The sequence below is a fragment of the Haemaphysalis longicornis genome, unplaced genomic scaffold, assembly GCF_048455015.1.
Source record: "Haemaphysalis longicornis isolate Haplotype H1 unplaced genomic scaffold, Haemaphysalis longicornis Haplotype H1 scaffold_6, whole genome shotgun sequence".
Lineage (NCBI taxonomy): Eukaryota > Metazoa > Arthropoda > Arachnida > Ixodida > Ixodidae > Haemaphysalis > Haemaphysalis longicornis.
Genome location: NW_027526407.1, coordinates 191,333,738 through 191,405,826, shown reverse-complemented (window position 1 = coordinate 191,405,826; position 72,089 = coordinate 191,333,738).

The following is a 72,089-nucleotide window of genomic DNA, read 5'->3' as shown; positions in this document are numbered from 1 at the left end:
CCGCGTGAAATTTACGAAGTGTCCCCACAATCAGCATTTCCTCAAATGGTCATGAAACAATTGTACTCGTGCTTTTTTGGTTTTGTGGAAATCTATATTCTAGTGCAGCACCTAAGCCCGACAGTAGGCCAGTGCGCTTTCCAATATCATACTTGAGATATAAATTACTTCTTCAGACAATCCAATGAGTAACACATTTCCCAGATACTTACACAAAGAATTTGGATGATAACGAAAAATTGTAATAACGAATCAGACCCCGACCATCAAATGTGCCGTGATCCCGACCTGCGAAAGTGGATGTCCTCCGAAGCTCTTCTTAACCACTACATAGGGTCATGAAGAGTGCAGTATGAAACGTCTTTTGCCATCTCTGCGGGCTGGTCGGTTGCGTTTGGCTAGTATTACTTGAAAAAGGTAGAGAATATTGACACTATTTTGTGCCATTGTTTTATGCCTCCGCCACAATAATTTTTATTCACCTTACGTGACTTGTTTATAGCGCGATGGGTCATAGGCACAACAATGTTGCTGTTCATAAGTTTTGGTTGGTAAACTCTGGAATGCTTTGCTTCTTGTTTCTCCTCTCCGGCTGAGCACGAGTGACATCGTTTTAATAGGGAATCAAAGATAACGCGCGGATCAACTCCCGAAGATGCCGTTTATCTGCATTTTCTGTAGTATTGTTAACAAACAACCTGCCCGAAAAAATTGGCGACGCCCAAGATACGGCAGCCTCGCATCACTCTTAAATGGCAGAATTGCTGCCCTTGCTGACTTGCTTGCCTCATTGGTGATACTTTAAGATCTTATCTACTTACAGTATGCTCGGTTTCTCTGGAGTCTGGAGTCTTGAAAAAATGGCTCTTTTTAGTGGCACTAGACACGCGTAGCCTCCAAAAATATCATGCATTCATAATCGTTACAACAAACACATCGGGGGGGGGGTAGTCTCATTATTCACAGGCACATTATACTCCAGAATTCATTTTCAAAGATAGTTTTGAGGTTTCCTTAACAGAATTCTGAAGTTTATGCTGTATGCCTGATCAGCCTGACGGGTGCACTTAGCGTCGAAGGCCTTGGTGCTTTGACGTTTTCTTAAATGTAAAGGAAACCATTGGGGCATAGAGGTATACAGCTCATCTGAAGTACATTTCTGGGGCGTCGAAACAAACTGCTCCTCCTTCTTCCTGCGAACCTTGCTGTCCTCAGAACAAACAAAATACGCAAAATGTCCGTAGCACGACCACCATATAGAAACCTGCAATACCCGTGCCATCCATTCCCCACACTGCAGAGGCTTTTATTCAGCCTGCGCAAAGAGTGAAAAAATAAAACTTTAAAGAAAATCTTCAGTTTTACATTTATTGAAAGCGCCTATACAGGCATGAGAATGATGCTGAGCGCCTCTGGTTGTACAAAGTATATGGGCGCAGCTTTCTGGAGCGCGGCAGCTAAGTAACCCCTCGAACATAAGACAACAGAAAGAAGATTACCCCTACCAAAATGCGCAGCAGCGTAGGCAATGGAGTACTTGAAATTACACATATAATAACTTTACCATCCCTTTCAGAAGATAGTTGAGAGAAGTGGGAAAGCTTTCTCACATCACATCTGCTTAAAAGCACGGTCAAAACGTCTGTTAAAATTATGTCAAAACTCCACCATGATTGCGTCCGATGGGTTCTCAAACCTTCAGAACCAAAATCTCAAATGGAAGACGAACCCATGTGGCGGCTTATGCCGCTATAGGTAAACTTTTCTACGAACAATTGAAATGTATACCAATGCGTCGTTTATTATATAAAGGACAACTATTGTACTCAATCTTTATGATCAATCTATGCAGTGTCTTACTTAGAAACGTTCTTTTTTCGCTGATTTCCAGAACCCATCTCGACACAGTAGAGGTCGCTTAACCCACAAACCGTGTATCCACACTGTATCCAATAAAATGTATTAGATTTTTGGCATGACGCGATTGCTCCCAATAAAAAACGTTTCGCCCTAAGCCAAGAAAACCTAACACGAAATTCATGTTAGAAAGAACGCGCATAAAGCCACATTTTACGACGTTTTGGCTCGAAATAATAGGAAGACAAATGCAGCTCGTTCATGCAACTGTAGTGGTCTGCTTGAATATCTCGACGGCATATACAGCAAACTACATCCCCAACTGCCAAGAGTCGTGTAATATTAGGAAACACATTAAAAACCGGGCACAGAAATTTCTTGGTCAGATAGTTCATAAATTAAAAAAAAACAGCTATGGGCACATTGTCTTTTGGTGGTGTGAATATCGTTTGTCAAATTTCGCCATGTCATAATACCAATCTAAACACTAATTAGACTGTCGCAATTACAACCATGTAATGCCGTATTACCAGTATGTTTTTTCTACATTATTTAGGAATATGTTATTTGAATTACTTTGAGCATTTTATAGATCTGTTTCATGAACCATACTATACAGTAGGGGATCTCAGTGGTGATAATCCGCTCTGGGATTCTTCCCAAACGAATACAAAATGTCAACCTGTTGAAACTTTATTAACATTTTCAGGATCGTGCCTTTTAAACAAGAAACAGCCTACATATCCTTTTTTGCAAACACCACTTATCCGTCAATTTAACAATTGGATCTCCAGTTTTCTTTCTCTGTTTCGAATGGGAGGTGGGGGTATAGCGTTAGTATAACGACCACTTCCCAATCATGCTAACGGACCAGTAAAAAAAAGCTTCACCTTCCAACAAGAAGTTCAAAAACCCCAGCGCGAACTGTAATATGGTCACAGAGATCTCTTAAGTAGATTATACATCCATAATGCTCGTGTAGCAGGAGGCCCTGCTACACCGTGGACGGTAAATTGAAGGAGGACTCCCATAATAAGGCGTGGGTCACTGTTCGCCGGTTACGTGCACCAGATACATCACCTAGTTGTAACGTACATACGCTTTTTGGAAGAAAGTGTGTCGACAGGCAAAACTTAGAAGTTGCCACGGCTTCCCCACATTCATAAACTATTACACAAACAAAAATGAAGTTTGGACATGAATCCTTAAACTTCAAGGCCAACATAAACGTACCCTGCTCCTGGTGATAACAACTAGAGATAGAGCTGAAGACCGAGCTAATGCACTAAATACACTGTGAACCTGCGTCTAGGTGTTCACACTACACGTGCACGTTGCATAAAACATAAAACATCCCATCCAAACGTGTTTTCATTTAATAAAAGTAACTCGACAATTTATAAGCATTTCCCGCTGGCATTTCATGATTTCAGCGCAGCTGTAACATTTGTAACGCTATTCACACTCATACGTAACAGACAAGCCAGCACTGCCAAAAGTTCACAATCTAGAAAATAGCGTACCTCAAGGAATACTATAGATCTACGAGTTGGGTCTACTGAAAATGAATTAACCTAGGAAAGCATTGCCCTCATAAATCTCCAAATGATTTACTGACGTGAAAATATTGCTTATATCTCCTTAACGAGTCTAGCTTGGTATCAACCAGCTTGTTCACTGAGCTATGAAAAATGGTTTTGAAGCTGGTCCTTTAAACAGGACTGGGCTATAGGATTCAAGACGCGCGGTATATTGCAAGGCGACGGAGACTCCGTGAAGACAAGATTTTTTGGAGACAGAGAAATCAGTTTTCAGTTCTCATGTTTAATGAAAACGTTATATTTATTCAATAAAATGTGCTGTTGGGCTAGATGGTGCATTGTGCCTTACGAGAATTGCGCTAACTGGACGTTCAGAGGAAGGAAGACGAACAATGTGCAACAGACAAATATATAATTGAAGGAAATGAGGTTGCCTTAAATATGCTTGTACCATCATCATCATCATCACCAGCCTATCTACGCCCGCTGCAGGGCAAAGGCCTCTCCCATTATTCTCCAATTGCCTCGGTCCTGTGCCAACTGTGACCAATTTATCCCCGCAAACTTCTTCATCTCATCTGCCCATCTAACTTTCTGCCGCCCCCTGCAACGCTTGCCTTCTCTAGGAATCCACTCTGTTACCCTTAATGACCAGCGGTTATCTTGCCTTCGCATTACATGACCTGGCCACGTCCATTTCTTCTTCTTAATTTCTACTAATATGTCTTTACACCAGTCTGCTCCCTGACACACTCCGCTCTCTTCTTGTCCCTTAATGTTACACCTATCATTTTCCGCTCCATTGCCCGCTGAGTCGTTCTCAATTTAAGTTGAACCCTCTTAGTGAGCCTCCAAGTCTCTGCCCCGTAGGTGAGTACCGGTAAGATGCAGCTGTCATACACTTTCTTCTTCAGCGACAATGGTATGCTGCTATTCATTATCTGAGAATGTCTGCCATATGCACCCCACCCCATTCTGATCCTTCTAATTATCTCTGCCTCATGGTTGGGATCTGGGGTCACAACTTGGCCTAAATATATATATTCGCTTACCACTTCCACTGCCTCGCCATCTATCTCAAACTGCTGTGCTGTCCCGAGGTTATTGATCCTTACTTTACTTTTCTGCATATTAATTTTCAGACCCACGATTCTACTCTTTTCGCCCATAGCGGAAAGCATGCTTTGCAATTCGCACCCCGAGTTACTTAGCAAGGCAACGTCATCAGCAAATCTGAGGTTACTGAGATATTCTCCATAGCCCTTACTCCCACCTGTTCCCAATCCAACGTTCTGAATACTTCTTGTAAGCATGCTGTGAATAACATTGGTGAGATTGTGTCTCCTTGTCTGACACCCTTCCTTATAGGTATTTTACTGCTCTCTCTATGGAGGATGATGGTAGCTGTAGACCCATTATCGATATCCTCTAGTATTCTTACATAATGCTCATCTACCCCCTGGTTCCGTAATGCCTGAATGACTGATAGGTTTCGACCGAGTCAAACGCTTTCTCATATTCTATGAGGGCTATATATAGGGGTTCAGTACACTCAGCGCATTTCTCTATCACCTGATTGATCGTGTGAATATGGTCCATTGTTGAAGAACCTTTACGGAAGCCTGGTTGTTCTTTAGGTTGACTGAAATCTAAGGTTGCAGAGATTTGGTTTGCGATTACCTTGGTAAATGTCTTGTTGACGACTGACAGTAAGCTGATCAGCCTGTAATTTTTCAAGTCCTTCATGTCGCCTTTCTTATGGATTAGGATGATGTTCGCGTTCTTCCAAGATTCCGGTACCATTGCGGTCATTAGGCATTGCGTATACAGGTTTGCCAGTTTTTCAGGTACAATTTCTCCGCAATCCTTTAGGAGGCCTGCTGTTATCTGATCCTCACCAGGTGGTTTGCCCCCTTTCATTTCTTTCAAAGCTTTCCTTACTTCTTCGGTCGTTACTGGTAGGATGTCTATCTCCTCTGAACTACTGTCTCGTTCGGCATTATCCTGTATGTCCCTGCTAATGTACAGATCTCTATAGAGCTCCTCGGCCACTGTGAATATTTTAACCCTTTTTGTGATGTCATTGCCTTGCTTATCCTTAAGTGCATACATCTGATTTTTCCCCAGGCCAAGACGTCTCTTCACAGCTTTCAGGCTACCTCCGTTCTTTACAGCGTATTTGATCCTCTCCATATTATACTTCCGTATGTCAGCTGTCTTGCGCTTATTGATTAACTTCTAGAGCTCAGCTAGGTCTATTCTGTCAGCTGCGGTGGAGATTCTCATGGTTTGCCGTTTCCTGATTAGATCTTTCGTCTCCTGTGAAGGTTTGCCCGTATCCTGCCTGGCCATAGTGCCCCGACTTCTACTGCACACTCCGTGAGAATGCGTGTAAGGTTGTCACTGGCTTCCTGTGTCGTAGGCTCGGCGTCCTCGTTAGGGGCGGAATATCGGTTCTGCAGCGCGATTCTGAATTCTTCTACTTTACCTCTTACTGCTACCTCATTTATCGGCTTCTTTCGTACTGGCTTGTTGCGGTCGCTCCTCAAATCTAGCCTAATTCGAGATCTTGCCTTACAGTGGTCAATACGCCTTATCCGTCCGCGCACTTCACATCCTGCACGACGCCAGGGTTATCGCATTATATGAGATCTATTTCATTTTTGTGCTCCCAATTCGGGCTCCTCCAGGTCCACTTCCGACTCTACCGTTTACAGAAGAAGGTATGCGTAGGTTATTCCGTTCTGCAAGCTCAACTAGTAGGTTCCCCCTGCTATTTCTACAGCCCAGACCATAGTTTCCAACTGCCTCGTCTCCAGCCTGATTCTTGCCAACTTTAGCATTGACGTCTATCATAACCACAGTATACTGTTTTTTTGCTGTAGTGATCCACCTCAACATCTTCATAGCAGCATTCTACTACCTGTTCGTCGTGGCTGGATGTGGGTGCGTAGCCATGTACCACCTTGAGCATGTACCTCTTATTGAGCCTACTCACACGACCTTCTACCCTTTCATTAATGCTATAGTGTTCTTCTATGTGGCCAGCTATGCTTTCATTGACTAGAAATCCCACTCCCAGTTCTCTTCTGTCCTCTAGACCATGGTAACATAGGACGTGTCCATTTTTCAGCACCGTAAGGTCTTTGCCTGCCCTCCTAACCTCGCTAAGCCCTATTACATCCCATTTAATGCCATCTAATTCCTCGAACAACACCTCGAGACTTGCTTCGCTAGATAAGGTTCGCACATTAAGTGTTGCCAGGTTCAGATTCCATTGGGGTCCTGTCCGTATCCAGGGATTCTTAGCACCTTCTGCTGGGTCACAGGTCTGACTGCCGGCGTGGTCAGTTGCTTCGCAGCCGCTGGGTACTGAGGGCCGAGGGTTAGTTGGCGTATTCATGGGAGGTTGTGGCCGTTACTACACCACGGTGGCCAATCCTTGAAAAATATCTTGCAATAATTATTCTGCGCGTTTTGCGCTCACCCAAAGCTCGGACGGTCGTGTTCATCGTCTGGGCTAGATGATGTTGATGGCGCTTGGTCCCGGTTTCGTCCAGGAGGTGCCGGAGGTGCCGGGGTGCCGAGGGTTAATTGGCGTATTCATGGGAGGTTGTGGCCGTTACTACACCAGGGTGGCCAATCCTGCTCTTGTGAGGGAGTGCATTGCCGGCAATGGTCACCGGGGTCAGGCCGCACCCCAAGCCCCTTTTTGCAATTCCATTAATACGCGGATTTTTTTTAATCTGGTGGGAATTGTTCGGCACCGGGATTCGAACTAAGGTCCTTCAGCACGCGAGGTGGGTGTTCTACCTCTACGCCATCGCTGCATCGCTAAAATGCTTGTACATAGACGCATAAAACCATAAAGCCGATAGGAAAAGCGACTTATAGCCCGCCTTCCGGATGCTGTTTAAAATGCACATTTCACTCTTAAAAGTTATAATAACTCATGCCTTTCTTGCAATTTTGTTGAATTCAAGGACTCTTCTTAAACACCCCGTGCCACAGTGCCATGGTTTGTGTCAAGGATAATTTTTTTAGCCGCGGCGTACAACCGCACTCAGGGCAATGAATGAGCAAGCGTGATCCAGTACGTTCTTGGGTGTAATTTTGGTTCATTCTGGCGAACAATATTATAACGTCCACATTGCCTAATTTATGCATTGCCGCATGTGACCGCAATCAGGGAAAAATACCCCTTTTTGATCCCCCGTAATTCTTGCCGTGTTTCTTTCCGCTTGGGCTTGGCTTCTTTTTTCGGCTGATACCGCTGCAGCAAACGCTTAGCCTGCCTGGTGAGGAAAACGCCATGGGCACCTGATATTTCACAGCAACAGGATTAAGGCTGTGAACTGGTTGGTTGCTTGGTTGGTTTTTTGGCTGGTTGGTTGGCTGGTTTACTAAAAGCATTGCCCTTTCGTGTGCATGGGTGTGGCCAAGAAGGTTTGTTCTAAATCAGGAGGCGAAATAAATTATTGTAAATCTTGCAATATAGGAAATAAAATAGGAAACACTGTATATTTTTATATACAGATACAATATACCAACAAAGAAAGGATAATATTTAAAAAAAATTGTTAACGGGTAACTTGCTAACAGGAAAACCGTCTGTGGCTGCAACGTAAGAGTGAAAGGTGGCCACAATATCCCAGTCGCAAACTCTTAGGGCGGAAGAGCCTAGTGGCAGAACCTCGGAAGTAGATAGCGGAAGGTTGCGTCGCCTGTGGGGTGGCTGCAGATGCGGGCGTCGCATTGGGGAGAAGCTGCTGCAATGAAATTGAAAATGTTTAATATTTTTCAGTTTTTGGCAGAAAAGACATCGCGAAAATATTCCCAAACAAAATTTACAAAGATAAAAATTATTGGGGGATTTTCGCATCGGAGTTTAGTGATTGCTACTCCGCTAGTCTAAATTCACAATACATCGGCTTCTCATGCATGACGAAGTTGTCTATAATCTCTATAATAAAGAATGGCGTTTTGCCGATAAGCCTGGATACAGCTGAAAACTTTTAAATTTTGGCTGCAATAGATGCTATCATTTGGAGATAGCACTACCGCAGGGCTAGGAAGACACCTACTGGTTAATTGATCAGCGAATTCATTGTAAGGTGGTGGTGGTGGCCCGAAAAATGGCGCATACCCACTTAGAGGGATTGGCCAAGAAGAGTTATGTTTTCATTAGAATAAATAAAGCGAGGCAAACTAATGGAACAGAAGAAAGAATTTGGTCTAGGTTAATGAGAGAGAGAGAGAGCGTCTAAAAAAAACACAGAGAGAAGAATAGGAAAACTATAGTAAAAATCAGCCTAATCGGAATATTTTTAACACTGCAGACGAGCTGTCTCCGAAATGAAGGAGTGGATGGCGTTGCACACGACCCTATGGCATCGACCCAGCCTAGTCCCCCCAAACGACAAAAGCACAGGTACAGTTAAAGGCAGTCCAAGACGTAGCAGGGGAATCTCCAGCAGCCTTCTCCGATGGTTGGAAAATCGGCGGCAAAAAAGAAAGAAATGCTCTTCGGATTCAATTTCTTGGCAAAAGTGGCACAAAGGGGTGGTTATCAGATTTGCCCTGAATAAATACCGATTAAGTGGTGGCACACCACAGCGAAAAGAAGTTATCAATACTTCGCACAAGCGAGTTTGGCATAAAGTTCTCTCCCAGCGGTACCTGAGGTGTTGAAGTTCAGGAGAAGTGTTCAGACCATGGTCGGAGGCATCTTGATTGAACAGGTATTGGCGATAGCGTGCCAACAACACGCAAGAAAATGGGGGAAGAACCTCGACGATCGGCAAAGCCAGAGCTGTTTTGGCTGATATGTCAGCGGTTTCATTAAGGGTTAACCCACAGTGGCCGGGCAGCCAAACGAGCCGAATCTCCCGCACATGAGTGGGGACGCAGGAATAAAAAGTTTTGGCAATAGGATGTAAAGTTTCTGAGGAGAGAGCCATGCACACGGACAAGGAGTCGGTGAGTAGCATCACGGAAGAATTCGCCGGATCAAGTTTCAGGATTGCAAGGAGTAGAGCAAGAAATTCTGCATGAAAAATGGGGATAAAATCTGGTAATCGCAATGAAAAAGACCAGTTCAACGTCGGAGAGAAAATGCCCACCCCAACCTTTTCGTCTTTTTTCGAAGCGTCAGTTGCAATGACCACGTGGGATGGGTATTCGGACTGGTGAGCCAGGAGAATGTTATTTAGTATGTTAGGCGGGAGAAGCTTAGCGTTTTTAGGGAAAATATTATCAAACGAAATCCTTACTACTGTGGATGGTATCTGCAAGGCGGGAACTGACAGGAGGGTGGTGTTTAATCGAGTAAGCAACGAATTGGCAAAAATGACCTGTGGGCGCCGGAGACGAGACCAATATATACCAAAAAAGGACCTTGCATGCTGGTGGAAAACAGCCTGTGGTCTGGCCAGCGGGGACTCAAAGAACTTTGCGAATGCATTAACGGTTAGATATTTGAACCTGGAGTTCAGCGTTAGGACTCCGGTTTCTAAGTACAACACTCTAATCGGGACGTAAGCGGGCAGGCCTAAGCAGCAGCGCAATGCTTGACGTTCAAGCTTCACCAAAGGCAAGAGCTTATATTCGTGCACGTGCTGGAACCCACGCTACCCTAACCTCACAAACATGAAGAGTAACATATTGTCACGGGACACCAAGGTGGCCAATGCCCTATACTGTCATCGCTCATCACCGAAGACGACGAGGACGACGAAGAAGTGGCTGGGCCCCAACGCGCACGGTTATGGCCGCATTGTAAATTCTGTAAATAGATTATTCCTCATCCTTCAACCATCGTTCGAGTCATTGACTCTGCCGCCACGTTACATTTGGTGGAGAGTGCGGGTAGTCATCCCCATCCTGGCCCCAGCTTCGCGCCTCATCGGCATTGGTGAAATCCTCGAGGGTGCGTGAACCGCGTCGGGCAGCCCCAGCCGCGCCGCTACAAGAACTCGACGACGTCCCCCCCGCCCCGTGTCCCCAGCCCGTGACGAGCCGATCCGACGACGACGCTTGACCAGACGACGACGACAACGTGTCCCCAGCCCTGTGGTACGACGTGGTAGCAAGCTCTCACCGGTTCATCATTCCTTTGTGGACGTCGCTGCTGCAGGCCGGAGCTCACCAAACCCATCCCTTACATCCGTGGTAGCAAGAGCTTCACTGTATATTCACATCACATCGTTCACCTTCACCGAGCTCATTATGCTACTGCGGCCTCGACCGGGACGGTCGCCTTCGAGGAAAGAGGTATGTTACGCCATTCAAGTCGATGACGACAGCAGCCGCATGTAGCGTCACCAACAAGCATCTGCGACGACGACGAATCTGGGTGGGGCACGCTGCCTGGCTTGCATTTTGCGCATTGCTCACCATCCTCACCGCGCTGCAGCTTCGACTAGGACGGTCGCCCTCGACCGGGGGGTTATGTCACGGGACACCAAGGTGGCCAATGCCCTATACTGCCATCGCTCATCACCGAAGACGACGAGGACGACGAAGAAGTGGCTGGGCCCCAACGCGCGCTGTCATGGCCGCATTGTAAATTCTATAAATAGATTATTCCTCATCCTTCAACCATCGTTCGAGTCATTGGCTCTGCCGCCACGTTACAATATGACAGGAATTTCAGATAACTGACGAATATTCTTCGTATGTTATTGCGCAACACACACACAGAGAATCACAACGAATTACAACAGGCTAATACTATTGCCAGAAATAGCACCCTAAAATCGGAGTATAATCAGGTAACCTAATTGAAGAGGACCAATCGAAGACTGAGAGAATATTCCGACTCCAGGCTTCCCATTACATTCTGAGGCATTCATAGCAATAGCGATATGGGAGTGAAGGGTTGACAAATGATCATCCAGAAGGTCATTGACAATTTGAGCAGGCATTATCTTTGCGTTCGGGGAAAGATATTTTCCAAATTTATTTCTATAGATGACACCTAAATACCAAAACACGGAGCAGAAAAAGACGACGTGAAGTGGCTGAAGCCTTTATTGTACTACATTCATCTGGGGCTCTGCAACCGCGGCTACTGAATGCCTTGACAGAGGTAATATCTCAGACGTAAAATGAACGATAAGTCGCGTAGGCGTGAAAACAAACAATTTCATAAAGGTTAGTGCTATAAATTATTCAAACTACACTTCCGTGGAGGAGATTGTACCTCAAGATGAAACATACGGCTACAAAAATATTTTGGTAATCCCAAGCATATTCTCAAAGCCATTCGTTAAACGAGAAATATGAGATGTAATTTATACGACACATAACCCAAAAATTGGGTGTATCAAAGTGTAAACCGTGGGAACATAGCCCCGTTACAAAATAACCAGTGTCTCTGCGGAATCGGAATTTGTGGTTATATAGAGTGCAGAGCACGCCTGCAGCTGTTTTTTTTCACTTTAAATGATTTATACCAGTATGCTATGTAAGCTTGTCATTATAGATTGCACCGAGATATTTAAATTCTCCAAATTGAGGGATAGATTGCTGTTGCTACATTAGGCATAATATAATGGGGATGGTACCCGGAAATAATCACCTCAGCTAAAACATTAGAAGGCAAATCTAGCCTGCTAAGCCAATTATCTTGGGCGACCAGGTAACCAGTTAACACAAGTCATGAATGTCTCTTTCCGATGAGCAGAAAGCAACATCATAGAACAAACGAAAGTCCATATACCATCATTAACAGAATTGATCTTAGAACTTTAAAAACAATAGGAGAAAGTACTCCCTCCTGAGGAACCCCACAAAATTGCTGATATTGCGAAGAACATACCCCATCATGAAAAGAAAGGAATGTCCTTCCAGATAAAAACGAACAAATGCCCGACTGAATGTATACTTGAATTTCATTACTCTCTAGATGTGACATTACGGCAGTATACTCTATGATCTTGTATGACTTTGTTATATGCAGATTAACAAATGCGCCTGCGTTTTTAGGCTATGGGGTAGTTCAACGCTGCACCTAATGTCAACTTGAGGGTTCTAAATAAAATTCCCAGTTCTGAAGCCAGTGTGGGGGAGCGGGGGGTTAACGTACTATTGCTTTCGAGAAACCCCATAAGGCGACCATGTAGTATGCCCTCGATGAGCTTTACCAAGTTGCTAGTTAAGGTAATCGGCCTGATGTTACCTGGGACTTAACCTTGAGATTCGTTTTCAGTAATGGCAGTGTCTTAGAGACTTCCCTTTATGGAGGCATCCATCTATTTTTCAGCCGCGTGTTTTCTTTCTTCAGTCAACCTATAGGGGATTCTTCATATAAAAGATTTCACATGGCACAGTAATGCTATCGGGCCCCTGAGCAGCCACAGACAGCTGTGAAACAATGTCAGCCAATTCCAACATCGTGACATTGTTGAAACCAGCAATACAATTATGACTGCTAAGATGAGCTGAAAAACGTTATAGAATCAAGATTTCATTTCCTGTGCAATTTTTGCGAGCACTTCTATAGGCTCCCGTTAAGACTGAACCACTTCATTGTCATGTAGTGGTCCAGGACACCACACAAATAGCGAACACCGAAGTTTTCCATTGGGTCGATCACCATGTGCTGTTTTGACGCCTGACCCCTACTTGAAACATCCTTCTCTAATGGATAACCTCAAAAGGCGATGTAAAGACGCTGACAGAGTACTTTGTTCGCACCTTAAAATTCGTGATAGACATCCTTGCGAATGTATGCTATTTTAGGCATTTATGTTTACGTCGGTATAGTTGTGGAATAAATACGACTTTACGAAAATTGCGCAAGATGGACGTACCGAGGAAGGAAGACCAGCAATGCGCAACTCGCTATTTATATAAGAAAACAGGCTTGCCTAAAATTCGCTTTTACATATACAAATAAAAACCATAAAACTAGATAGGAAAAGCGACAGCAATACCACAATACTAAGAGTACGCCTAGCGCATGAGGTCTAAAAAACAGAATTCACAGCTAAACTGTGGCAGTGATGGTTCACTGATGCATCCCCGCCATTTTTTTATGAATACGGTTCTGATACCTCACGTCCCAGAGTGTCAAGGCTTGTGTTAATGATAATAGTTTCTTTGTGGTGTGGCGTAAAATCACAATCACCGGAATAAATAGGCAAGTGTGTTCCAGTGCCGTTCTTGACTGATAAGTTGTGTTCTCTTCTGTGACCATTTATGCAATGTCCACTTTGTGTATATATATACATTGTCACATGTGAGCGGTATCAGGTAAGCAATACCAATCTTGCAGCCCGCGTATTTATGTCGTGGTTATTTCCTTATGAATTGGATAATTTCTTAAGCTGATACGGCTGAGCAACCCACCTACCTTGCGTTTTGCGGAAAACACAATGGTCATTTGACATTTCCTAGCAACCCGCTGAAGTATGTGAGCTACATGATGGGAATACGGTACCACCGCATGCCTTGTTTTTGTTTCGTCTCTTACCTTAGGAATGACCTGCTTACGCTTTAGTTTTCGAAGCAACAACTCCGATACAGTCGGCCATAGCCAAGGAGGGAATCCGGCATTCAAAAATCTGGACACCTGGATGTGAAACCTGGTTTGTATACGATGGGTACGGGACTTTCCAATAGAGGACTCCAAGTAAATCAATGCAACGAAGTAATAAAGGTTTTAAGTGAGCTGATTGAAAGGGCAGGAGCCCATTTGTCGCAACGAAACAAAACATCCAACAAGCGTTTTTTCCTGCAAATTGTGTGTAAGATGTTTTTTTCCAACAGATCCACTGCACACTTCATGTACTCGGAGGCCTCTATTACAAATACTTGAAGCTATGATTTGAAAACCAGTTTTATAGCCAGGTCGATCGGCTATTGGTTGCTGGATGACCTCGTTCGGTACTGTCGGCTGTATTGAGTTGTTGTTTTGAGAACTGAAGCGGAAGCATATCACTCCTCATGTGAGAGAAGAAAAGAAAGAGGCATAAAGTGGTACAATATTCCCATAAACTATTTCCCGGGAGGCGTCATGTTTGCCTCTCCTCTCGATGCTGTTTTTTCATCATATGAGAAGCGCGTAAATATTCGGGGTCATTTTATTCACACATTGTCTCTAGGGAGTTCCGCACAGATTTCTGTGGGGGGTGGCTAAGTGGTTAGATGAATGGTAAGAAAATGAATTGTTATACCTCTGGTTCAACAGCATTTTTTTTTTGTTGGTAGACTACTTCAGTCTTAAACTAGACTTTTCCAAGCTCCGGAAATTTCTCTTTGTGGTCTACTTTATATCACGCTAAGAGTACTGACCACGTTCCTAATTTATTTGAGATAACGTGCCCCTGTAGTTCCCCATGTGCTCGAATAGTTCGGCTTGCCAATTTACGCCATATGCCAAACAAACTAAACGTTGTATTTCAATATATTTTATTCAAAAATGAAGATTGTACGGCTAGATCAAGTTACATTCATCCTTTCAGATGCTCGTTTCATAATCTCTTCCCAAAAAGATAGCAATAGCACGTAATGGAATAAACATTGCGCTCTGGAGAATAAACAAAGGCTGGCGGCTTGAACGCTGATTCTTCGGGACCAATGTCCATCCAAATAAAGCAACTACAAAATTGCGGCCGCCGTATTCAAACGGACAGTGTCTAAAGTGAAAAAAGTCCATTACACTCACAATTTTTATGATCTCTCAAAGCCAACTACTAGGCAATTGGTGCATGCGATTCTGCCCCCAAGAAAGTTTCTGCGCCCAAGAGCCCTACGATAAACATTCAGTGGTTAAGTATACACAGGAGTCTATTGAAGTGCTCGAACAAATTGCACAGAAATTGAAACCCGGTTTTCTTCTGTTTTTCATCTTATTTTATCAGCCAACTTTGTAATGTTGGTTCGAAGCCTATGCAAGTGTCGGAAATGGCTGACGTTGTTTCGCAGTTGTCTTTTGCTGCTCAGAGGCCAGATGGCATTATTGTGCAATGTTACAAGTTTTATATAAAGAAATCTCTAAAAATGTACTGAAAGTTAAGAAACACGTGAAAAGTAGCTGTATGAATCCAGAATGTAAACTCAATAAGATAGTGTCATTGTTAAAAAACGAAAGTGTACATTATGTCCCAGATAACATCAGGCCGATTTTCTTAACTGGCAACTTTTTAAAGCTCATAGAGAGGATACTACATGGTCGCCTAATGCAGTTTCTCGAAAGTAATAGTATTTAGGCCCCACCCACTTCGGATTCAGAGCTCGGAATTTCATTTGGAAGGCTCATGTTGACATTGAGAGGCAGGTTAAACTAGCCCGTAGACTACAACCATCAGGGACATTTCTTTACTCCGGAAATAACAAAAGCCTACGACGGCGTAGAGTATAGTAGCCTAATGCCACATCTAGATATTAGCGTAACTCCAGTATACATTCTGTCCTGGATTTGCTCGTTTCTAATTCGGACATTCTTTTGTTTTAAAGATAGTATATATACTTCGCAATATCAGCAATTTCGGGGGCTCCTCAGGGATTAGTACTTTTTCCCGTTGTTTTTGTCTTCTTCTGAGATAAATTCCGATTATGAATTGCATACGAACTTACATTATATCCCATGAGATTGCTTTTTCTCACCGGGCAGACATTCATGTCTTTGGTCAGCATTACAAAACTACCTGGTCGCCCTAGATAATTGACTTAGCAGACTACATTTACTGCCTAATGTAATAAAGGTGCGTTTCTTAGCAGACTACGAACGAGGCGGGGCACATGGCGCGGTGTATGCAGACTCGGGATGTGCACGTTGCACTTTGCGTTACGAGATGGCCTCCTGTTGTGCGTATGAGCGGACTGTCCCATCTTGTAAGTTTATTCAGCTTAGATGCGAAACACCCACTCGGTACTAAGTAGTCGGCTCCCGTGTCGACGGGGGCGACTACGTCAAATCCGGCGATGGACAACTGGACGTCGGATGACGCCTTCCTCAATTTTCCTGTGTGCCGGGGCGTCGAATCTCGCCTTGTACGTGTTGGCGGTCGGGGACTATGCGGCGTCGTTGTCGTCGGCTTCTTCCCAACAGGCCCGGTCATGTAGGGTACACGTCGCAATGTTCGTTTCTCGTAGTGTTCCGGAGCCACGTCAGGGTCATAGTCATGAGGGCACGGTGTTTTAATGTAGCCTTGCGTCGTTGGAGGGTTTTCGTTTTTCCACAGTTGTGCAACTTCGCCTCTAGAAATTGCTGCTTTTAGATTCGCCCGCATGGGCTGGGGGACCTTCTACGTAAGAACTCAGTCGGGCTATTGCGGTTCGGCGACTGTTACGGGTAGGCCCACTGCGAATGGTTGAAACGCGCTGGACATTGGTTGCTGTGGCAAAGGTTATCCTCTATTTCGATAGGGCCCTGGCCGGGCCGGGGGCGTGTTGCTTCGAAGGATAACCCTCGCAAACCAAGAATCTTGTAATGACAGCAAAGGTAGATGTGGTCGACCAATCCGCAGTTCTTGCACAGCGGACGATCACCTGGCCTTCGCCATACGTCGGCCTTCCTCAAGGCGGGAGGATGCACCGCAGGTGGTAGAGCCGGCTACAGGAATGACGGTTTGGAGCCTCGGGAGGATAGGATGCAGGTGGGTCAGTTCGATGGGCAGCAGCCACGTAGGCCATGGCTTGCGGCTCACGGGGTGATTCTTGTGTCCTTGAAGTTCCCAGCGCTTGCTACGTTTCTTCCTTAAGCACGTTCGTAAGGGAAGCCCATGGGGTTGTCGCGGCGTCGGGAAAGGTTTCCCCAACTCCTCTATCGCTACTGCGCGGATAGCCTTTCGCTCGCCGTCTTCCGGGAATAGCATGCGTTGGTCGTTGTTCTCAATATCCACTCCAACAAAGCTGCGGTCATCTTTCTTAGCACTCATATCAAGGGCCTTTTAAATTGTGCTGGCTTCGGACACAAATGTCATGGTGGTTTTGGGCTTCAGTTGTTCCTTCACCCCACACATTAAGAAGTCTTTCTTCCGCCATGAAAGGATCAGCATGACTGAAAAAGAATCGTCACCTCTACGGGAAACACCACAATGCTTTCGTTAGGTTGTTGTGCCCTGGTCTGGAGCCAAGCAAGACCTCGGACCGCTCTTTTCGCCAAAACCGTGGTGAAGCCTATTCAAAACTACCTTTTGAAATCGTACGAATATTCCAAGGAGCTCTCACGGTTTTCAAACCAGAACGGTTCTGATTCTTCTAGGTAGAAGAACACTTGCGGCAGTGTCTCCGAATCATCCAAACAGTTAAACAGTCTCACCCGTTGGGCTTGCTCCAGCGAGTCTTCCGGATCATGCGAAGGTTACCCAGAGAATGATTGGGGCTCCCTGTGTTGCTGAACGGCGAGGGCAGGATTGGTACCGCTGACCACGGAGCCTGCGTTGATCATTGCGGTTTTCACGACGCCTATTTTCTTCACTTCATAAGAAAGCAGTGCAAACTCTGCGTGAAGACTGTGCTCTCGGCGAATGACACGATTTGTGTGTTCTTGTCGGCTTAACGAGGGCTTAGGTTATATCTACCCCGAATCTCCACTAGATGTAACGAAGCCAAAGACAACGCAGTTGTCTTCAAGGCAACCGAGTTTATTGGAGCGAAATTGTGCTCCCCAAACCACTGAAAAAATACACAGGTGGCTAAGCAGCCATCAGCAAAGTGACGTGCGCATACCAGCGTCGGGAGTCGAATAACGCGGCATCTGCTCTGCCTGCTTTTACCTTTCGGCGCCAGTGTTTCTGTAACCGTCTATTTACATCCACAACATTGTAGATCAAAGGAGATAATTCTAAGCTAGTGAAGTAAGGGCGAAACGCTCTCGCTATCAGAATGATATATCCCGTGCGGCATCAAAATAAACAATGGAACACGCCCTTTGCTTGGGACAGAGATAACACAGCAAGGCGGTGGTAGACAGTAAAAACAAACATCAACAAACCAAATACACTGTTCGCAGCAACATCTATATATACAAATCTTTTCTGTTCTGTATTTTATTTTTTGAATTTTGAGGTGTTAAATAACATAGCTCGCCTCCTAATTTGGTCAATCGCCGCGTGGGAATGTGTCGTGTTTTGAGATAACAATCAACCAACCAGTTAACACCCTTAAGCCTGTTGATACAATATATCAGGTACAAATGGTGTTTTTCTCACCGCGCAAGCTATGTGGGTTCTGCAGCGCTATCAGCAGAAAACATAAACACACTCAATTCATGTACTCCGCAATATCTATCTATGTATATATATAAACTTCGGTAATTGAGCGCGCTGAATATATAGGCACGAAATGATAAAGGCTGACGAATAGTCTTGCCACTTTGCAGATACAAATCTACAATAATAAAATAAGAAGTGCACACGTGGTGTTTGTACACGTGTGAATTAACATGACGTTTTCAAATACAGAACTTGTACGGAATATCGGAACGGATCAGGGAGGATCAACAACTACCCTTTAGAAAAAAAATGATAACGTTCGGGGATTACAGCTTAGCACTTAATACGCAAACACATCAGGAGCAGTATATAAAGATATACAAAAGAAAGAAAAGACGTCATCGTTTCTGGAAACATTTCATATCGCTTGCGTTCGCGTAACCACACAAATGAATCGGTAAAGCCTCATTGAAAATGGTGGCTCTGCTTCTACGGTTCCAATGGGGATAATACAATCACGCCAGAATATCAGGGCAAGAGGCACGTTGACGTTCCTACACTTTCATTGATACCGCGTTTGGCTGTGTTAAATTTATGAATTAAAAAGACTCACGCACTTCCCTTTTGTGATGCGAATGGAAACCTGATTCCAGTATAGTAGCCCAAATTTTTTCGAAAGAGTGACCGGGAATATTTACATGCTTAGACAAAGGAAGCCCAGGAGAGGAACGTGCGTGCGCCCGGTGGGTAATAAAACGGAGCCTGAAAGACGTCTCGGTTTGGCCGATATACTGGAGTGCGCAGACTTAGCATTCTAGGAGATACACTACATTCGACGTATCGCTGTTAAAATCGCCGTTAATTTTTAAGGAAAAGTTAGAAGCTGTGCTGTTTACCGTTAGTGACGTAGTCAAATGGGCGCACACTTTGCAACGAGCTTTTGGGCAAGGAGAACATCCATGCGAAGATGGCGATGCGATCGTGGAAGAGGTCAGCCTGTCCCGTAGGTTTTTTGAACGGCGATAGACTACGCACGGTGGCATTTCAAAAATGCTTCTAGGTCGCTGACTTTGCATAAGGATATTAGGATGCTTCTTTGAAATACCCGTGACTTTCTGCGCAGACGCCGAGTGGGTGAGAACGAGATTGGGTTGTGAATCAGCCGTTGTGTTATTCTGCGGTTCGAGAAGCGTTTTGCGGTCCAGGGAATCCGCGCGCTTCAGAGCATCGTCCATTAATTCTTGAGGGTAGTTTTGCTTGATTAGAGATTACCGGAGTTTGCCGCAGTTATCAACAAAATCTGATTGCTCAGAGCATATTCTTTTGAAACGAAGAGCTTGGCTGTATGGTATACTAGTTTTATTGTGTTTAACATGGCAGCTTTTGAAGTGCAGATACTGATGCCTGTCAGTGGGCTTTCTATAGAGTTTTGTCGACAATGTTCTATTGACTAGGGACACGGTTACGTCGAGAAAGTGAATTGTAGATTCCGAAATATTGTGCGAGAAGTTAATAGACGGGTGGGCGTTACAAAATCAGCTATAAAGGAATACAGCTAAGATTCCTCATGTTGCCAAATAAAGAAGATATAATCGATAAAACGCCTGTAGAAAAAGGGTTGAAGGCAGCGGTCGGCAAGAAATTTGTCTTCCACGACACCCATAAAGATACTTGCATAATTAGGGCCTATTCGTGTGCCCATATAAGTTCCACTTACATGAAGGTATTGTTCATCGGGAAATTGAAAATTGTTTAGTTCAAGTAATAATTTGAGCATGGTTGCTAGCCCGGACCTGTCAATCGGTTTGTCATCATCTGAGCGTTCATTTAAGTTAAAAACAGCCTTTATACCGTCTGCGTGCGGTATGTTAGTGTAAAGCGATGCCACATCAAGAGTTACAAGAAGTGAAGCATGCGGAATTTTAAGATCGGCTATATCAGATAGGAAGTGATTCGTGTCTTTAATGAAAGACGCCAGAGTTGGAGGTATTTTTGGGAATGAGGTTATCAACAAAGCGCGAAAGATTCTCTGTCACAGTGCCTATTCCAGAAATAATAGGACGGCCCGGGTTGTCTTTTGTATGAATTTTGGGTAACAGATAAAAACGACCAGCAACAGGGCTGAGTGGGAGGAGCGATTTAGCAAGATTCGAAGTTATATTCCCTGTCTCTAAGAGGCTCTTAAGAGTATTTTGGATTGTGGCTTTGAATTCTAACGTTGGGTCGTAATCAAGGCGCCTGTAGAAAGAACTATCAGCAAGTAGCCTGTGGGCTTCATTGACATAGTCACTCGTATTCAATATAACAATGGCGCCTCCTTTATTGGCAGGCTTAATAATAATATCACAACACTCTCTCAGTTTATCAATAGCTTCTGTTTCATTACTAGAAAGATTTCTGCGGAAAGATATGCGGCCTTGGTAGCTTTTGATAACATCCTGCTGTACTGCTCTAATGTAAATATCAAGGACCTTATCCCGTTGGATTGGTGGGGTGCAATGTTTGCAGGAAGGGAGTAAGGAAGGTTAAGGATTTGAAGCGGGATGGTCGTGAAAAAATTCTCGCAGGCGCATGCTCCGTGCGAAGTTATCTAAATCTTTGAGTAACTGGAACTCGTTATAACCGCCAGTGGCCGGGCAAAAACTTAACCCGCGCGACAAGACACTAGTTTCTGCGTCGGATAAATATACGCTCGACAAGTTGACAATGTGTCCACTAGATAGGCGATCAGGTTTTGCGCTGAAATTAAGTTGACGAACAATCGGGGCAGATGCCGGGGGGTACTCAATATTTAAAGGGGATATGCCATCGCGCGATAACTTTCTTGCCTTAGTTTCATTGATTTCGTGCAATTTTTTCTGCCTTTATGTTTCCAACGCGTCGCATTCGAATGGCGTTAGCTGAGATGCGCGTCGTAATTGGTTCTCTTTGTTAAGCAAGTCTTTACTGTTTGATTGGTAGTGATTAATAAGGACAGCTGCTAGTCGGAGAGAAGCATCCTTTAGTATCTGCTCCCACTTAGAAGCGTTGTTAGCGGACATTTGGGAAGTAGCGGGATTTACGTAAATTCTTAAACCTTTCGGAACTATACCGTTGTCTATGTACGTCTTGAGAGTTGGCGCATGCATTTCGTAACGAGTTCGCTTCTCGAGAACCTTCCGTATTCGTAAAAAATGGCTAGATAATACTGAAGACAAAGTGTTACCAGGATGTCGCGCGGCTATTCACTTCGATGCTGCGGCTTTGGCGCCGTCCTTACGGAGATTGTAGCGCGGGGCAAGGTTGGTAGGGCTTGACGGCGGGCTGGCCGAAGACGTCGATGGTCCCTCCTGCATGGGCTCTGCTGAAGGCTCGCGGACTAGTGGCTGGCTGTTGGAGGCCACGGGGTGCTCCTTTGAGGGAGGTTTGATGACTTGGCGCTGGTTACTTGAAGGCCTTTTGCTTGACGATGGTTTGAGCGGAGGCATTTTACTCGCAGGTAGCAGGTTTCGGGATGACGGGCCTCTGGGCGCACGCTTGGCTGTGGACACAATAGATGAAGCCCCCGCTGTTGTGGGAAACGATTCCGGGTTGGGCAGGACGGACGTCTCACCCGCAGGAGAACACCAAGCTGAGGTAGACGGATCAAATCGTGCTTTTAAGCAGATGCGATGGATGTGGCTTGCCAGCATCGCCACTCCTTCAAAATTGGGGTGTAAACCGTCAGCCGCGAACACACGCGCTGAAGCCAGCCATTCAAATCCATGATCAACGACGAACACTTTCTTGAATTGTCGGCAGAAATCACGTTGAAGGCTGTTAAAAGAACAAGCCTCCTTGTTGCAGCGACGAACAAAGCTGTGATATTTGCAGTTATGGCGGCGATTAGTAGTCCTGGGTAGTACAAGGCTGGCGTAGATACGTTGCCTTGCAGGCCGCTCCCTCGAAATGAAGTCCAGCAGCACGCGGTACCTCGTGAAGGCAGAACGGCCTGTGCCAGACGCCAGATCGTTGGTTCCCACGTGCAGAATCAAAGTGGTTGTAGTACGTGGGACGAAGTCAAGGAGGGGGCGCATATCTTGTATCACTGAACCGGGCTGGGATATGAAGCCAGGTGTTCCAGTGCGGAGTGGATCGAAATGCTCAAAGAGGTACTTCGTTCAGGAGTCACCCAAAAGTACTGCGCTGGCGAAGGTCTTTGGAAATTTCAACATAATTTTCTTCTTCAACGTGGTCCTTCCCAAATCCATGGCAGAAAAAAGCTATGACTAAGTTCCGGGATTCGGTTTCAAAAATACACGAGAGGGTAGACACACGTATGAAAACGATGATCGAACTAACGTTTCGACCGGGGTCCGCTCTTCGTCAGAGTAAACATCGGTAACTGAGCGCGCTGAGTATATAGGCACGAAATGATAAAGACTGACGAATAGTCTTGCCACTTTGCAGATACAAATCAACAATAATAAAATAAGAGCACACGTGGTGTTTGTACACGTGTGAATTACAATACGTTTTAAAATACAGAACTTGTACGGAATATTGGAACGTATCAGGCAGTATCAACAACTACCCTTTAGAAAGAAAATGATAATGTTCGGGCATTACAGCTTAGCACCTAATACGGAAACACATCAGGAGCAGTATGTAGATTTAAAAAAGAAAGAAAAGATGTCATCGTTTCTGGAAACATTTCATATCGCTTCCGTTCGCGTAACCACACCAATGAATCGGTAAAGGCTCATTGAAAATGGTGGCTCTGCTTCTACGGTTCCAATGGGGATAATGCAATGTGCCAGCATATCACGGCAAGAGGCACGTTAACGTTCCTACTCTTTCATTGATACCGCGTTTCACTGTGTTAAATTTATGAATTAAAAAAGACTCACGCACTTCCCTTTCGTGATGCGAAAGGAAACCAGATTCCATATAGTAGCCCTAATTTTTTCGAAAGAGTGACGGGGAATATTTACATGCTTAGACAAAGGAAGCCCAGGAGAGGAACGTGCGTGCGCCCGGTGGTTATTAAAACGGAGCCTGAAAGTCGTCTCGGTTTGGCCTATATACTAGAGTGCGCAGACAGAGCACTCTAGGAGATATACTACATTCGACGTATCGCAGTTAAAATCGCCTTTAATTTTTAAGGAAAAGTCAGAAGCTGTGCTGTTTACCGTTAGTGACGTGGTCATATGGGCGCACACTTTGCAACAAGCTTTTTGGCAAGGAGAACATCCATGCGAAGATGGCGATGCGATCTTGGAAGAGGTCAGCATGTCCCGTAGGATTTTTGAACGGCGATAGACTACGCGCGGTGGCTCTTTAAAAATGCTTCAAAGTCGCTGACTTTGCATAAGGATATTATGATGCTTCTTTACAATACCGGTGACTTTCGGCGCAGACGCCGAGTGGGTGAGAACGAGATTGGGTTGTGAATCAGCCGCTGTGTTATTCTGCGGTTCGAGAAGCGTTTTGCGGTCCAGGGAATCCGCGCGCTTCAGAGCATCGTCAATTAATTCTTGAGGGTAGTTTTGCTTGATTAGAAATTACCGGAGTTTGCCGCAGTTATCAACGAAATCTGATTGCTGAGAGCATATTCTTTTGAAACGAAGAGCTTTTCATACGTGTGTCTACCCTCTCGTGTATTTTTGAAACCGAATCCCGGAACTTATTCTTCGCTATTCATCTCTCTCTCTCTCTCTCTCTCTCTCTATATATATATATATATATATATATATATATATATATATATATATATATATATATATATATATATATATATATATATATATATATATATATATATTTATAGAAATGTTCCCTGTTCTGAATTTCTATTTCATAATTTCGAGGACCAAATTACAATAGGTCGCATCCTGACTTGATGCATCCCACACGTGCAGAGGGCCGTGGTTTGCGGGCATCACCACCCTACCAACCAACCAGTTCACAGCCGTAGGCTTGTTTATACGAAATATCACGTGCCCATGGGGTTTCCTTCACCGCGCAGGCTAGATGGTTTGTGCAGCAGTATCAGCGGAAAAAAGGAGCCAAGCCAATGCGGGAAGAAACACGCCCAGGTATACGTCGGGTCCAAGTGGGTATTTTGTACCAGATACCACTCACAAGGGACAATGCATATATAAAGCAAAGTACACGTGGTATAAATAATCGCATCAGAGAACGCAATTTATGAATCAATACCGTCACTGGGTTGCCCTTGCTCATTCATTTCTGTGATTGGGGTTGTACGCCATGTCTCAAAGGAACTGTTATCCTAGCCACAAATTATAAGACTGTGGCACAGGATGTTGCAGAAGAATCGTGCATTCACGAAAATCGCAAGGAGTGCATCAATGAACCGTTTTTTTTTCTTTTTAGCAGTAAAATCTCTATTCTAGACTGCATCCAGATAGCGAACTCTGAGTACTGTGGTATTGCTAGAGCTTTGTGTATATGCTTTTATGTTTTTAAGTGTAAATTCAGAAGCCTATTTTAGACAATTTTATTTCCTTAAAATATATATTTTTAGTAGCGTATTTTTCATCGTCCTTCGTGTTTACGTCCCGTTAGGGCAGATGTCTTAAGGCTCAATGCGCCCACTAGACCAACAGCACATTTTACTGAATATACATGACGTTTTCTTTAAGCAGGACCCTTAAAAACTTGTTTCTCTCTCTTACAAAATTTTAGTCGCCATACAATTTAATATCAGCGCCTGGCACGATACCGCGCGTCTTGGAGCATATAACCCAGCTCCTTTTTGAAGGACTAGTTTCGAAACCTTTTCCATCAGCTCAACGAACAAGCCTGTTTTTTAGTTGTGCTAGTATGCCCTTTGGCATAAATTGCTGAATGTAGAAGTTGGCACCCGTTCTTCAGAGGACGTAAAAAAGACAGCGGTGGTGGGGCACCCGAAACCACCGAGCAAGCCTTTTGGTTCCAAGCAAACATTTTTTGTCAAGACATAGCTAATATTTCTACTTTGTTTATTCAAGAGGAGATTGATGGGGGCAATGCTTGCCGAAGTGAATTCATTTTCAGTATAAGGAAAGTGCAGCTTCATACTATTTCTTCAGGCACTTCTCAAAATTAACGCACTGGAAATGTTAACGAGATGGAAAATAGCTCAATAACATTTGACAGTGCTTACCTACTTGTTACGTATAAGTTTGAATAGTGCTAAAGATGTTAGGTGACACAACAAAAACTGGGAATCTACAATGGGATATTGCGATGCGGTATTATGAGCGTTTTTATATAAAAATACCGCATACCCGAGAAGTGTTTCTCAAGGCATCTTTTATTCATAATTTCATGGTCACAAGTTTATTGTCTGTGCATCGCCTCATCTGAATCCTGCCTAGCTCCTTTCCGAAAGATCAATTCACTCTAAAAATACCAATTCTCTGTTTATCATCATCTCAAGAAGGCCGCACCGGCGGCAAGTCAGATAAATGGATCGATTACTTGGCGGGGAGAATGAACATTTTACTGCATTCAGGAAATCCACTACTATTCTCTTCCTCCAGTACCTTATATTGTGCCCTTAAAGCTATGTTTCGTGGATGAGTAGAGGAGTGTTGCAGTGTATCAGCGTTTAAACGGTGTGTCAAGGTGTATGTACATTCCCTACATCTGTTGCTGAAAGTTTACAAGGCTGCACAGCTCCACTCAGCTCATGAAAAAACCACTTTAAATTGTAAGAAATTGTTCAGGTACTCTAATTACATAAAAACAAATTTTCATGGAATGTCTTATGTTCTATAAAAGGGCATGTGTATTTTGTAACACGTGCACACGTGTTCCCAGTGTTTTAGTGTTCTAGCCTGGTCTACATCGCTGGTCCAGTTGTGCCCACCTCAAGCAACGTACGTGTATGTTGGCCTTTAAGTTTACCGATACATGTCCATACTTGGTTTTTGTATGTGTATAATTTATCGTTGTGAGCAAGTGTGCCAACTCTCCCAATTTCCCTCTCGACACCCAGACGTCCCCAAAGCCTATGCACGCTTCAACTAAGTAAGGTATCTGGTTCCGGAAACCAGCGAAGACTGACCCACGCCTTATTCTGGGACTCCTCCTTTAGCCGACCATCCGCGTCGTAGCAGGGTCTCCTGCGACACGGGCGTTATGAATTTGTAATCTAGTCAAGAGATCTCTGTTACTGTATTACTTTTCACTCTGGCTTTGTTGGACATTTCTTGGGCATGTAGTATTTTGTACATGCCATATACATTTTTAAGCAGACGACTGCAGTTTTGTTGAACGACTGGCATTTGTCTTCATTATATTTTTAGCCAAAAGCTTTTAAACAATCGGTTTATGCGCTTTCTTTTTACCCTGAATTTAGTAGTGAGTTATAGTGCTTAAGACAAAACGTTTCGTTGAGGGAACAATTACGTGATGTCAAAAATTTAATGCCTTTCTCCGGAAGCCGTTTGTTCAAATGAAAACCTCCGATGACATATCTGGACACACTGTTTCTGAGTGAAACCGGACTTCTGCTGGTTCAAAACGGTTTCTTGAGACCTGCGAATAAAGAACGTCGGTAGGTAAGACAGTACACACTTTGATCATGAAGGGCGAGTAGAATAGTTTACCTTTATCTGATAAACAACAGATTGCGATATATTCATATTTTTCGCAGAAGAGTTACCTATTGTGGCAAAGGCCGTCGAATGGGTTCGATCTTCATTCAAGATTTGGGTGTTTAAAGGTTTGAGAACCCATTGGGCACCACCTTAGTGAAGGTTTAAATACCTTTTACACACTTTTTGGCGTTTCTTTGACGCAGATGTAATGTGAGAAAGCTTTCGCGCTTTTCTCAACTACCTTCTCGAAGGGATGCAAAAGTAATTATCCGTAAACTTGCACATGCTGCATTCCTTCCGCTCGGTGTAATTCACGCTGGAGGAGGGTAACGTTCATTTGGTTATCTGGTGTCCGGGTGTTACCGAGGTACCGAGTTTTAGAAAGCTGCACTCATATACTTTGTGGAACCGGAGGCGCTCAGCATCATTCTCGCTCCTGTGTAGGTGTTTTCTATGAATTTACAACTGAAGAATTTTCTTTCAAGTTTGATCTGTTCACTCTTTGCGTGTGCTGCATCAAGACCACTGCACCTTGGAACTTTGATGACATGGCTATGCTTTTTCTGTGCGGTTGTCGTGTTGCCAGTATTTTTCGTGTTTTGTTTTTTCGCAGGACAGCAATGTTCGGAGGACGTACGAGGAGGTGGACGAGATCGGATGACCCAGAAATGAATTTTACAGCAAACTTGTAGACCTCTACGCCCGAATGGTTTCATCAACATTGAAGAAATCCCCAAAGCGCCACGGCCTACTACTCCCAGCGTACCCGTCAGGCCAATCAGGTACAGCATAAAGTTCAGAATCCGTATAAGGAAACGACAAAAGAATCTCGAAAACGAATTCCGGAGGATAATATGCTAATGAATAGTACGACTACCCCCCCTATGTGCTCATTTTAATGATTACGTTGGCAGAATATCTTTGAAGGCTACGCAGGATTAGTGCCTATAAATAGAGCAGTTCTTGTTCAATACTCTTGCGCATGTGTCAGGCGACGCAAGTACCAGCATTTGCCGCCAGAGAAGCCGAGCGTAGTGTCAGTATACAAGGCCTTGAATTATCACCGATGAGACTAGCCAGTCAGCAACTGCGGTCATTCTGTTTTTTTTTGCGAGATTTCCGCATCTACTGCGTCGTCGATAACATCTGCCACGTCGATTGGTAATAAAATGACAGCAGATGCAGCAAAACGGCACCTCCAGTAGTTTTTGCACGCGTTATCTTTGATTCACATTAGGAATGATGTCAGTCGTGCACAGCCGGAGAACAGCGAGGACAAGCTAAGCCTTGCTGAGTTGACTCACTAAAACGCAAGAACGGCAAAATTTCAGCACCCATTACCATCGCACTGTAAATAAAAGTCACATAAGTCGAATTGACCAATTATCGGGGCGGCGGTATAAAACAACGGGACAAAGTACTGTCGATATTCTGGGCTTTTATCAAGTGACACTACTCGAACACCACCAACAAGCCCACCGAGAAGACGAGAGACGTTTCATACAGTTTTCCACTACCCTTTGTAGTGGTTAACTACAGCTTTGCTGAATAGCTTTGCTGAATATCCACTTTCGCAGGCCAGGATCGCGGCAAATTTGATGGCCGTGCCCTGATCCTTGATTATAATTTTGTGTCATCCATGATTCTTTGTATGAATATCAGGGAAATGTTAACACATCGAATAGCCTAGTGTAGTGATCACTATCCCAATAATGATATTGGAAAGCATACTGGCCTTCCGTCGGGCACAGGTGCTCTAATAGTATACGGAGACCAAAAGAACAAAAAGTTAGAAAACTGCACCAGGACCATATGTGGAAATGCCGATATTGGGGACACACTTCGCAAATTTCACTGTGGGAGAAGCCCCATCCCCTCAAAGAATACTCCGGCGAGACGACGCTACTCTGTGACACACGCCTCGCATTTGCAAAGACCTAATGTTCCACATTAAAGGGACACTGAAGTGATTTGTAAATATTGCGGGATTACAAGCGCAAAGTATAGTGCGGAGTCCTTAGGCCCTGTTTTGACCACTCCGAATGCGTTTACGGGAATTTATTTAGTAGAAAAATCAATTCGAAATTGATGTTCTCCTCTCTGCACCCTCGCCCATTTTCTTTGGCGTTTTCATGTGAAGGCAGCAGGAGATGTGTTGGCGATTGGCTGCGCTACTGCACGGCTTCCCGACCTTTCGACAGAGTCAGTGGCCCAGCGTTTCGTCCGCCGGCCGCCGACGGTCTGTCGCAATTCGTTCGCTCAGTTTAGACGAAGCCAGGACACGTTTGTCAATGTAAGAATGCGAGTTTCTTCACTTTGTTAGTTTGTACACTGTATCAGCTCCAAGACAAGGTCGCTTAACAAAAGCGCTTCACAAGCGCACATGCTACGCTTCCATGACTGGTACGCCATTAGGAAAACCTGACGCCACTCGAACGCGGGAGAAGTCAGTGAAGTCAATATAGGTGCTAATAAAATTTAATCAACTGATACTGTTACCGTACAGCGTAAAACAAGGGTTCAGGAAGCACTTTTTTGCCCTGGGCGAACACGAACAGCGGTCAGCTGCACGACTACGCATCTGCAAACGCTTTTCCGTTGATGAAATGCAATTGCTAGACGTGAGATATTGTAGAAACTTTGGTGACGCTTACTCCATCAGCGCAATACAACAAAAAGTCACCGGAGCTGATTGAAATGCTAAAAATATATAAAAGCATAAACTGGTTCTACATTTTATACCTTATATTTCTAAAGTCTGCAGCACTGGCCAGTGGCCTAGTGGTCTGGGGAGCTAGGTATGAAATTGTAACTGTATGAGAGTCACGAGTTCGAATACCCCAGGCTACGTCATTGTTATAACTTGACTTTTTTTTCTTTTCAGCCGACGTTTTCTGCACTGAGTTCACCGTTTCTCGGCAGTAACGTTCACTGCTTTAACAAGTATTTCACAGAACGCGCGTATTCTGACACTGGCGAGCTAGCGAGTTCTTGTTGGTGTGCCGTTGCTATAAGCACCGACTGCTTGCGCGCAGTGGGCACAGCCCAGAATAGACAGACCCTCGGCCTTGCGCGAACATGCTTTTACGATACAGGCATGAGTGAGGCAAGGTACAAATATGGAGAAAACGCGCATAGAACTTGATCGTCTGCAGGGACACGGAGGGCGTTCATTCACTTAGTAGGCATCGGTTAGTGATTGCTACGATTCGAAGTCATCTTGGGAGGCTTATCTTATGCATTTTACAGCCGACAACATGGTAGAAGCGCGGTACGACGATTACTGAGATATCGAGAATGGCCATCCAACGATGCTGTCGGATGTCAAGCATGTTTCTTTACAGAACCAAAATTGAAACTTGTTTGAATGCTAATCTTCGACATCGTCCAATTACGGTGCATCTCCTCCCGTCGTCACAGCCTTTAGTTGGTGCGGCCGCCGCAAACCACGCATGGTAGTTTTTCTTCTTTCGCGCTTTGTTAAATAATTGCCGAGCTGTCAAGCCGAGAAGCAACAAAAATTGTGCTAATTTGAGCCAGTGTACTCGGTGCAATCAAAACTGGGAGCATGACAAATTCACTTCAGTGTCCCTTTAAGATCAGGTCAAAAATATTTGCGCTTTTGTAAAGACACGTAATATGCGAAGAGTTGCTGCTGCACAGAATAATGTATTTCAACCGAATAGAAATGCCAAATCTCAGCCACGAACATGCGACAAAGCAGCGCCCACACCGAGCGGCCAGCAGAGTGACCCGCCACTGCATTCACCACAGGGTGCTTGGGGGATTTCTGCGGCGCCCCTACATACAGTACTCATAGCGTATAACACAATCAATGACCGTGGCTATTAGCAATGCAGACTTTGGTTTCAAAGTGTTGCGGTTATCTTCAGATTACATGATCAAGAAATGGGGGAATTTCAGAAACTGTAAATTGTTATAGAAGCTAAGCAAGGAAGCTCGCTTCTGTAGGGTTACATTTCGAGGGCATATCATCGGGTATGAGAATAAAAAAAATCTATCTGACTGAAAAAACGAGAAAACTGCAGTACCCTTTCCTTAACGTTACTCTGGTTGCGATCCCTGCCTGGTTCGACAGACAGAGGGCGCAATGGCCAGAGCTCAACCAAGGCTCCGATTGGAGCCCTTCAAAAAAGTTTTGGGATCATTATGACAGCAGTTCAATTATTGGGTGAATTTAAACTTGTTATGAACGGTTGTCGCAAACATAGTCCGCCAAATCTGGGAAATTATTGTTGCTCTTTCTCTGCCCCGGAGCTGCTCGCTTGTGGGCTACTTGGTGTGGCGCCTAAGCGCTCTAAAAATACACAGTTTCGCCTACCAGCAGGGGGGTCACGACGAGCTCTCACGGCGTGCGTTTGTTTTTAACAAAGAGATAGCGTCAGACGCAATGACCCTCACAGAGCAGTAAGGGTGGATAAGGGGAACATAGCTCAAAAAGCGGGCGGCTGGTGGCGAGTACGCAAACACTGGCGCTATGCCTAGTACAAAAACCGAAAAAAACTTTCAAACCGTTATTTCACCATATGCACAAAGGCACGTGGCAGTCGCAAAATGTAATTAATAACACAAAAAAAAACTCGACGAGTTGATGTACTCTGATCTTGAAGAGTGCCAGTAACGAGGTCTTACTCCATAAAAAAACGTAGCGGTAACTCCAAGAACAATTTATTTTTAGGAGAAAGATCATATTTAAAATACCCGGCTCGCGCTGTAGGGCGTGCTAAATTAAAAGGGCGCGAATGTTTTTTTCGCAGAGATTGACACGTCACCGGTGCACTTTTTTTGGCAGTACACAGAGTAGCACAAATTTGTTTTAGTCGGGCTGTTGCTTTCCAAGTTTCAACACACACGTGTCTGGCTGATGTCTCCAAGTCCACGCCTGTTGGTGTTCTGTTTTTTTTTTAGTTTCTCCAGATGTGCCCGATTAGCGCTATATTTATCAGGACACCCTTAAAAGTGGCGCACTTTTTAAATTGCAGTTGTTCTTGTTTTCAGTTCGACATTACTATTTGTGCGATCATTAAAGAGCTAAAGAAAGCTTTCTTTTTGTGGTGTCTGGCTGTACAACGCGTTGTTCCGTTTTGCGGAAATACAAGGTACAGACACTGCGCTTTTTACAATTGCTGGCACTCGCTATCAAGAAAAATATCGTGCCCACCCCTTGTAATGGTCATTTCAAGAAATGCGCGCCCCAGATGGCATCGTTTGCATATCTCACATGTGCACAACTGAAGCGTAACCGGCAAAAACGACTGCATACTAGGCAACACAAAGCGCAGCAATGGCATCTCCGAAAACAAAAAAACTAACTCGCGCCACTCCTTAATCATATATTACCCCCGTTGCAACAAATTGCACATTCGCATTTCAGCTCTCTGTAAGCAACATTGGCTGATAGTGAAACCAAAAAGGTCTCTTGAAGCACAGTAGAGACCGGTGGTGCAATATGTTGGAGTTTCATATAGCTGTAGTTGTGAGAATCTGCTCATACTAACAAACAAAAATGGGGTTTTCCAGTCCGTAGGTTTTTCTTCAACGCCGCGAAAGTAAATCGTTTTCGTATGTTTAAAAATGCTGCGACACGCCTATTTTATTTTACGAGCTCAAAAAAGAGTAAGGTAATATTGACCTTCGCTATTTCTGCTGTGGGTTGTCCGATTACTTCATTTTACTCATAAATGTGATGTGCAATAAGTTGCACGTCAAGGTAATGTTGACCTTTGGTGACTACATTTGACAGAACCTATTATTTTGACATCATCTTTCTCTCTGTTGAAATTATGATCTATTTATTGCAAATAAATACTAAAAATCTCTTCAAATTCCAGCGATGCTTCTGCCCTCGAAATTCCCTAGAGGATTCTGGCAAAGAGAAACAAGCAGTACCGATTGTATGTTTTAGGGGCGAAGCCTTTTGGGAAATGGGGCTGTTGGCGTCTCCTGTCGCCGTCGTATTTGTGTTTAGTCTGATGTAGTCACGGTACTGTACCACCGGGAAACTCAGTTGCTCCCCCACTGGAACGTAAAGCGTACTAAAAATCATCGGGACACAAGTTTACGCCTCGCGCTACGCAGCTTTATGCTTGATAGAGAAGAGACTTTTACAGCAAAGCTGTATATTTGTACCCCTAAACGGTTTGTTCTCCGTTGGCAAAAACGCCAACACGCAAAGAATACCCTCTGTCACTGCATGCTTCGCTCCGGCCTATGTTTCGCAGTAGTGGCGATGGCCCTGGGATTATATCTTTCATGCAGGGCTACCTTCCCCTGAAATATTTCCAAATTTAAGACAAGACCTTTAGGGCTTGCGAGAATAAATCCCTCAGGCATGTCTGATTAGACTTCTGAGGAACGAACTGCTTAATTCGACATTTCTCTATAAACGGTATAATTTGGTAATCAACGCAGATGTTTGGAACACGGAAGAGTGAGGAAAGCCTTTTTAATTATGTGAAGAAGGGGACGTAGTTTCATAGCCGATAAGCTTCTTTAACTTCAACGGAAACAGCGAGGCAAACACACACACAAATAACAAAACACCACACACACAACACAACACACACAACTCAGTCAACACTGACACAACGCACCACACACAACACATGCATATACACAAAACACACACATACAACACACACATATACACAATCACACAAACAACAGACACTCAACACACACACTCAAAACACACACAATATGTATGACACCATGTTCCACGTTTTTTTGACAACTCAGTCTCAGTGTGCACTATATTACACGTCAGATAACTTTCAGCCAAGCCTCTTAGTAAATAAACAATGACGTCAGAGTTATCTCTGTTATCTGATAAATTCAGATTATAAAAAAATGTAACTGGTTTTTATTACGTATTGTCTCGGATCTCAGAATTTGTATGCACCGTTTCAAACGGCTTCAAAAATGTCACCGGGATAAAAAAGAACGTGTTTTTCTGGCGTTTCAATATTAAGCAGAACGCAGACACAAAAGTTAGGAACGAGTAAATTAGAAAAAGTGAACCTTAGCTCGTGCCACACTGAGCAACATTTACAGTGTGACCACTATATTGGGGCATTTATCGTTCTTAAAGCCAAAATTCCTAGGGTAGTAGCGTACTTTTGAATATCGATCTAGGTCACGCGTAGCTGCCAGAACCAATCGTTACTCATGATCAGAGAACTAATATTATGTAATACCCAGTTTTGCTTCTTGCACAGCTCTTGCTCCAAATTTCTAAATTAGTTTGGATGAGACGTTGAAAGGGTATATTATACTGCTTATCTAGCGCCTACGAATAAATATTTTGGAATGTGCGCTTTAACTCCTACATCTTGCTAATCAGCATATACATGAACAATACTTATCAAAAACTATCTTGTTCTAGTTCAGTTTGATATCGTTATTTATGCTACGTAGCGGCTAGCATTGACTGCTAAAAGTTCAATTAGGTAGAACCTCGCGTTCCAGTTCATTCCAAATCTGGAAAAAACCATTAGCTGCACTGCAATGGACGCACGAAGAAGGGAAAAATTTTCAACAAAAAATGAGGAGGAAATGCTGGTTTTTATTTAAGCAATTTAGCGGAGACTCATGGGCAACTTTCTGTGTGCTCTCCTAAAACGGTTATTCAAATATGTGCACTCGCATGTTCGCTTCTAGGCACACAGCCAAATCGAGCTCTACTTTCCACACAATTGTTCAGTATATTAAACACGCATGTATGTAGTGCTATTTCCAATTTCGAAAAGCCAACTGCAAAGCAGTTCTGCGCGTATCTACAGTTTTTAATGCCCTAAAATTAACATTTCCGACAGGCTATAAGATACGATTTAAAAAAAAAAACAGTTCTTAGAAAAATGCTCTTTAAATCTAAGGCAGTGTGTTTGGCCGTGTTGGTACACCTTGCTTGTGCAGTTTGGAAAGATGAGTATATATCAGAAAATTGCTAGAGCGGTACCTAGAGCCGTCATATATCGGTGTGGTAGTTTGTAAAAAAAATTTGATGCGAATAATATATATAACCCCGATGCTACTATTTGTGTCTGTTCTTGTTTTGGCGCTACTAAATGGTGTCGCGGAACCAAAAAGAAACCGTTTTTATACAGTATGTCAAGATTTCAAGTAGTTTTTTATACTTGTCACCATAAGAGAAGCTCAAGGAACCGACAGCATCGATTGAACATGAATGCGAGCAGTGTGTAGATTGAATTTTTGTAATGTATCGTCATTGGTCTAGAAGATATATGTGAAAACTTAGCTGATACTTCTAACTGTTGGACTATTTGTCTGTCAAAAGAATATTTTTTGCTTTACATATATTATGCACAGATTTGCGCATCTTTGTTGACAGCTATATACATTTAGGGAAAGCATTAGCGTGCCTATATGAACGATGTGCGACGACTGAAACGTTTCTCTGGAACCTTATTTTAGGCTCCAAAAACTGTTTGTAATCCCAAAATAAGGCATCTTGTTAACACAGTGACAGCTTGTTTTCTGGGAAACATGGTGCCTTTGTGGAAATGTACCAAAAAGACGATTAAAAGACTATAAATAATATCAGCCTTTGCTGTGTAGCAATGCGCAGAGAGAATTGTAAAAAACTCCTCAGTCATTCTTTCTAAACCAGAAATAATTGGTGTTGATAAAAATCTGGGACCCTTAAAATAACGCACATTTTATGCTTGCGTTCATCTTCCTATTCCTAAACCAATTTCACAGTGTGTTGTTGCTTTCTATTTGTGCTCCCTGAGAAAATTCTTGGTTTCTTCGCGTTCAGAGCTGGTCACAGAATATGCCACAACTGTAAAAACCCGAAATTTCGACCAAAGGGAGAGAGGAATACTGGGCAAAATCTCCATCCAAGTGAGACATTTCTCAAAGGACACACGAACAACCACACACGCACACACACACACACACACACACACACAAATATATATATATATATATCTATATATATATATATATTTATATATATATATATATATAAATATATATATATATATATATATATATATATATATTTATATATATATATATATATATATATATATATATATATCTATATATATATATATATATATACACACGCACACACACACACACATGTATATATATATTTAAATATATATAAGGCGTTTTATTTCGAAATGAACCAGACCCAGAAACCGAAACTGAGGCAGATAAAACTGCAGTGACACGAAAACTCGGCACCTTTCCCTTAAAAAGGGGTTGCTAGAAAATACTAGAATAACACCCTGAAAATGTGTACGTGGGTCATAGTTCGTCTTGACAATAAGCCACATCCTGCAGATTCACAGATCAAAAATGAGCCAAATTCATTTGCCCAAAGTGAGTTTGCTATTGTCTAGAGTGTTCAGACTGTTTTGGTGGTGTTTACGGAATTTTTTTCTGTCTTTCTTGAGCGGGAATATTGTGAATGTCAACGACTAGTTGTCAGAGACGAAGTGAACGGGATAAGGGAACGAAGTGTTACTGAGAGATGTAAAACAATGATTTCATTTCATGTAACCTCTCCCTACGAAATAACCCTGGTTATATTTTTTATATTTTTGGTCCTATATTTACCGTTTTAGTGCCAACTAAATAGCTGCTGGTAACAAGCCCTGAAAATTCGCACCCTCCCCCCCCAAAGAGCACGAACCACTTCATTAGGCTGAGGAATAAGATATGAAAAGTCTTCTTGTGAATGGTTTTGGAAATTCCTGGGAAAGCAATGAAGAGCTTGTTTACTTTATGGGTGTGTTCAGGCGTGACCAGAAAAAGTATCCTGGGAAAGAATTCTAAAATGGCTGCTAATGCGGCCTAAAGGACCCACCGGTTCTTCAAGTACACTTCTTTGTTTCTTGGAGCCATTTTCCCTATTCCAAATGGATTTTCAACCAACACTTATTCGCACCTTGCTCTAAAAAGTCAATTAAAATGAAGTTTTTATAAGAATGCTACGTCAACCTAAGTGTTTCAATTCAATTAACCAAATCAAATCTTTTCTCTTAATATTGATCCAATTCGCGGAATAACTTATAATTACCCATGGCTATAAACTTCCCCTACTGGACACATAAAATATATATTATAGTAGCTTTGATGGCACTGCATATAGTAGCTTTGACAACTGCAGCTATGGAGGATTTGCCAAGAGGACATTCCCGGTGACCATTAAAGGGGTCCTGAAATACCTTCTGCCGATTCGTGGATGTACATGTAACCAAATAAAGCAATGTATTAGCAATCTCCTCCCGGAAGAATTTTGTTAAAGCGATGAGTATTAGCTGAGAAATCGTAAATCAAAAAACCGCGCATTATCGCCGAGCCGCGTTTCCTCCTCGTTTCAACATACTCTCCGCTGTTGACGGCGCGCGAGCCTTCTCTCCCATGATGCTGCGCTCCTCGGCGGTGACGTACTTCCGCTATTGCGCTGCTCACACTGCCGTCTGCTACGGGCAAGCTTTGTTGACACCATGAATCCCGCACTCCGCTCAAGGCTGGAAAAGAGAACGAAAAAAGAGTCGAGAAAAAATCCACCGTTTTTCCGGGAGCGGGACTCGAATCCACATCTCCGCATAACCGGTGTGGTGCGTTCGCCATTACGCTATCCCGCAGCGGCTCTCTCGCTCGACTCTATAAAGCGGGGGTTTATATTTACAAGAGCTCTCTGGGCTATGGAGGGTTCGAGTCCCGCTCCCGGAAAAACGGCGGATTTTTTCTGGACTTATATTTTCGCTTATTTATCAATGTATCAAAGAAACGTTACAAACACACGTCATTCGGCCCTATTAAATATTTCAAAAAAAGCCGAATAGCACTGGCAATGACGACTGCAATCTTGATATGTATCTTTACCGAGTCCGTCGTCCCGTATCTTTCTGTACTGCTACATGCATTACGAGGCACTGGCTCCAGCAGTTCGGATATGCCAATTGCTAACCCCGAACTCCGACCATGGTCTACGTGGCGGCCGCTGGGAAAGAAGACGTTCTACGTCTCCCGCGGTAGTCGAGGGGCGGCGCTAGATGACCGCCCTCAGAGCTCTTGTAAATATAAACCCCCGCTTTAAAAAGTCGAGAGAGAAGGCGCTGCGGGATAGCGTAATGGCGAACGCACCGCACCGTTATGCGGAGATGTGGGTTCGAGTCCCGCTCCCGGAAAAACAGCGGAATTTTTCTCGACCTATATTTTCGCTTATTTATCAATGTATCAAAGAAACGTGACAAACGCACGTCATTCGGCCCTATAAATATTTCGAAAAAAGCCAAATAGCACTAGCAATGACGACTGCAACCTTGATATGTATGGAGGGTGCGCCCGTTATTATTAGGTTGTTCCGGTTTATCTAAAAAAAAATCTCTTAGTATCATTCTCCAAGAAAATTCAGTGAGATATTTAGGTAACTGCTATTCATTCACACAGTTATTTGTGACACAGAAACTTAGACCTCTTTCTTGGATACCTTTTTCGCCGGCCGTTAGTGTTTTGGAAATGCCAATAACTTTGCTAGGGCAGGTACCCAGGGAGCTCGTTTCTTCAATAGAGTTTTTCCGGGGGAGGAGGTTCTACTGCAGCAATTTCTATATAGAGGGGGCCGTTGGATGAGTTATTACTTCTTTGTCCGGATAATTGAGAAGGTGATGTTCTACAGTGCCAGCTGTATTTCGTGAGGGAAACTGGTCACGTTGAAACTTAACCGCTTGCTCATTGCTAAGATCAATTTCTATTCGATATAAAAAAATAGTATGATCTAGTTTTCCCTGCTCAGTTAGCGAAAGGGCTGCAATCTTGTCATTGAAGAGGCTGCGTTGGCTTGTACAATGGTCTCTAAGAATTTATAGGAGGGAAAGCGAAGCATTACTTAGCATACGTTGCCACCTGGCAGCTAGTTAAGGAGGGATCACACCAAGGGAACAACTAACTTTTAGGCGAGGGCCTCTGGGGATCTTCTTGTTTTGATATACGAGGAGTACGTTTTGAGATGAAATCTGTAGTTGGTTTGTCTGCCGGAAGTTTTTGAGCCTTATTAAAAGTGCGGGATTTAAGGGTTGGATCATCCGGTCTACTCGCTAGTAGTCATTTGTTTGTTTCGTGCAGACCTCCGGGGTGACACTTTTTGCTCGGAGTCTATTTTTTAGGGGGCTGCTTGAGGTTAAATTCACATCGAGGCCTGTTTGGTTGTTTGTTTGCATTCTAGTGCGTTTTAAGGTTTGCGTGAACACTGAGCGTGATGTCTTTTGTGGGTCTGGTTGTTTGTCCCTTATGTGCTGTACAGCTGGTGTTGCAGCCATGTCCGTGGTTTGTGTGTTGGCGTCAGATGTGCTGTTCTTAGTTGGACGTGACATTTCGCTACTGTTGGAGATGTTGGGTTGGTGCTGTGGTACAGTGCTGGCCGCGGACGGGAGGCTGATGCGTGTAGTGGGGAGCGTCTCCTTAAAAACAAACAACCGACCTAAAAAGACGTCTCCGGAATTCCCAACGGTTAACTACAGGAGAAATAGTAATCTAAAAGATATTTTAGTGCATGGTAAAATAGAGTCTTCGAAGCAATCACTTATAGCCAGCTGCTCCCGTTAAAGATGCAAAACATTCAGGCACCTGTACACAGACTGCATTGTAAAATGAACAGCCAGTACTTATGTTCACAAAAACAATTCAAGTTTATTGGCACTTCATCCAACACTGTGTATATGTTAGATAGCTCAATGTGTCACAAACAGTATATAGGCGAAACGAGTCAATCTATGAGCCTAAGCCTTAACGCCCACCTGGCAGATACTCTTAGCAAATCCTCCATAGCTGTAGCGCAGCATTTCAACAAACCAGGGCACAATTTTGATTACGTTAGGTTGTATATACTTCAGACAAACTTTCAGCTTCCTAGGGAAAGAGAATACCTAGAATTCTATTTAATTCACAAACTTAACTCCGTGACACTTGCTGGAAATATTGCGTGTAGGAGCAACCCGGAACCCTTGCGATACTCACCATGAATACAAAATTAGGCTGATTATTTCATGTACCTTGTGCAAAGAATATGACCCCTCCCTCAACCTAGCAATTGAACTCCGGCTTTAGACAAATCTCCAGAACTAAATATCTACTTAGAATCAGTATTAAGAGAAATATTGACGACAACTAAGCAATCGAACAAGCGCAAGAACCTAACTCCGTCTGAGGAAGTTTACATGAATAGCCCATCCGCAAGAACCTACCGAGTCATGAAGCGGCACGACAAAGGTGGTAGCGTAGTTGTTTTACGTATCAGAAAATACAAAAATTGTTGAGATGCCTATAAGCTTCATTTTTGTATTTCCTGATACGTAAAACAACTACGCCACCACAAAGGTGGTAGCGTAGTTGCTTTACGTATAAGAAAAGACAAAAATGAAGCTTACAGGCATCTCAACAATTATTTCCACTACAAGCCTTTCGATAGCGATCCCAGCCAGGAGAGCACCCTAACAATCCTACAGAGCCTCACAGATCTGCGATCCAGAGAAATTATAACGACCACTATCTTAAACTACATGAAACCGAATCATAAGAGTGCAGGATGTTTTTACGTTCTCACAAAAGTCACAAACTCCCGGTAGAATCATCGTTTACTGCCGTCATTCCTCGCAGACCCACAGTTTCGAATAAAAATACCCCAACCAAAGCAATATAACTGTTTCCTAAAGATTACGTCATCTGACATTCCGACTCTTCTTCCTTCATTCGTTCAGGACACCTCCCACTTCCTCCGCATAATAGAAGAGATAAATAAGAAAGGACGCCTACCCAGTGGAACTTGCATTGTTTCTCTTGGTGTTTCCGCATTTTATACAAACATCCCTTTCGTGAAGTAATTGAAGCTATTTCAAAAGCTCTATCAGAGGAGCCGCACCAACATGCGCCAGAAGTGTACATAACTTTGTTAAAACTAGTTTTAACTCTCAATTATTTGAATTCTACTCGTCTTACTTTTTGCAAGTTTTTGGAATCTGCATGGGTACTCCATTCGCGCCGACCACTGCGAATATTTACATGGGGCAACTTGAAGCCACCCTGTTAAACTCTTTTTTGGCATAAACCTCAGGTATTCCTCCGCTACATGGACGACATCGTCATCATTTGCGAACACAGTCGTGCGACTCTAGATATGGTTACATGTCATCTCAATTCTTCGCATCCGACTATTAAATTCTCAAGTCAGCATTCTAAAAAAAGTGAATTTCCTGAATACTACCGTCATACTAGGCAACAGTAAACTTAACACGAAGCATTTTAGAAAACCAAGAGACAGTCAGCAGCATTTAGATTATAAAAGCCATCATCCGAGACGCTGCACACAAGGGATATTTGTAGGACAAGCAACCAGACTTAGAAGAGTATGCAGTGAAGACAGCGACTACGCAAAGCATTAGGACGGGCTCAAGTCCACCCTTATAAACAGGAACCACCCCAAAATCTTGAACGATCAGGCTTTCCAAAGTGCATCTAATCTTAAAAGGACGACGTGCTCAACAAACAGCAACCAAACGAAAGCACCAGGCCGCCTGCAATGACAACGAAAATTTAAACGCCCTCCCTAACGTAAACAACATCCGGCGGAAATACTACCCCATTTTAGCAAGTAACGACGGACTTAAAAAGTCATACCGAGAAGCCCCAACGGTTACCTACCGGAAAAATAGTAATTTAAAAGATACTTTAGTGCATGTTAAAACAGGTCCTTTAAAGCAACCCGTCATAGCCAGCTGCTCCCGTCCCAGATTCAACACTTCCAGGTACGTGCACACAGACTGCATTGGAAAAAGCACGGCCTGTAATTATGATCACAAGATCAATTCAAGTTTTACTTGCACTTCATCCAACATTATGTATATGTTCGAATGCTCAGACCATATGCAGAATGTTCGTTCGGGTTGCACTGCCTCGTCCATGCAGTGCATGACTGTGGCGGTGCTGCACGCATAAAAAATAGCAAAGCGTGAAACATTCAAAGTCTCTATGGTTTTCAAAATTTTTGCGGCCTAAAAGTGCCAGGGACCGCCTATTTAGGTCGGCCTATTTTTTTAAACTACTTCATGCCTCCGCGTAAATATTCGTTACCACTTTATTTCGCACCTCCAGGTTGATGTCCTCGTGGGGTAGTTTCCATCCCTAGTTTAGGGTTGCTAATCCTTCCCCCAGTAGAATGGTTTTTATAGGCAAAAGGTTGTTTGGAACACATAAATACGGAGATACTTTTTTTTGCATTCACACTCCTAAGCTATAGACAATGACAAAATTGCTTCCATTTTATGCCACACAATACCCATTAAGAAAATGATCAACTAAAATAATTTTGGCCACGACAATATTCAGAAGCGTACTATAAATGCACATAGCTATCGTTTCAGGCTGCACTACTATACATCAGCTTACCAACGTCTTTACATTCCTCATCTATATACAGTACTTGATTTCTGGAAATAGTTGGGAGTGGAGGTCCTGTTCGCAGACGAAAAACGCGCTTGTAAGCGGATCACGTCTGATTAATTTGGTTCTCGTGGGTAGCGAGAGGGAACGATTTATATTAAAACAAGAACGAAAAAAACTTGTCCCATAGCTTCGTATTTATACGATCATACACGATTGCAGTCATGAATTTGCGAAACTGCTAAGACAGAATTTCATTACCTTTTTGGTTGTCCGTCAAACGAGGGAGAAATGTCATGCTAGGTTTGTTTGAAACACACATGAGCGCAAATGTTGCGCTCAAAACAAATGAAACTGATCCCCACGCAGTCACACAAACGTTAGATTTACATAACAAAACTGTTTGTAGTATTTCATTCTGTTGTAATTTCAGACAGCGTTTCTCTATTGTGGTTTAATTGAATAAAATAAAAAGGTACATAGTGGTTTTTCACAAATTATCACACTTTATATTCGAGGCTATTTCTTAGTTTTTGTTCTGCATAGTTATTTTTTTTCTTTTACTTCACTTGGATAAAGTGTCATCTGAATGAACTGATCCATGAGAGTCTAGTAAAAATGTTGCTATTTTGGGGGGGTGCGGCGGGGGTATGAAAATCAGTGCCTTGTATAATGCTATTATATAGGATAACCAGTGTAGTTCATGTATTCGTGTTGCTGGGCAGGAGCAATGAACCAAAATTTGTTATCGCACAGTACACTGGCACAGCGCCATTTAAACGAGCTGGGGTTGGTTTGAGCTACAACGCGTTTTTATTTTGTATAATCGCGTAGAGTGCTCTAGGCCTTAGACAATATACTGGAAATGAATCGGTCAGCACGTGCTGTCGCTGAAATGGAGACGCGAGTATTTCGCCGAAGATGTTAATTATTACGTTGCGCATTAACTCTCTTTACTTTGATGGCGTGTTTTACACAATCGACCTATTTGGTGAACGATTTTGTTTGTTTCTTACGCTGAACATCCTGCTTTTTATTTAAATTTAAGGACATAAAATTCCTTGCTCGCGTCAAGTTTAGAGAGTTGCAGAGAGTCATTGTAAAATTGCCATGACAGTATTCGTGCTATGTCGCCTGTCTACTGAAGAAGTACTTTCAATTGAAGGCTTGTATTAATGTTAACATAAATATTAAATAAACAATTCAAACTTTATTCTTGTCGTGCACCGTGATTAACACAAAGAGGCTATACATTAAGCTGACACGTAATTTTTATTGAGAATAAAGAAATATTCAGGAAAATTTCATGAGAAAAATAGAAGCCAAGGTTAACTAGTTCGTATATATTTGAGTTGCCATATGTGGTAGTCAAAGCATTCGTAAATACAAAACAGACTATGTTCTGTAGTATCTTGGTGTAGATTCTTGCCAAATTCTTACTACATTTTTTTAAGAACTCAGCAATACCTAGCGTACACTGGAAGAAGTCATGCGCAAATATTTTACAGAAATGTATTAAAGAAAATTATGCTTTTGTGGACAATTTGGTTATTTTAAGGTCTGCAGGAAGCACAGTGGTGATAAGCCCGCGAGTACTGTTCTGAGCCTTACTAATGGTTTTAATGGGTTTATTGATTGTTGTATGTGTCATCATCATCACCATAATACTCATCATCATCATCAGCAGCAGCACCACCGTATTTAGGTCCTTTACAGAAATAAGAGCTCTTCAATCCACCCATAACAGCTTCTGCCTTACGTCACTGGACTCCGTCTTTACTTCGGAGTTTTCCTATTCCGTCCCTGCATCAACTACGTGGCCCTCCTTTTTTCGTAGCCCGCCTCTCGGTGTTCACCGAGTCTCCCAGGTACTCCGCCATTGTCATTTTGCATAACTTTCTGGTCAGCCCACATTCATTTCCTTCTAATAATTGAACAGTGGTATCTTCTACTCGTATTTATGCTCTAATCCAAAAGCTTGCTTCTTCTCCATTTGTATTACTCCTCTCATTTTTCTGTGCAAGTCTTGCTGAGCTGACAGACGTTTGCTTTCAAGTTGTTAGGTCACGCCAGAATTTGTCCTTACTGTAAAGTGGAATAGCAGTCACAATGGTAGTTGATCGTGGGGGTTTATTTAAGGCGTAGCGTAAGGTTTCGGGCTGAGCGTAGGTCCAGCAGGTATGAGCTCGTGAGCGTGAACGTCCGAGTCGGGCCTTCGCCATCTTGATGATAATCCTCAGGGCATACCCGACTGGGCAAATGGCGCTTCGGCATCCAATATTGTTGTGCAGCGTTACTCTTCTCGTTACAATTGCCCCCGGTGCAAATGGAGCCATCCTGGCTACTCAAGGGCACGACAAAACTAGAGGGTCGTAGTATGGCTTTAACCGATCCATGTGAACAATTTCACGCCCTCGGCGGCGATGATCTGTAGTTTTAGCAACTGGTTCCACAAGGTAATTGACGGGTGAAGTCCGCTCAATGACTCTGTACGGGCCATGGTACTTGGTGGTCAGTTTTGGGGAGAGACCGGGTGTTGAGCAGGGCACCCAAAGCGACACAAGGGAGCCGGGATCAAAACTGCGAACTTTGGCGCATTCGTCGTGGCGATACTTCTGGCGCTGCTGATCAGTCGATGTAAACGAATGGGCCAGTTGACGGCATTCCTCGGCGCGACGAGCAAGGTATGAAATCGGCGTAAATTCTGTTGCGTCGGGCTTGTAGGGGAGTATCGTGTCGAGTTTTCAGGACGGCTCTCGCCCATACAACAAGAAAAACGGCGAGAATCCCGTGATCGTCTGCGTTGCCGTATTGTAAGCAAATGTTACAAACGGGAGTGCGAGGTCCCACTTCGATTGGTTGGCAGACACGTACATGGAGAGCCTGTCACCAAGGGTGCGATTAAGGCGTTCCGTGATCCCGTTCGTTTGTGGATGGTATGATGTGGTAATCCGATGAACGACGTGGCACTCAGAGAGCAGTGCTTCAATAACCTCAGACAAGAAAACCCGCCCTCAGTCACTGAGAAGCTCCTGAGGTGCCCCGTGTCGAAGAACAAAGCGGCGAAGCAGGAAGGACGCTACGTCGCGAGCCGTGGCGGCCGGAAGAGCATCTGTTTCGGCGTACCGAGTAAGGTGATCCAGGGCGACAATGATCCATCGGTTTCCTGCTGCAGTAGACGGAAGTGGGCCATACAGGTCGATGCCCACACGTTCGAATGGCTTTGCTGGGCATGGTAGTGGCTGCAAAGGACCGGCAAGGCGGGGCGGCGGCGATTTTCGACATTGACATTCAGGGCAAGAGCGCACGTACTTGCGGACGAAGGTATACATGCCACGCCAGTAATATCGCAGGTGAAGACGCTCATAGGTCTTTAGTACGCCAGCATGACCGCAACTTGTATCAGCGTGAAATAAGGTGCATATGTCGCTGCGCAAATGACGGGGTATGACCAGCAGCCACTTTCGGCCGTCGGAGCAGTAGTTGCGGTGGTAGAGTAGCTCGTCACGGTGGGCAAAGTGAGAAACCTGCCGGCGTAGGGCCCGAGATCCCCTGGCAGGCGATGTACCGGAGAGCATCCCAATAAGAGAAGCAATCCACGAATCCTTGCGTTGCTCGGTTGACATGTTGCTGACTGCAAGAGGCGACAGACGTAAGTCACTGCCACTTCAGGCAAGGGAGGAAACTTCAGCAGGCACTGGTGAGCGTGAAAGAGCATCAGCGTCAGAGTGCTTGCGACCTGAACGGTAAATGACCCGGATGTCGTATTCTTGCAGTCGAAGAGCCCACCGACCAAGACGACCCGATGGATCCTTGAGCGAGGAGAGCCAACAGAGTGCATGATGATCGGTGACGGCATCGAATGGGCGACCATACAAGTACGGGCGGAACTTGCCCAGTGCCCAATTTATCGCCAAGCACTCCTTCTCTGTTACAGAGTAGTTCTACTCGGGTTTCGCCAGCGTACGGCTCGCGTATGCTACGACGTACTCGTCAAAACCGGGCTTTCGTTGGGCAAGCACGGCACCGAGGCCGATCCCACTAGCATCAGTGTGGACCTCGGTTGGGGCGGACGGGTCGAAGTGCCGCAGTATCGGCGGGGATGTGAGTAGGCACCGTAGCCTCACAAATACTTCATCGCAGGAGGGTGACCATGCAGATATGTCACTGGCAGCACCGAGGAGCTGAGTTAAAGGCAAAATTATGCTGGCGAAGTTGCGTACGAAGCGTCTAAAATACGAGCCAAGACCGATAAAGCTCCGAAGCGCCTTTATAGAGGTCGGCTTCGAAATTCGGCTAGGGCTCTCAGCTTCGTATCATCTTGGTGGATCCCGTCCTTCGAAACGACGTGTCCCAGGATTCTCAGTTTGCGCGCAGCAAAACGACACTTTTTCAGATTCAGCTGCAGCCCAGCTTTTGCAAGGCAGGTCAAAACTTGCCGCAGGCGGCCGAGGTGCGTTTTGAAGTCCGAAGAGAAAACAACGACGTCGTCCAGATAGCAAAGACTTTAATCCGCTCAAAATACTGTCCATCATTCGCTCGGAGGTGGCAGGAGCGTTGCAAATCCCGAAAAGCAATACATTAAATTTATGAAGACCGTCAGGGGTAACAAAAGCAGTTTTCTCTCGATCTGCTTCCGCCATCGGTACCTGCCAGTACCCTGAGCGAAGGCCTAGCGACGAGAAGTATTCTGCTCCCGGCAAACAGTCGAGGCCGTCGTCGATGCGGGGGAGGGGATACACGTCCTTGCGGGTTATGGTGTTCAAACGGCGGTAGTGACGCAAAACCGAATGGACCCATCCTTCTTTTTCACAAGAACCACGGCTGACGCCCAGGGACTCTTGGAGGGACGAATAATGTCCCGCTGAATCATGTCATTCACGTGGTCTTCAATGGTGCGTCGCTCTGCCGGTGATACACGATACGGTCGTTGTCGAAGCGGGGCATGCGAGCGAGCATCGATGGCGTGGCTCACAACGGACGTGCGGCCAAGAGAACTTTGCCCACTATCGAAAGACGAAGAAAACTGGCTCAGAAGTGCAGTAAGCTGCGCTCGTTGGGTGGCGTCCAAATTTTCGTCGATTGAGCAGCAGAAAATCTCGGGACATGTTTCGTCCCGTGGGCATGGCGAAGTAGCGCTCAGCTCGTCAACTTGGAGATGGAGCGCATCATCAAGAAGCTCTGTAACACGACGGGGATCGACCGGCTCTACAAAGCCGAGTGTTTCGCCGTGTAAAAGGGCGCACGAAGTTGTCGACTGGTTCGTAATCATCATTGCACTCGCGCCATTGCGAGTCGTCAAAAGGGCGAGGGGTAGCGGAACACATCTGCGGCGGAAGAAAATGTCGGATGGCGTAAAAAGCACCGTGGCCTCAGGAATAGATGTGCAGCAAAGAGGAACTAGAACGGAAGAACGGGGTTGGACGACAGTGTCTTCGGCGATGACCAGCTGGGCGTTGGGAGCACAGAAAAAATCTTCCAAGAGAGGCGAAAACTCGACTTCGGCAGGTGCACGCCGTATGACGGCATGATGGCGCGACAAAAAGTCCCAACCCAGGATTACATCATGAGAGCAAGACGGCAACACGACAAATTCAACGGTGTAGAGAATATTCTGAATAACGACACGGGCCGTGCATGCTGCTATGGGCATAATCTGTTGTGCACTGGCGGTGCGCAAGGATAGTCTGGAAAGTGGCATGAGAACCTTCCGAATTGAGCGGCATAGGTCGGCATGAACGACAGAAACAGCAGCCCCAGTGTCGATTAGGGCAGTAGTGGAAATACCTTCAACAAACACATCAATAACATTTTCGGGCGGAACGTGAGGACTTTTAGCTTTCGAGGGCGACGCAGCTCTTGCCTCGGGAACTGCGGGTGTTAGTTTTCCTCCCCAGTGCTGGCCGAGCAGCGCCGCATAGGCGACAGCGAGCGACGACGTGGAGAAGGAGATCGGCGGTTGGCGGACGTAGTAGAGCGGTGAGGCGGCAGCGACGTCATCGGCGGATCAGAGGCGACTGGATACATTGGCTGCGGAACAATATACGGCAGGGCGTAAGCGGGGTCGTAGTACGGAGCCTTTTGGAAGGTGTTCGGAGGCGGCGTACGACGGCGGCCGTAGCGAGCTACATGTCCAGCAATTCCGCATACAAAGCATATAGGACGATTGTCCTGCGTACGCCACGTGCGCGTGGGAGGAGGACTACCCACAGCCGTTTGAAGACGGCTCGCCGGCACGACATTCGGAATCAGAGATGTCTGCAATGGACGCAGTGGCACACCAGGCTGGGCTGGTGGAGCAGGTGGGTGCAGCACTCGAGGGTTGACCGAAGGAGCAGGCAGCAGAGGTGACCTCCATGCAGCTTCGGCGCCCGTTATGGGGCCGGCGACCGGCGCCTGGTAGTGGGCAGTTGGTAGTGCCTCAGCGACCTCTTCTTGTATCACGTGCCTCAGTGCAGGAGCTAGAGGGGACGACAGTTTCGTGGTGTACGGCAGGAGGGACACCTGGCGAGCCACCTCTTCCCGAATAAAATTCTTTATCCGGGTGAACAGCATCGGGTCGTTTGTGTAGGTCGCAGCCAAACTCGACAGGGGCTCGGCTTGAGCGCAAGCTTGCCGAGTTAGGGCCCGTTGCTTTCGAAGCTCGTCGAAGCTCTGACACAAACGTACAACGTCGGCTATCGTTTGGGGATCCTTGGACAGCAGCATCTGGAACGCGTGATCGTCCACTCCTTTAAGGACGTGCCTGACCTTGTCCGTTTCCGTCATCGACGGGTCAACCCGCTTGCACAAGTCAACCACGTCCTCGATGTAGCTGGTGAATGTTTCCCCAGCTTGTTGGCCGCGTACACGCAACTGCTGCTCGGCATGGAGCTTGCGTACAGCTGGGCGGCCGAATGCTGCCACAAAGCGGGTGCGGAAGGCAGACCAGGTAGTAATGTCTGATTCATTGTTCGCGTACCACCGCCGGGCGAGCTTATCAAGGGCGTAAAACACGTTATGCAGCTTAGTCGGATCATTCCATTTGTTGTAGGCACTCACACGCTCATAGGATGACAGCCAGTCTTCGACATCAGTGTCGTCCTCGCCAGTGAATATGGTTGGATCCCGCTGTCGCATCGCTCAAGAGCAGATCACGGGTGCGCCCGACGGCGCGGGGTGCTGGCTGTGCCGTCTGGCTGCGCAGTGCTATAAATATACTTATAGCACTGGTTGGACAGATATAGGCCTATAGTTAGCGCAATTGTTTTGCAAACCCCCTGAATGAAGAAGAAAATTTTGCGTGTTTCATTTTGCGCGGAAATTATTCAAACTGATTGCAACCTCGTTCTTTGAATGAAAAATTAAAATAAACACTCAGCAACATACTCCTTTCATAACATTAGCTTCCGCGATTGAAATTAAAGAAACTGGCACAGCTTGCGAACATGAGTCTTATTTGAAGAAGGGCTTGCGTTCGGGCTAGTTGGTATTCCATAACGTTCATCTTAAGCGCACAAAATATGAGTCTTATGTTGTGCAACCCCAATTCCCGTGGGTGTATTTGATTGCTACCAAGGCAAACACACCCTGCTGGTGTGCATAAAAGCTGCATTAGTAGCCGGGAAGAGAGAATTGTGGGTGTTTTTAAGCATTCGAAATTGCTTACGTGTTCCCTAAAACCCACAGATATACAACCCTCTTTCCCGACCAGCATTGTTTTTTTATTTAGGAGAGAATAATAAATTTCCAATGAATTTCCACGACTTCGAAAGGCTTGCATACTTGTAGTTTGACTATACTTTCCGCTAGGTAAACAACTTTTTGTGTAAATCTAAGTTGGCATGCCAGGAAATGCTGATTGCTTTTTGGTAAGCATAAAGGGAAATAAATTTTTAAATTTTGTGCTTTTTATGCAGGTACAAAAACCCCATCAGCATACTGTTTCGTTCTCTGAAGTCCTTCGCCTAATTGGCATTCGCGCCTCACGGTATTTTTTGTTGGCTTCGATAACTGCATGCAAGTGTTGTAATTGGTAAATAGTTTGTTAGATATATTTTTTTTCAATAGATATGTATAAAAACAGGATATAATAGTTTGCAAAGAACAGCAAGTTTATTTGTTGAAATATGGCAATTCTTTTCCTGTTTATTACCGGCAGACAAATGTGGGAACTCGAAGCACAACGATTTTCATTTTTGATTCACTAAACAAACGTTTCATGGTGTCGAAGTATGACGAAATTTATATTATTTTTAGGGATTTAACTTGGAATTTCTTTCATAGAAAGAAGAAATTGTTTTAGCACAAAGTTAGCTATGCACACATAACTATTCTGAAAACCGCGTACTAACATGCTCTTCAACCCAGATATTTGCGACCGTTACGCGAGAACAACAACAGAAAGATCATCATGTTCTATACAAAAGATCATTTTTTCAATATTGATCGCAGATGGGCATTACCGTTAAGAAAAGCAGAAATGCTTCAATTATCCACGAGTGCACAAAATTAAACACAAAAAATTTGGAAACAATAAAAACTAATATTAAGGTTTCTCAAATATGTAGCAAACCGCGAAGAAGATTGTTGAAAAAAATTACAGAATATCGGCTCTTAGGCAACACACACTTGTGACGAATTGTATACATTTTTTGCTGCCTACAAATATTTTTTGCATTTTACGTTATTTTGCAGGAAGCACAAAGGGCGGAATTTTTTAATCAAGAAAAAGCAGTTGCTGTTAAGATAGTTTTATTGCCCCGATGCAAGTGCCACGAGCATGGCTCCCTAAAAGCAGGATTTCAAAACCTATTTCGAATGCGGCAATTGTTACGGTGCGATGTGTGTGGCGTATATGAGGTCAGTTAATGAAGGACCGAAGAAAGTGGTCGAAATAACATAGACTGACCTATACCTGGGGCTGACTAAGACGAGTAGCATTTAGCGGACCCTTTTCACTTTCACACAGACGGTGGGTTCTTTTCATACAAAATAATTGCGATTCAGAGTGTTTGAAGGGCCTTTTAAAAGTTACCGACCTTGAGTCAGTATGCAGACTTGCGAAAAATAGGGTGACGACCCACGACCTACATGGCGACGCTCCAGCTAATATTCAAGATCGAACGCCTCGACAGTGTATATTAGGTTGTGAAGAGAGCTGGGGGCAGGTGCGGAGAGCTGAGTAGCTAAGCGTCCGTACGATTTACAGCCCTGCAAAAAGAGAAAAGTGTTGCAAAAATTTCAAATAAATACTCGCCCGTCGCGTACTGGTGATAGTACTAAACAAATGAGGAAAAAACCCCACACCCAGTCAAAACATTTTCCGACCAAGAGTCAATACGGCAATTAGCCTTGTTATTATACCATCATGGAGTATACAGTATTGTTACGAGGCCGCAGAAAGAAGGGAAAGCATGAGTAAGAAGGTTGAGTAATCTTTTTCTAACATCTAAAAGGCGGACATTAGAGCGCCTTCGCGGGCTGCATGCTATCCGCTCCCTCGTCGTAGTTTATGTTGAAGAGTTGCACAACATAACATTTTTCATCTTACTATATAGCAGCTTCAACCCCCTGTCGAGGACTACAGTCCTGGCGTAGGCGTTAGGTAAAAGTTGTTCCCAATGTGAATTTGCAATGCAATCAAAGTACATCTTGACATCTATTAGTTAAAATGGGTTTTTTTACAGTGACAAAATGGGTTTTTTTATAGCGATGGGGAAGCGGCTGGCCCAGTAACCACACTAAGTTCATTTTCTACCCATCTAAAATTGGCTTGGCCAATTACTTTACGATACTAACCCGGGACAACATATGTCGTTTAGGGCGCTCTAAAACTCTCCCGGGGTGAGTTGAAGATTATCCAGCGACCTGAAGCTATCTTTGTTTGTAAGGCTGATGGCGGGTAACGTGAACAACTGCAGTCTTGCTAGAGCAACGGTCCTTCGTCATCGTAGAATGTTGTCAAAAAAACCGCCGTTCCCGCAAGCCTGAATGAGTTTTTATGTTAAGGATCACGCAACCTTCAAACAACGATGATTGGGCGGTGTGGGCTGATAAAAAAGTCCGACACAAGCCGCGTCGGAGTAACCTTGTCAACACCCTTTTAGGATCGGTGATGCGTGAAGCTGGTGCATGGCGTCAGTCATATCGTGCCTTGAGTTTCACCTGAGACTTCAGTGACCGTAGTCGGTGATGTCGGAAAACTTCTTGACCTTGAGAGATAGTCTTAGCTATGTAAGCATCATGGTTGTGAGGAAAGGGTAGGATGTTGTTGAGGAAGCTGCTTGGTGGTCCCGTGTGGAAAAAATATAAGGTGCGTACCAGTGACCTCCCTTTTAGCAATATTCTATGCTGATATGATGAAAGATAACAAAGTATGCCTGTTTTTGTGCCCTGCGAATACGTAGATGGCCAACATGTGTTTCAGTGTACGCGGTGTTTGATCAGTCGCGCCATTGGTTCCCGGGTTTATGGCATTCTGTGGGGGTACAGTCATCCACAGAGAGGAAAGAGCTCTTCGATGATATCCGCAGAGAATTCTTGGTCGGGATATCTTATAACAAACGGAGTGCACCAAGGCGCAGTTTAAGAAAGCCGAGAAAAAAAAAGTGCCACCTGACAATCTGTAGCAGATGGGAAAACAGTCGCTTGCACATGTGTTTTTGGTACATGACACACACAATTATCCAGTGACTGCCGGCTGCTGACTTGAAAAACGCTCGACGCATTTCAACTTATCCTTTTTGAAAATGTGGCGTAGGCATACGTATGGAATGCGAAGGCCCTCAATGAATACCTGTAGGTTGCTTCATGAGCTGGCAGACCTCACGGCAGGCGGAGTAGTGTTTCTTAGCTTCTTGAAAACGAGTCTCGTAGAAACGTTGATGGAGTCGGTACAAAATACGAGAAAAACCAAGTTGCCCTGGCGTAAAATCGTTAAACTTAAAAACCTGGCGCTATACGCTCTTTCAAGATATTTCGGCTGCTTTGTTATAGCGTCGCTTGCGAAAAGCAATTGCGGAGCAGTATTTTATTTCAATTAGAAAACAGACAAGTAAAAAACATTATTTCTAAACATTGTTAAAAGTAAGGACTACAAAAATCAGCTTTTATTCTTGCGCTCCATATCATCGGCCTAAAAAGTATTCTGCCAAGTGTTGGTCAACGTAAATAAAGTGATGTATTTTTTTATATAATAAACGAGCATAGTGTTCATTCAGTTGTGCTCAGATAAATTTATTTGCTGTTTTAATGACTGCGCTCAAAACGTTAAAATTACGTGTTGGTGCTGGCAGGGTTCTCTGCAATCGAGAGTTGGTTGTTGTGGTTAAAACTCCACAAAAGAAAAAAATTATATTCATTACCAGTGTCGCATTGTTGCAAATATTTCTCCAAAGAATTATGCAAAGCAAAATAAACTTGAGGGCTCGAACAAGCAAAGTGATATCAATATAAATATGGTTGAACGTTACTCGCCGCCACTCAGCCTATTTGTTGTGAAGCCACTTTGTATTTACTAAGAGCTAGTTTATCGTTAATTCGTAATACATGGAGTGAATAAAGATGACATCTCAAACGGACGCCATACAACAGCGTTTGCCTTGTGTGGCATTCGGTAATCTATTGTGTGGTATCCCATGCGACACAACAGGTGCGGTGGCGGTTTGCTTAAAACAGCCACCGCACATGTCACGTATTCATCTTGGTGGCCGAGCTTCAGCCGGCATAGTATCACTGTAGGCGGAGCTGCGTTTTTATCCCGAACCGTGCAGAACGCCCATGTTCTACGGGAGAAAAGCAGCGAGGAATGACAATGTTATTTTTTAGCGCAGGACACCGTAATAATATTATATATAGCGTGTAATCAGTTAGGAGTACATTATGCGGCCACTACTGGCGCAAACCCGGCGCACAGTCCTAAAAGAACCGCGTCGTCGAATACGGTCAACGTGCCGGATGTTGTATTATGACAGCTCCCTAAAAGTTAAGGCAAGAGAGAACCATTTGGTTGTATTCAAACACTTCGGCAATCGTCGGTTGCGCCACACTTTTCTAAAAAGTGCATACTCAATATGACGTCATGTGACAGTGGAATTAAAATGAACGCTGCTTTAAATTTGTGTCCGACGAAAGTGATATATTAAAACAAACACTAAGCAGACACAAACACTCACATACAACGCCACACAAAGTCATCGGACGGTCGAAGTATAACGTAAGCTCCCATCCGAGTTGATATTTGAATCAAGCTAAAGCGAAGTAGAATGTACACAAACAAGGACTGCGCTGTAGATGGAGTCATGTGGGACAAACTAGTTCAGGTTTGAATTTGCTGAGGACATTTTTAAATCGGCACTCATATTCAGAACCGTGGCGAGGGTGTTAACTAGCTCAATTGTATGAAAATTGTCACTTGCCATTTCAACTGTGTTTTAAGCATTTGAACAGGCCGATGCATGTATAAGCGCTGACTGGCGACCTCATCCCCGTGGGCCGTACCAACTAGTTTTTTGGCGGTGGAGAATATTTTTTCGTGGCTACGGTCAACGGTGGCTGAGAGGCGGTGTTACTTTCTGGTCGAAAGATGAATATCCAGAGCACGGAATTTGTGGCGCGTGGAGAAGGTATCACGCAGAACACCCCGAAGACAACAGGGTCTCATTGCAGAAATAATTGGAATTGCTAGAGTAAACACTGAGGGCTGGTCCTCTGAACGATCTGGTCCGCGTAGACGACAATATCTGGAAATGAGCCAACTTACGCCACAGCGATAACGAACCAGGCGCCCGTGAATTTTCTCGGTTGCAGTGTCTAGGTGGCACTTGTCAAATCAACTGCTGCTGTAGTGATTTGCAAAGCGCCGATCCGCCGGTACGAACAAGGCTGTTCGTTCATGCGGCAAACGTCCCTTTTCAGGAGGTGAAGCGTTTGAAATCGCGGTACGCAGGAAAATATGGATGCTCACCACGAGATCTCAGAGGTGAGCGATTATTCTAGTGGTATTTCTGAAGCGCGTCACTTGCAAGAGGACTGCAATATGGACGTGCCGCCTTCTGAAAGCCCGACAACTCTTCGCGCACATTGCGTCGGAGGGTTTCAGCATGCATGTTTTTATAGTCACAGCTTCATATCTCGATCACAATTGGGGGCCATTTAAACTTTGGAGTGATGCGCCTCACATTCAGGCCTTTTTTTAATGAGATACCTTAAAGGCCCCGAAGGGCATTACATAGGGGGGGGTCCGGCAGTGTGTGGGATACATTTCAATTCAAGAGAAAACAGTCAAGAGCGGGCATGTAAGAGGAATAGGTAGAAAAGCAACCAAACAAAACAGTAAATTGAAAAGAAATACAATTCAAGCGCACATAGAACATGGTTCAAGGCTATGATAATTTTAGCTATCTATACATAAAAATCGCTTCAAATGGCTAACCGTGATGAACTCGTTTGGCCTTGTGGGTGTACGACGCGTAAGAACGGTACTCGAGAGGGAAGAGAAAAGAAAGTATATCAACAGCGCCACCAGAAAACGAGACAGCGGAAAAACAGTACAGTAGCGAAGCACAACAGCAACAAGACACTAGTCCGATACCCCTAACCAGCGTTCAATAAAGGGGGAAAAAACGTTCTCACAGCCGCCTCGATGGTGGATGTTCGGCGACGTCGATGGCGGGTCGTCGCCGGTCCGAGACACGGTCGAGCGCTGGCCGTTTGTCGCCAGCTCTGCCCGAACGAGACGGAAGAAGATGCACCACGTCCTACGTGCTGGGTGCAGCGCTGGTTCCGCCCTGGGCCGTGATCCCGAGCCTCGGCCAGTCGCACGATCGCGCCCCGGGCGTCTGCGGGGCCCACACGGGTTGGCGAGCCCCGACTCACACGCCTCGAACAATTCGAACGGGATCAGAGGAACTGCGGGTCCGCCCCCGGTCCTTGCCCGCTCGTCAGCTCCGAGTCTCCGCTGCCACCGGAACGGCGTTCCACCTCCAGCCCTCTTCCTCCTTCACGTCTTCGTGCGCCAGCGCGTGGTCCCCTGTTTCCAGCAATGATGGCCAATCCTCACACTAACAAATAAATTGTGATTTTGAATTGTGGCAATATCTTCTGGTAATCGATTCTAATAAAAGATGTCCAAGAACAACGGGGATTTACGAAGACGATTAGTACGGGCAAACAAGAGGGGACTTTGAAAGGGTGATCTAGACGTGGAAAAATGCGGTGGCAGGTTTATTATGCGATGCAGCAAATGACAACGCACTATAATAATGCCGGTGGAAGTGAGATGGTAATGCTAGTATTCATCGTGTTTCGAGGGAGGGCAGCAGTAGAGATTCGTTATTGGCAGTTATGCAAGGTGTGCGGGAATAGTTCCTAGTAACTAAATGTGCCGCTTTATTTTGCAAAGCCTCCAGTCTGTCTGTTAAGTATGCCTGGTTTGGCTTCCGAGGATCGAAATAAGTTTGGATCGAAATATTGTAGTATAAGCTAGAAGTTTCGTTGACTGACTAGCTACACACAAATTTTGTTTGATGAAACCGTGTGTTTTACTTGCCTTGGAAATTATAGCATCAATATGTTCATTCCACGTAAGGTTGGCCGACAAACAGACACCCAGATATTTTCGCGTAGAAACGTTTTCGATCACTGTGTTATTAACAAAATACGAATTTCGGTGCATGTCAGTAGACCTGCTAAATGCACCAACAAATTTTGCATAGTTTCGATTCTCGTCTAATGACATTCTTAGTGTAGTGTTTTGCAAGTATTTTGTGTGTGTTTTTGTTACATAATGCCCTTCAACCTTTTTAGCATTTTCACATTCATAACGTTAGATTTAAAAAAATTTCTCTGGTGTATATGACTATTTTATTGTGGTTGTAGACAGAAGTGCCTTTGGATGTGAAGTGTGATTTTTTTTATTTTTTGTCAACATCGAATAAGTTTTTTTTCTACCAATATATCTGTCCTAGTCACTATTTTTTTATTTTGAGTTGGTTTAAACCTGCGATAGATTTCTTGGTGCTGGTTTTGTCCTACAATTTTTTGATGTTTTAGTTTGTACTTTAGAGGACAAGAATTACTTGGGAATAAATGGGTCATTTATATCGGCCAGCCAACACAGCGCATGGTGATCGGGCAAAACCTTGAACGCTGTATACATGTATTGCCAGAAATTTGAAATGACTCATATATTTGCGAGACACTATTTCCCACAGGCTGAGTACTTTTTCCGCCTTCGACAGATTACGGCTGGCAAAGGCGAATATTGCCGCGAACCATACATTGGGTTTGTGTATTTGTGTTTTGCTTTTACCGCCCGGCTGCGCCGGTCTGTGTTATCTCTGCGCCAAGGGAAGCGCGTGTTCCATTCTTTCTTTCTGTGCCGCATGTGTTATCTGTCGTGATAGGGAGAGCATTCTGATCTAACGTGAACAGCCCAGAATAATCTTCTTGGATCTACTATGTTCTCGATGTGAATCGACGTTTCGAGAACCACGTGCGCCGAAAGATAAAAAGCCTGCAGTGCGGACGCCGGAGCATTCGATTCTGCGACGCTCGCCGACACAAGTCACTTTGTTGACCGCTGCTTCGCCGCCTCTGTATTCTTTTGAGTTGTTAGGGGAGCACACGTTCGCTCCAATAAACTTGTTTCTCCTTCAAGACAACTGCGTCGTCCTTGTCTTCGTGACATCTGGTAGAGGTGCTGGGTACTAAGTCTTTATGCCCTATACGACATCTCGAAGCCGCCAAGCCAGTCCAACCAGAGAAAGCCCCCGACTGCAAGGATTGCTACCCGAGTTCGGTCTTCTGCCAGAAGGGCCCAAGAGAAGGAACGCTGCAACCAACACCATGGTGCAAGAAACAACGTCGCCAATCATCCTGCAGCAGCCCCGAGAACCGCCATCGTTCCGGGGAGCCCCCGCTGAAGACCCCGAAGAATGGTTGGAGAAGCTGGAGCGCGTCCGCATCTTCAACAGGTGGGACGACGAAGAAACTTTCCGGCATGTCTTCTTTTACTGAGAAGATGCTGCTCAAACTTGGTTCGAGAACCATGAGAGCTCTTTGACCGACTGGACTCAATTCAAAATGGAGTTCCTTAAGACTTTCACTACCGTGGCGAGAAAAGAGCGAGCTGCGCTTTTGCTTGAAACTCAAACGCAGCACCCTAACGAAGGAGTCGTGATTTTCGTTGAGGACATGAAGCGACTTTTTTGTCGTGCGGACCCTGAAATGACCGAGGAAAAGAAGCTCAGGTTTCTAATGCGAGGAGTGAAGCAAGAGCTTTTTGCTTGTCTAGTCCGTAACCCTCCGAAGACAGTGGCGGAATTCGCGTCTGAGGCGGCCGCGATGGAGAAGACGCTAGAAATTCGAACGAGGCAGTCCGACCGCCCTGTCAACGCGCTGTTCTCGGAGACCATCGGTGCCGCAAATGGAAGCTCTGATACATTGCGAGAGACCATCCGAGCAGTGGTCAGGGAGGAGCTTCGGAAGCTTTTTCCAACGACGCCGCAACCTCAAGTGGCTTCCCTGACCGATGTAATCCGAGAAGAAGTCCAAAACGCACTGGGAACTTCTACGCCATCGGAAGCACGCCGCGAACCACAAGCCATGACCTACTCCTCAGCTGTTCGTTAACCCCGCCCTGCTCCAACCCGTCGTCAAGAGGCCGAGCCGTACCGCCGTCCAATGCCGCCCGCCCGACGCCTTGTAGACCAATACCGGACGCCAATTAAGACCGACGTGTGGCGAACGCCCGATAAACGCCCGCTGTGCTACCACTGCGGAGAGGCCGACCACAACTACCGTCGCTGTCCCTACAAGAGGCTCGGTTTGCGAGGGTTCTCCGTCGACGCCCCACGCCCCCGATACGGCCAGCGCCCTGCTGAGATCAAAGAATACCTCTCCAACACCAACCGAGGACCAGCCCGCTTCAACCGTTCACCGTCTCCCTACCCGTATCAGTCACCGAAACGCCGCAGCACTGCTCACTTCTCACGTGTAAGGTCCCCCAGCCCACGCGGGGAAACTAAAAGCAGCAACTTCGGGAGGTAAAGTTGCACCACGGCGGAAAAATAAAAACCCTCCAACGACGCAGCTACTCGCTGAAGACCATCATTCACGACATGCCCTCAACCCGACGACCCGACCTAGCCCTAACGAGACTCCTGAACACGACGACAGCTACACGGCGCGACGCGTACCCGACCTGACCGAGACGTCCGTTGAGAAGACGACGACAACGACGATGCACAGTGCCCGACCGTCAACACGTACAAGCAGAGATACGACGCCCCGATGAACCCGGAGCTCGAGGAAGACTGCATCTGACGTCAAAATGTCCATCGACGGCTTTGACGTAGTCGCCCTCGTAGACACGGGAGCTGACTATTCGGTAATGAGCGGACCATTTGCGTCTACACCGAAGAAAGTTATGACCAGATGGGACGGTCCGCACATACGCACAGCAGGAGGCCACCTTGTGACGCCAAGTGGAACGTGCTCCTCGCGCGTCACCATAGATGGCACAACGTACCCTGCGGCGTTCGTCATTCTGCCTAACTGCTCCCGCGACGTAATTCTTGGAATGGACTTTTTGATGGACAACGGTGCAATAATCGATCTGCAGACCAAGTCAATAACTTTTTCCCCCAATCACTTCATGACGCCGGAACCGAACCCCGAACGACGTGCTGCTGTAAGGATTGCCGATCATCATGTCACCCTGCCACCCCGCGCAAGCTTGATGGTCGCAGTCTAATGTGAAGATGCTGCTCCTGACGTTGACGCTATCGTAGACACCGATCAAAGGGTGCTTCTCAACCGTGGTGTGTCGGTCGCAAGAGGCATTGCACGCTTCAAGGAACACCAATCCCACATTTTGGTTACGAATTTCACCGAGGAGTACCAGCATTTAAACAAGGGCGCGGCAATTGCACCCCTCGAAGAAGCGCAAGAAGCAAGTGACGTGATCGCGGTCGCCGACTTTAAACGCACACCCGTAGAAACCTTCAAGCTCTCGCAGCCTTTCGGCGTGAATCCGGCGCTACCGCAAGAACGACGGAACAAGTTATCGGCTTTGCTGCGTCGCTATAGCGAATGTTTTTCGTCGAGCGCAAAACTACGTCAGACCCATCTGGCGAAGCACCGAATAATAACCGAAGATGGAGCCCGACCCACCCGACAGTCACCGTACCGCGTCTCTTCACACGAACGGGAAGCCATCCGGACTCAAGTCGACGACATGCTCAGCGACGACATTACACAGCCCTCGAAAAGCCCCTGGGCTGCGCCCGTCGTACTCGTAAAGAAAAAAGACGGCACATTAAGGTTTTGTGTTGACTACCGGCGACTGAACAAAATCACGAAAAAGGACGTGTACCCCCTCCCCCGAATCTATAACGCCCTCGACCACCTCTGCTACGCGAAGTACTTCTCATCGATGGACCTGAAGACCGGCTACTGGCAAATTGAAGGGAACGAGAGAGACCGAGAGAAGACTGCATTTATAACCCCAGACGGCCTATAGGAGTAAAAGGTGATGCCGTTTGGGCTGTGCACAGCAGCAGCGACGTTTCAAAGAGTCATGGACACTGTGCTAGCTGGCCTTAAGTGGCACACCTGCCTCGTATACATCGACGACGTAGTGGTATTCAGCCGGACTTTCGACGAACACCTTGCAAGGCTGGAGTCAGTAGTCGAGGCCATTCGTACGTCGGGGTTGACGCTGAAGCCTGAAAAGTGCAGTTTTGCATACGGGGAACTCATGTTCTTGGGCCACGTCGTCAACGCCGCGGGAGTCCTACCTGACCCGGCAAAAACTTCAGCCATTGCGAACTACCCAAGGCCGAAAGACAAGAAGGGCATGCGAAGATTTCTCGTGCTGTGCGCATACTACCGGCGCTTCGTCGCAAACTTCGCACGCATTGCAGAGCCACTCACGCGCTTGACGAAAGATAGCACCCCTTTCAGCTGGGAACACGACCAAGAAAAAGCATTCTGCGAGCTGCAAAAACGCCTGCAAAGACCGCCCGTGCTCGCTCATTTCGACGAAAATGCCGAAACGGAAATGCACACGGATGCCAGTGATATAGGCTTGGGTGCCAGCCTTGTCCAAAAGCAAAGTGGCTGCCAAAGGGTAATCGCCTATGCCAGCCGTGGTCTGTCGAAGGAGGAGAAAAACTATTCTGCCTCTGAGAAAAAGTGCCTGGCTATTATATGGCGATTTCAAAATTTCGCCCATACGTGTATGGAAGGCCATTCAAGGTTGTAACAGACCACCATGCGCTGTGTTGGCTCGCCAATTTGAAGGACCCCTCTGGCCGTCTTGGGCGGTGGAGCTTGCGCCTGCAGGAGTTCGACGTTACAGACGTTTATAAATCCGGCAGGAAACACTTCGACGCCGACTGCCTGTCCCGCGACCCCGTAGACCCACCACCACAAGACGCTGACGAAGACAGCGCGTTCTTCGGGATCGTGACGGAGGGCAACCTAGCCGCCCAGCAGCATGCCGACCCCGACTTACGCGTCATAATCGAGTACCTCGAGGGATGCAACGTTGCCGTTCCTAGGACCTTCAAACGAAACTTACCAGCATTCAGCCTGAGAAACTCCGTCCTCGTGAAGAATTTCAGCCCCGGAACAAGAGCGAATTACCTTCTCGTCATCCCCGCGGACCTTCGTGACGAAATTTTGGAAGCGTGCCACGACGACCCGTCTTCCGGACATCTCGGTACAGCGCGCACTATTGGAAAAATCAAGGCGAGGTACTACTGGCCCGGCCTTACCTCTGACGTCACTCACTACGTCCGGAGCTGCCGTGACTGCCAGCGACGAAAAACGCCGCCGACAAGACCCGCCGGACTTCTGCAACCGATCGCCGTCCCATCGAGACCAATTCAACAGATTGGAATGGACCGTTTAGGCCCGTTCTCTACGTCACGATCACAGAACAAGTGGATTGTCGTAGCGACAGACTACATGAAGCGGTACGCAGAGACCGCCGCTCTTCCGAGGGGGACTGCACAAGAAGTGGCAAAGTTTTTTATAAGCCAAGTTGTGCTGCGACATGGAGCCCCGGAAGTCCTAATCATCGACCGCGGAACGGCATATACTGCGGAGATGATACAAGGAGTATTACGCTACAGCAACACGCATCACCGAAGAACGACGGCGTACCACCCCCAAACGAACGGACAAACAGAACGTCTGAACAAGACAATCGCAGATATGCTGTCATTGTACGTTGACGTTGAACATAAGACTTGGCACGAAGTGCTCCCGTATGTCACGTTTGCGTACAACACGGCTATCTAGGAGACGACGCAGCTGACGCCGTTCGAGCTTGTCTTCGGTAGAAGGCCAACTACGATGCTCGACGCCATGCTTCCTCACGTAGAAGACGACGACCTCAACGCCGACGTCCACGGATATCTTCAACGTGCGGAGGAGGCCCGCCAGCTCGCTCGAGTTGGTATAACGGACCAGCAGCTGGTGGATGCGGGCCGCTACAACCTCCGACGCCGAGACGCCGAGTACCAACCAGGGGATCGTGTGTGGGTTTGGACTCCCATCCGACGACGCGGACTCAGTGAGAAGCTCCTGCGACGGTATTTCGGACCCTGCCAGATTCTTTGACGTGTCGGCCAACTTACCTACGAGGTGATTCCCGATGGTGATTCCGGAACATCACGACGACGCACGCGGCCCGAAGTCGTTCACGTGGTTCACTTACAACCTTTCTATGGACGATAACGCATTTTATTTTTATTTTCGGACTGTCGCTTATGTTAGCATCGGATCGATGCACTCTTAGAGGGGGGTAATGCCGCGAACCATACATTGGGTTTGTTTATTTGTGTTTTGCTTTTACCGCCCGGCTGCGCCGGTCTGTGTTATCTCTGCGCCAAGGGAAGCGCGTGTTCCATTCTTTCTTTCTGTGCCGCATGTGTTATCTGTCGTGATAGGGAGAGCATTCCGATCTAACGTGAACAGCCCAGAATAATCTTCTTGGATCTACTATGTTCTCGATGTGAATCGACGTTTCGAGAACCATGCGCGCCGAAAGATAAAAAGCCTGCAGTGTGGACGCCGGAGCATTCGATTCGACGACACTCGCCTGTGCAAGTCACTTTGTTGACCGCTGCTTCGCCGCCTCTGTATTCTTTTGAGTTGTTAGGGGAGCAGAAGTTCGCTCCAATAAACGTGTTTCTCACTCAAGACAACTGCATCGTTGTTGTCTTCGCGACAATATTTTCTAGCAACTGCTTTGCTCTTTGAAGAGGATGGAACCCACGCCTATGTCATTTGCGTCCGTGTGCCTTTCTGATTCGGCAATTTCGTCCAAATAAGCGAGCACGGACGGGCTTTCAAGGCATTGTTGCAGCTGGCATAATGCTCCGCTTGGACTTTCTCCCAGTTGAAAGGGGTGCTATTTTTTCCAAGCGCCTGAGTGGCGCTGCAACACCTCCAGTACACCCACAGTAAAATATTCACACGCCCTTCGTGTCTTGCGGTGTTGAGAAGTGCGCTATGGCTGAAGTTTTTGCCATGTCCGGCAAGGCTCCCTCGGAATTGACGACGTGGCCCCAAAACTTTAGTTCCTCTTACGCGAAGCGGCACTTTTCGGCTTGAGTCTTAACCCCAACGTATTAGTGGCCTCGAGTACATGTGGTCTCGTTATGACCCTCCAATCTGGTCATAACCTTCTTTAGCTTGGACGAAAAAGATCCGCTCATTGATCCGCTCAGTGGACGCAGCAAAAGCGCTGGGCGCAGGTCACTAATCATACGTTTTGTTGTCAGCTTACAGGTCGTAGTACTGTTTGCGTCCGCACCGCTGACAACCATGTGCGCAGCTACAACCTTCGAGAGGCTGTGCAATGAAAATTAACGTTCACGTTTCCGCCAAATCATGGTGGATGTACCGCCCATAACGTCAGTTGGCGGCTTTGTGACGATATAAATAAGTGCCCTATAAACTCAGCGGAACTCCTGAAAAACCCAAGCGGGCACGGCGAAAGCGCGAGGCGCAGGTCACTCATTACCGTTTTTTTTGTCGCCTTAAAGGTCGTGCTGCTGTCTGCAGAAATGTTAGAACAGCTCCTGGAAGGCCTGAACTGAATTAAAACTGACATTTCTTGCTTGAAAAACCTCAGAAGGCTTCGGTAAAATTGATGTATGGTTTTCGGGCATGGCTAACAAAACTAGAAGAGGAGGTAATTGAATTGAAACACAATGCGGCCCTGAATGAAAGTCGTGAGGTATCAAAATTTGAAAAGAAAAAAACACTTCACTTGCGGCAGGAAAGAGTGACCTATATGCAGATTCGGAAGAAGCACTGCGAACCACTGATATTAAAGAGCTGTTTCAGAATAAACTGGGCTTCACTATCTTGGCGGTCGCTCGAATTCACAGGCTTGGCAGTGGGAGGCTAAATCACCCGGGAGGATAAATCAACGGGAATCTCGTAAACTGACTACTGCTTGTGCACTCTCAGAAGCCGCAAACTACTCTGGGACAGCGCGAAGTGCCATAAGGCTGCTGGAAGGAAAATGTCTTTGGTAAACAATAGACTCTGGGTTGGTGATATTGCTTACACATGGCATGATGTAACGTACAAGTAAGGCAGAACCAAAATCAAGCCGTGGAAGCCACAAAGTCCCAACGGCTGTTTCTAGATAGCGAATAAAGCCTTGCCAGCTACGCTTGCTTTCTTTCGATTCCCGGAGTATTGTAAGTGAATTAGATACATTTGAAGATTTGTTACTGCTCTATGACCCAGACGTTTGCGTCTTCACAGGAACTTGAGTAAAGGAGTTTATTGTTAATAATGAAGTTGTGTCGCCCCAATACCACTTGCCCATACGGGAAAGGGGCTCCCGTGGTACTGGCTTAGCGGCAGTGGCACGAAGAGGTGTTGACGTAAAAGTTCTTAACCAAATTTATACCCATAAAAGCTTGTTTTTTAGAGTTCCGCTTTTTGGTATTTAGTTCGTTCTTGGCGCTGTTTATCGCCCTCAAGAGTCCGATTCCTCGTACCTAAATGGAATATACATTCATGCTGTAAAATTTCGGTAAGGAATGTATCATTAACCGGTTATTTTAATTTGCTTTTGTTGATTGCCAGAAGATTCGCTCTATGCTGTTCCGCCGGTAGAGACACTATATTGGACATGATGCTTTCTCCGAACCTACGACAAGTAATTCCGGTAAACAAAACAGAAAATTCGTTGCTAGATCTTCTGTTTCTCAGAGAATTTGTTGGAAGTGGAACTCTGTTAGCGGAAAAGTCTATTTGAGATGTAAAATAATTTTTTACTGATTAAAAACGGTACCGTTGAAGGGGAAAATACTTCTGCAATGAAATTTATCGAGGATTTTGCTCGAACGAATGATGTTGCAACATAAACTACCTTGATGCTAACATTTCCAGGACTATAAGTAATCTTGCGACACGATGGCAGCTTCCTATCATGGTATTTAGTATTGCATCGAAAACAATGTGCAAACAATAACGTTTCGCCAGCGTAGTCAAAACCCGTGGATTACCAGAGAAATATTCCAAACTAAACACAAAATTGAGCGGTTGAGAAAGAAACGTAAAACAAAAAGGGAGCCCTTTAGAATCATAAAGGCGCTTTTCAAACAAAGGTTAAACAAGCAAGAAATAAATTTCGAACCCTTCTGCGGAGTTTATAAAAACTATCTATCGAACTTTTTGCGCTACTTAGACAACAGTAAAACTGAAGTGTTTAAATTCGAGGTTGAGGGTATTGTATCGACTGATGCTTTTAGCATAGCGCAAAATTTTAATCGGTACTTTCAAAGTGTTTTTTGCTGAATGTGTGGAAGATGAGCCCCGAACTAGCGCATCAAACATCTCACAGGCCATAAGGGCAAGGCCAGAATGTGTCTTAGCCATTATTTTACGCATTGATATACGGAAAGCTGCTGGGGCGGTCGGCTCCTCAAACCAGTTGGCGAGGCGGTATGCCAGAGAACGTTCTTGGTATTTAACTAAATTATGTAACTTGTCGCTGGGAATGGCTGAGGTTCCTGATAACTGGCGTAACGCACGTACGTCCGGATAGATAACAAGGGTAGCCGAATGCCGTCTGATAGTTACCTCTCAGTTGCAATTACCAGCCAATGCAGCAAGATGTCAGAGCAGGTGATTGCTAAATACAAACGGGATTTTCTTGTTGAACATCAGCTTTACCAACACGGGTTTAGTGAAGGTATGTCAACTGTTACCCATTCAATATCAACGCAACATGACATATTCAGTGTCCTTGACACGGCTGGCCAAGTGGATGTTTTGTTTACAGTTTTTGCAAGGCCTTCCACAACGTGCCGCATGTCAAATTGTTATACAAGTTGGAGAGCATTGCCTTACTCTTTGCTTGCCTTGCTTTTCCCACTTGTATATCTTTCAATGCCGAACGAACATTTACAGGGAATTTATTTTCGGACATTGAAATAGCAATAGAGGTCAACATGTCCTCTGACATAGCAAAACACTTGAGGTTGCCAAGGATGCCTAGAAGCCATGCCGTATCGTAAGCCTTATAGGTTTAAAAATGGCGTAATGCACAGCTGTTTGTAAATAAAAGAATATTTTACGCACGATTCCTACGCAGAAATTTATCATTGGTGAATCACGCTACCTTCAATCCTGCTTGTCAGAACTTAGTAAGACTATTCTGCTAACGAACAAACACGTTTTGTATATTTAGGTTGTTTAAAAAGTTTAAAAAGAAGACAAAAGAAGTTTAAAAAGAAGACAAGGGTTTGACGGACAACCGTCTGGCCAGGATGGTACATATGAGAGAGAAAGAGGGCCGAGACCAAGTAACGAAAAAGAAAAGCTTAAAAGACGTTTTGTTTCCCGCACGGGAGCCTTGTTCACAATGAATTCTATTGCAGACAAAAATGTCCTTAAGTAGGCTTTAAAACATGATGTAGGCCGCGTGCATACATCGGGTGCAAGTTTTCGATATTGTGATTAAGGGTGTGCGGCGTTGTTTGTATTATTAGCGATTTTAAATTTTATCTTGTGTCCAAATTCTTCTCCGTAGTAATGATGCGTGCATTTTCCCAGTCTATCCGTGGCCCGACAGCTCTGCATGTTCAGCGAAGGTATTCGACACCACTTTTTCATCTTCCCATCATAGCAGCGCTATTTTAGGCGCGTTTGAAAGCCGCCCGTCCTGCCTACGTACACAGAGTTGCAGTTTGCACAAGGGACCTCTGTATATCACTCCGGGAAATCTTTCTTTAGGTTGGTTGGTAAACATTTTGTTGACTGCCTGCAGAGCTTTCGCTGACCGGGCCTAAGTCACCCGCTTGGGGGCGTCGCCGCTGGACCTCTTCATTCGTTTGGCGGCCGTCGAAATCTCGCTGCTTCACCGCCTCACAGGCCTGCTGGACGGCCCAGAGTTAATCGTCGAAGCTGGGTCTGCACAAGGCAGCAGTCAGCCATGGTGGGAGAGTTCCAGAGTTAGCACCGTGATGATCCTTGATACAATCCCAGAGCATGTGGGCTAAGGTAGCCACTTCTTGGCGGCAGACTTTACATGTGTTCGTTGTGTAAATTTCCGGATACATTCTGTGATAGTGCGCCGGGCTAGGGTACGTGCGCGTCTGCATTTGCCCAAGTGCGAACGCCTGTTACCTGTCCAGCTTGTGGCTGGGCGGAGGAAAAGTGCGTCGGGCCCAGCGGAAAGCCTTGGTGATTTCTCTGTAGCTCGACATTCGGTTCCTGGTGCTGTACCACGGAGGGTCGTCGCCGGCGCGGTTTGTGAGCTCGCGCCCTGGCGTGTGCCGTCTCATGGCCGTTACGGTGGTTCGCGGAGACTTCCCTCAGGTGTGCAGGGAACCACTGGAGCCGTGTTTGTGTTTCAAGCTCTCGTTGGACTTGCCGTCGACTTAGGATTCCGGCCGCTCGTGGCGATATACACCCTTTGGGAAAGTTCCTGATCGCTTGTCTGGAGTCGCAGAGGACTATTTTGCACGCCGGGTCCGTGAGGGTAGTGGCAACTGCTATTTCCTCTGCTTCATCTGCGTGCTCGCATTCCACGATTGCTGATAGCTTTGTTGCCCCTTCTGAATCGACGACCGCCATGAAAAATTGGGAGCCTCTCTCGTACTCGGCGGCGTCCACAAATCACGTACCCATGTCCTTGCCGTGAGCGTTGAGGACAGCCTTGGCTAGGGCCTCTCTTCTGCCTCGGTTGTACTTCAGGTCGACGTTTCTAGGGATCAGATAGACTCTAGTTGTCTGGCGGATGGTGTCTGGGACGGGGACTTTATGTCCCTGCTCTTTGTGATATCTGATGCCGACGGTCTCGAGAATATGGCGGCAAGCATTCGTGCCGGACCACCTCTTCAGTTGCGAGGTGCGCTGTGCCTCTGCGATTTCCTTCAATGTGTTGTGGATTCCCAGCTTGAGCAGGCAGACCCAAGGCGATCTTGTAAACCCTGCATATGAGGACGTTGATCTTGTCTTCTTCTTGACAGTACCAGTTGGTAAAGGCCGCGACATAAGCGATGTGGCAGATGACGAACGAGTGGGTGAGTCGCGTAAGATTTTCCTCCCTCATTCCGCTCTTTCTGTTTGTGATTCTCTTAAGGAGTCTCGTGGCATTGGACGTCTTATGTGTTAGTCTGGTGATGGCTCCGCCGTTGTGTCCCGTGGCATCAAATATAAAGCCGAGGACTCTGATTTTCGGGACAATAGGAATGTCCATGCCGTCACTCGTGCGTAGAATGAATTCGTCACACTTTCTTCGTGCTTTGAGTTAACCGCGTTATGCAGGGTGGTAGAGCAGGAGTTCTGATTTCTTGGGAGAGCAGCGCATGCCCATGCCTTGCAGACGAGTTTCCATTGTGTCGATTGCAGACTGCAGCGTCGACTCGATGTGACCGTCGCTGCATCTGCACACCCAAAGATTTATGTCGTCATGGCATATGGAGTGCCGGACGTCTTCGATGTCTTGCAGTTTTTCTGCCACCCCGATCATAACCAGCTTTAGGAGTGCGGGCGAGGTGACCGAGCCCTGCGGGGTGCCGAAACTGCCGAGCGTTTGTTTTTCGAGTTTGAAACTTCTGCCACTAGAACGGCGCGTCTGTCTGTCAAGAAGTCTTTCCATAGTTGTACGTGCGCAGGCCAAGGTTTTGTTGCGAAATTTGTCCAGGATCGCCGAGCACGAGACCTTGTCGAAGGCGCTTTCTCGGTTGAGTCCGAGGATCACCCTGGTCCCTCTGGTCTTGTTGTCCAGCACTTGGTGTTTCAATTGAATCATGGCATCTTGCGTGCCTAAGTGTTGACGGAAGCCCATACTGGACTGTGGGTATATTCCTCTCTGCTTCAGGTACACTTGCCTTTGGTTGAGCAGTGCGTGCTCCATGGCTTTGCCGGTGCACGATGTAAGCGATTTCGGGCGGAGGTTGTCGAGGCTCGGCGGTTTGCCGGGTTTGGGGATTAAAATCGTCTTCGCGGTCTTCCACAGGCGCGGGAGGCTGCCTCACCACCAGTAGGCGTTGATGTAGTCTGTCAGTTGTTCCACCGAGCAGTCGTCGAGACTCTTCAGTGCGCGATTCGACACCCGGTCAAGGCCAGGCGCCGACCTGCCGTTGAGTTTGTGCAGTGCTGTTCTGATCTCTTCCACGGCGAAGTCTCTGTCTAGTTCTTGGTTGGGCTCTCCCGGGTACGATCCGTGCTGCACAGGTTGTAGTTTGCGGCAGGTATTTTGCTCGCAGGAGGGTGGCCACCGCATCTTTCCCGCTTTCCCCGAGCTCCTTGTGTAGCAGGCGTGCGAGGCGGTCCCTCTGGTGAGACTTGGTGTTTGTTTCATCCAGCAGATGCTTTAGTAGTCTCCACGCTTTGCCGTTTTTCAGTTGGCTGTCCACCGCGTTGCAAAGCTCATCCCATTGCTGGTGGTTTAGCGTGCCGCAGTACGCCTCGATGTGGCGGTTGAGCAGCGCAACCTTCTTTCTGATTCTCCAAGTCTGAGTCTGAGCCTGTGCCAAGATGCTCTTAGCCAGGACCCTTCACAACCGGAGAGGTGCCCAATTGAATTGCCTGACCTGGCCAGACTTTTACAGTTCTACGTAACGGACACCTATTTTACGTTTGTACAAGTGCACTACCGACAAGTTCCCGGTTCAGCGATTGGTGCGTCCGTGTCTGTGAAGGGTGCGAACCTGAAGATGGAGTCACTAGAACGCTGTCCACTGGCCTCTTTTGTTCCGCCACCTAAGGGTTTTTTTCGTTATGTAGATGACTGTTATTGCCTAATTCGTAGATACGTGGTACCCCAGTTGACAACGCACCTCTACTGGATGAATGCGGCCAAACAGTTCACTGTTGAAGAGAAGATGAATGGGCAACTGGCCTTTTAAACGTGCTTCTCAAACGCGCTGGAGCGGACCTCGAATTTGACGTATACCGGAATAGCAGCCACATTGGTGGTTATCTCCACTTTATATCTGTTCGACAAGCCTCACACAAGCGCTCTGTGGTGTCTTCTCTGATCCGACGAAGCCATACTGCTTGCACAAGGCCAGAGGACCGGGGGGAACGACATTAACAGAGTTCGTCAGGACCTGTCGGGGTGCGGCTACCCTCCCGCGTTTGTTTCATCCGTGGAAAGAAGGATGGCTCTGCTGACTACTCCAAGGGCCGATAAAAAGAAGTCCGCTGCCATTGCTTATGTCCGTGGCACAAGCGAAGCACTGGCTCGTGTTCTGCGCAGCTATGATATGCACGCGGCACACGTGCGATCGAGGAGGCTGCGACAAACACTGATTCACGTAACGGATAAGCTTCCTAAAGAAAGATTTCCCGTAATGATATACGAGGTCTCTTGCTCAAACTGCAACTCTGTGTACGTAGGCGAGAAGAGCTGTTTCAAAAGCGCCTAAAACAGCACTGCTCTGATGTGAAGTCGAAAAAAGTGGTGTCGAATGCCCTCGCCGAACACCCAGAGCTGTCGGGCCATGAGATAGACTGCACGATTCGTCACTACGAAGAAGAATTTGACCGCAAGATGAAATTTTCAATCGCTACTGTTGGAGAGAACGCGGAAACACTTATTCGCAACATCTGAACCTTGCACCTAATGTATTCACGATGCCTACGTTATGTTTTAAAGCCTACTGAAGGCTATTTTTGTCTTCAATAAAATTCATTGCGGTCAAGGCTCCCGTGGGGGAACCGAAACGTCTTTTAAGTTTTATTTTTTGTTATTTGGTCAGTGCCCTCTTTCTCTCTCGTAGTTTAAAATGGCAGTAGTTCAAGGCGGTAGGACGATAACCTGAGCGATAAGACCCGCCTTCCACCTGCCCGAAAATATCACTACTATGGTCTTTGTATAAGGTGCCCTAAACATTTTTTTTGTTGTAAAAATCGGCAAGTGTTTCTGGCGTGTGAGCGTGTATATGTTGTATTTTATGAAATGTAATGTCATCTGCACTGTGGGCTACTATATTATAACTGGGTCAAGGTATATTCACTTTATCAATAAAATTGGGGGGTTTAAT